Here is a 72,089-nt window from a genome sequence, read left to right on the forward strand (position 1 = left end):
AAAGTCCACTGCCTTCTCTCCTAAACATCTCCATACACAACATGGTTATCCCACTTTTTCTTAGCTGCCTTCTTCTTCTGAATACTCTCCTGGACCTCCTCATTCCAGCAACAACTTTCCTTGTCTTCTTTCCTCTGACCAGACGAAACACCCAACACATTCTTACCAGTTTCTCTCACCACCTTAGCTGTAGTTTCCCAGTCCTCAGGTAGCTCCTCACTGCCCCCAAGGGCCTGTTGCAATTTTTCCCTGAACACAGAATATCTACCTTTCTTCTCTCCATCATGTCTGCAAGCTCTCTGCCTTTACCAGTCATTGTCCCTATGTTCAGAGTCCCTACTCTAACCTCCACACTCCTGCCTTTCCTTCTCTCTCGCTGCCTTCTAACCCGCCTTCTTCCTCTCCTCTTTGATGGTCTTCTGATAGTCCAATTTCCACCGGCACTCTGCTGGTCAACAGCACCGGAGACGGTCGTTGTTAACCCGGGCCTCAACCGATCTGGTATGGCAATCATATTTGTGATCCGCATGATAGTTTTGGCACAAGTTTTACGCCGGATGCCCTTCCTGACGCAACCCTCACCATTTATCCGGGCTTGGGACCGGCACCAGAAGTACACAAAGTACACCCCTAATGGCTGGTTTACTCTCAGACCCCTGTGGTGTAGCAATAACATTAAATAGACGGTAAACAGGAAAAGTGTGAATTTAAATAGACATAAAAAAACACTAAACACTAATCGTAAAAATAAACATTAATTGTAGAAAAATATAATAATAAAAAAATCATATAAATATAAGAAGGTCCTGAAATGAACATTGAAGTGACATAAGGCACATCCAGATTAAAGTCTGGATGTATGGATGGTATAAATAGCGCAAATATAACCAGTAGTGCAGTTAGACTGAGCTTAGAGCAGTTAAAGTGATGGGTGTGTACATTTACACTTTGTCTGTGCTGTCTTATTTTGTTACATGTTGCACCGTGTTGGTCCTGGAGGAACATACTTAGATGGAATGAAAGTAAACGCCTCTTGACATGATTTGAGATAACCACTCTGTATGATTGTGCTGAGCAGAAAACCATCTCAGAATGAACAACACATCCAACCTTGAGGTGGATGGACTACAACAGCAGACGACCACATCAGGTTCCACTTCTGTCAGCTGAGAACAAAAAGCTGACCCTGTAGTGGGCACAGGCTCACCAACACTGGACAGCTGAGGACTGTAAAAATGTAGTATGGTCTGCTGTGGCACAGAAGGGGTCAGAATTTGGTGCCGACAGCATGAATCCATGGACCTGCCTTATGATGGCTGGTGGAGGTGATTTCAAAGGATTGACTCCAACATCTTGTGGAATCCATGCCATGGATAATTGAAATTGTTTTGACAGCAAAGAGCAGCACTACCCGGTATTGGTGTAGCGCTCCTAATGAACTGCTCAGCGAGTGTACAGTATGTGTACTGACCAGCCAGGTCCTTAAGTCCATCTCCTTGTTTCTACCCTCATTGTCCATTTTATCAGCTCCACTGACCGTATAGTTTCACTCTGTAGTTCTACAGTTACAGACTGTAGTCCATCTGTCTCTCTGCATACTTTGCTACCCTGCTCTTCAGTGGTCAGGACCATCACCGTCTAATCTTGAAACAGTGATCTATCAGCAAGGTCTCCTGCATGCAGAGCATATGTATTTTAAGCATTTTCCAGAGAATAGTGACTGTCTTTCAAAACAGGGTTGTAGGGCACAAAAAATGAGCATGAGGTTGCGGCATGGGTAGCTTTTTTCACATTGCACAGTACCGGCTTTAGTAATGTTGTATTTACAGCTATTTGCTTAAAGGAGAGGTTATATTACACAGCAAAAAAGTCAGAAGTCTGTGCTGCACACCCAGTCAGAGACACAGGGCCTAATGAACTAAGCCTTTTTGCATTAGTTTCAGACACAGTTTCGATACGTTCTGCCTGTTATGTACGAAACTGCTGCATGAGCCTAAACACAGGCTCCCTCATGCATGTACATTTGAGGGAGGGCTGTGCAAAGCATAGGATGATTGTGTAATAGAGGTGGAGATGTGGTTGATTACAAATTCCACTCCATTTACTAAAGTTTGATCAAATTTTAACAGCTCATGGCTGGAGGTTTTGTGTGACTTTTTTCTGTCAGGATCAAGTGCATAAATGTGATGTTTGTTTTGATTGGGAACAGAACGAAGAAGCAGCTTGTGACTCACAGAATGCTGGGCATAACCTGAGACATTTAGATTTTTGTCAAAATATTAAAAAATATCTCAGATTAGTAATTTGTGTACAAGGGACCTCCACATTTCTGCTACAAAGTGAACGTTTAAGAATGTTTTGTAATTTAATGTCAATATTTTAAGTAATTTTATATATACATCATTTGACAATACCTTTTGCCTTTTACATTGTATGTAAATTTCATGATGAAAGGTCCAAAAGAAAGACCCAAAATGAAACAGAAAATTTTGTTTCCACTGACATTTGTCATGATTGGCCCCTCCCAGTCCTGTCCATGTGTGTTTGTTTTGGTTTTCTAGTCCTGCCCCCCCTTTCATGACTCCACCCCTGATTGTCTCCACCTGTGTTTGCACCTGTCCCTTGTTACCCTTGTATTTAAGCCCTGTGTTTTCCCTGGTCTGGCTACTGGTATTTGTTTGAATCTCTGTTTGATGTATGTTGGTTGTTTGTTATCTGCTGTGTTGGATGTTCTGCTTGTTCTGTTGAATTCTGGTTTCTGTCATGTCTGCCCCCCGATCTCTCCGTATTGGCTACTTGAACCTGGACTGTTAGGACGATGACCAAGGATTGCTTATCTCCGCATATGCGCCCACCTCTTCGCTCCCCGTTACAACATTAAAAGTAATTCTACTACAGTTAAAATATTTTTATATATCCATTTAAAGTGGCTTTTTGACCACATATTCTATCAAATCTTATAAATCCTGTTTTTTTTTTTTAAACTCCTTTGTGAATATAACTGACCATATCTTGTAAACAAAACCATCACAGCAGTGCTACGTAGTGTTATGACTCCTTCATGCTCTAATACATGTTTACGTTTGTATGTTTCACTAACACAAAGATTTTGGACATAGATCTTTCTCTGGAATTCCAACTGGTGGTAGCTCTATTAAAACAAAGAGTCTGGCAATATAAAAATAAACAAAACAAAACTGTATTTGTGGCTAGTAAATACAGCATCTACCCCTGATCAAGCCTTTATTTAATTTAGGTATGCTGCAATGAATCCTGGTTTGGAATGTTTGTACAGAGTCTTTAAGTCAGTAACTCACTGTAGTTTCCCTAATGTGCAGCGTGGACCCACCTATCGATCAGACAGCAGACTCTCCTGGGTTGTTATAGGTCAGATCCTGTTCTCTCTGGTGGGAGGGTTTGATTTCAGAGCTAGCTATAGCCAGAGAAGAGTAGCTTTCATCTGTAACCATACAACCAGATAATCTGCTGAAAGGAAGGAAAAAGAGAGACAGATGGCATTTACATAGAGAAAGCAACAGCTGCATTGCAGTACAAAACGGAAACATGCAGGTCAGATGTACAGAGCATTTTGCATCAGTTACAGGCACAAATCTAGCACAATTTCCACAAAGATTCTGCACAGAACAAGCACTTAAGCCTAAATATGCTACTTATGAACAATGTGCAGTAAAAAACACAAAGCGCTCTTCTCTCCCTCACACGTATGTATCTGAGAGAGAACTGGCAAAACATGGGAAAATCACATGGGGGAGTTTTGGACATGTGGCTGAATGCATATTCTGTTATTCTGCCATAAATTAGCAGCATTTTCCGAATGGCATATTGTTGGGAGAACAGCAAACCCAGTGACTAGACAGAGACATAAGCCGTGAGAAATGAACCCATTTTAACTCTCAGTATCACATACAAATCCGAGAAGACGCATTGCAAATTATGCTGTCAACTCACTGTGATATTGTGATATTTTATCTGGAAAGAAACTGCACTGCCTTAAGTTGTTTTCATGGGAAATACATTACTGTGTATACATGGTGTCATGTAACAAAAGTGTCGTCATACACAACTATTTTTATATATGATAGAAGTATAATACAGCATAAAGGCATAGTGAGTAATTGTTGACATTTGAACTAGTGGTTGTGTAGTGTAATGGGTATATAGTTGTTGGTGTGGTGTAGTGGGTATATACAGTGGGGCAAAAAAGTATTTAGTCAGCCACTGATTGTGCAAGTTCTCCTACTTAGAAAGATGAGAGAGGTATGTAATTTTCATCACAGGTACACTTCAACTATGAGAGACAAAATGAGAAAAAAAATCCAGGAAATCACATTTTAGGATTTTTAAAGAGATTTATTTGTAAATTATGGTGGAAAATAATTATTTGGTCACCCACAAACAAGCAGGATTTCTGGCTCTCACAGACCTGTAACTTCTTTAAGAAGCTCTTCTGTCCTCCACTTGTTACCTGTATTAATGGCACCTCTTTGACCTCGTTGTCTGTATAAAAGACACCTGTCCACAGCCTCAAACAGTCAGACTCCAAACTCAACCATGGCCAAGACCAAAGAGCTGTTGAAGGACACCAGGAAGAAAATTGTAGACCTGCATCAGGCTGTGAAGAGTGAATCTACGATAGGCAAGCAGTGGGAGCATTTGTAAGAAAATGGAAGACATACAAGACCATTGATAATCTCCCTCAATCTGGGGCCCCACACAAGATCTCATCCCGTGGGGTCAAAATGATCGTGAGAACGGTGGGCAAAAATCCCAGAACTACATGGAGGGACCTGATGAATGACCTGCAGAGAGCTGGGACCAAAGTAACAAAGGCTACCATCAGTAACACACTACACCGAGAGGGACTCAAATCCTGCAGTACCAGGCGTGTCCCCCTGCTTAAGCCAGTACATGTCAAGGCCCATCTGAAGTTTGCCAGAGAGCATATGGATGATCCAGAAGAGGATTGGGAGAATATCATGTGGTCAGATGAAACCAAAATAGAACTTTTTGGTAAAAATTAAACTCACCGTGTTTGGAGGAAGAAGAATGCTGAGTTGCATCCCAAGAACACCATACCTACTGTGAAACATGGGGCTGTTTTTTTGCAAAGGGGACAGGACGACTGATCCGTGTTGAGGGAAGAATGAACGGGGCCATTTATTGTGAGATTTTAAGCCAAAACCTCCTTCCATCAGTGAAACCATTGAAGATGGAACGTGGCTGGGTCTTCCAGCATGACAATGATCCCAAACACACCGCTCGGGCAATGAAGGAGTGGCTCCGTAAAAAGCATTTCAAGGTCCTGGAGTGGCCTAGCCAGTGTCCAGACCTCAACCCCATAGAAAATTTGTGGAGGGAATTGAAAGTCTGTGTTGCCCAGTGACAGCCCCAGAACATCACTGCTCTAGAGGGGATCTGCATGGAGGAATGGGCCAAAATACCAACTACAGTGTGTGCAACCTGGTGAAGACTTACAGGAAACGTTTGACCTCTGTCATTGCCAACAAAGGTTGTGTTACAAAGTATTGAGTTGAACTTTTCTTATTGACCAAATACTTATTTTCCACCATAATGTATTTCCACCATAATTTACAAATTTCAAATCTATACTTGAAGATATTGAGGAAAATACAGTTTAATCCACTTTGGCATCTTACCAGGTATATTACTGTCAGAGTTGTTCATGTGTTCTTTTTTGTTGGAACAAAAAAAATAATATTACACATAAGATAAAACTGCTTCACATAAAAAACACAGTGGTAATCCTTATTTATGAATGATTAGATGTCTTGCTACCATGATATTTGCTCATACCATCGCAATAAATTTTGCCGGTTACATGTACCATGAACATTATGTTCGAAAGCACTCAGAAACCTACTGAAGCACAGGAGAATTGCCAGGAATGCATTGAGGCTCTCCCAGTTTTTTGTCATATCAGATTCATTTTACAAACCTCAATTGCATAACATGCGAATAAAAGCAAAAGGCAGTGATTTTTTTTCTCATTATACCATATTCCATAATTCAATTATTCCATAAATTATTACATCAAACTGGCAAATATTTAGTTGAGCTGACATAAGAATGTTTGTTGTCCTAAGAAGTACAGTTGGTCAAAATTCTTTGAGTCGCACCAAATTTTCTCCTTTAACATTGACATTCAGGACATTTGTATGATGCTTTTATCTTGATAGCTTTTATCATGTTATTTGTTGAATTCTAGTAGTTACAAATAAGGCATGTCAGTCTCGGGTCAGGCCTTGCAAAATAGGTATGTGAATTTCAGAGAACACACTCTCAAAGAACACACGGCAAATTTCAGAGATATACATGAACATGCATTGCCCAGTATGCAAGTGCAAACTCCAATTTTTCTTAAAAATAACAAACAATAAACATAAAATGACTGTGAGGCAGGCTAACTTAATTTACCAAAAAATATATATATAAAGAAATATAAAGAAACAAAAAGAAGAAAGTACAAAAGAAGGAAACACAGAATAGACAAGAAAGAAAGAAAGAAAGAAAGAAAGAAAGAAAGAAAGAAAGAAAGAAAGAAAGAGGAGATAAGAATTAAAAAGTAGAGAAAGTAGACAAAAAGCACTGCGCTATAAAAAATGAATATCCAGTTCATCAGCACTGGGTAGCCACTGAGGAGCTCTGCTGTGAGTGCTCTTCTGCTCCAGAAGGGGGCAGTGTTGGTGCAGTGAACGCATATTAAAGCACTGCAGCGATGAATATGCTGATAAGTCCACAGTTTGAGTTGATGAGCTCTTAAATGATCACCTTGGGTTATTAAGTACAGCCCAGAGAAATGTCCAGGAGTGAATGATGAGTGAGCTGATGTCTCAGTACTACAGCAATAATCAGCTCCAGTAGCCTTTCCCTTTTTAATGTATCAGTCATGTGCATCAGGCTGAATCAGGCCCCTTAACTGCTAGATAAGCATATATCCTGTATCTCTCTCTGTTTCATATAGTAAAGAGAATTAATGTGTGAGTAACAAGGACAAAGATAATGAATACGTTATTATAATACAGGGCTCAGCACAGCTGCTGGAAAACAAAGATAAAAGCTGTTACTATGAGTAAAAATAACACATGATGAGTCACCACAAAGCCCTCTATCAACAATGAATCACTAGATATAACATGTACACTCACATCTCTCTGACACAGATTCAGTTATCTGGCACATATGGTCTGATCCTCTGCCTTTATCTGTGAATATAAAGAGCCTGTGTTGTCTGCTGGGCTTGTTCATAAGTATATCTGGGACACTAACTGGCTAAATGACCGAATTTCTGTATGATATTCTTAGAGCACTGCACAGAAACGTGTCAAGTTTCACTGCAGACGAGCTGCTAGTGAATAAAATGTGTATTCAACACATTACTTACTATGATCAATCATTTTAACTGGATTTGATAGGACAATTATGCATAAATAATTAAAAGATTTTAAAAGTTTTTACCACTCAGAACTTTATAAAAGCTTGTGTGTTTCTACAACATCCAAATATCACTTTTATTCACAGCCATCCGTGGCCGTGAGTCTAAGAGAGCATGATTGGCCACGTTCTCTGGGTGGGTAAGATGGCCCCCATCTCTGCTGTGGAGCTTCACAGAACTCGGTGGAAGACTCCGCTAACCTTCGCATTACTAGAGCTGGTAGTATTGCATGATTGGAGTCCTAACTAATGCCTGGAATTGGAGACGACTAACTTTGGGGAGAAAATTGGGGGGAAAAATGATAAAGAAATAAATCCATCACTTATTAAAAGGTTGTGGAACTTTCCACTCATCATTTTTATTTTTGTTTAATACAATCATTGTACTTTAAAAGTCATACTAATTCAATTGTAAACTTTTAGTTGGTAACTAAAGGGTTAAACACCTGACAGAAAACTGTCCAATCATGGCTGTTCTCTCTGTGCTGTCTAGGTAGATACAGCCAAGCAAGCTCTCCTATTGGTTAGGACTTCAGTAGTTGGACTGGCCTCACTCGTTAGATTAACTACCAACATATTCAGGACGTGACCACGGGATCAACAAATCAGGCTTTGATTTATAATTTCTTGAGAAAAAAAGTCACTTCTGGAGGTTCTAGCTATGCCACTTACTGTGAATAGTCTAAGCAGGTTCCAGTTAGTTGTTAGGAATGTAAAACAGTGGTAGCAGCTCTATGTTGGAGCTCTTTAGTGAAAGAGTCTTTGAAACACTGATACATACAAGCTCAGATGTATGTCAATGTCTGTTAGAAGCTTCAGATAAAACACGTGGTATGACTTTTACAAGCTTGAAATGCCTGTTGAGAGAAATTAAGCTTCTATCTGCTGATCTAAGGTGGTCAACTCCCTGCATTGTTGGTTTGGCCCTTTGATTGCTGACCATATGGTCAGCAATATAACCCTCCAGGGTGGCAACCCTCAAGGAGTGTTGATGTTCGCCATCCTTGCAGGGAGTCGGCACCTCTGTCCTTTTGATAGGGTAATCACCATCCCCCTGTTTAACCCCCTCTTCCTATCACCCTCATCCCCCTCGCATTCCCTTGCTTAACCCCCCTCTTCTTATCACCCTCATCCCCCTTGCTTACCCCCCTAAAACTCCTTTTCCACACCTTTATCCTCCTCCCACAACTTCCAGTGTTTATAAGGTTCTCCTAATATATCCCTAGTCAGACTGGCTGTGATAGACTGACTGCGATCCACTAAACTGTGCCCACATTTCATGTGTGTCAATAAAATCAAGTCTATGCTGAAGGTCTCCTGACTTCTGATTCCTGAAAGCTGAATTTCTAACACTGTTTAATCTAGATCAGCCAAAAATGTTCATCTGAATCATGATTAGCTTAGTGCTAGTGTACTAGTAAATTCGTATAGGGGGTGCTAGCAGAAGGTCTACACAACTGTGTGGCTCCTGAACATCAAACACTTTGCATTACATGTCTTTTTTTTATGGTGACACGGTGGTGTGGTGGGTTGCCTGTTGCCTTACAGCAAGGAGGGCCGGGTTCGGCTCCCCAGCTGGGCAACCAGGGTCCTCTCTCTGTGGAGTTTTCATGTTCTCCCCGTGTCTGCGTGGGTTTCCTCCCACAGTCCGAAAACATGCAGTCAAGCAGTTTGGACATGCTAAATTGCCCCTAGGTGTGAATGTGTCTGTCTGCCCTGCAATGGGCTGGCGGCCTGTCGTGTGTGTCTGTCTTTTTTGTACAATAACAGATTAAAATAAATGATATTTGATAGTTAAGTGATACTTTTTTAATCCCACAAATAGGGAAATTCCACCTCTGCATTTAACCCATCCGTGAAGTGAAACACCACATACACGCTAGTGAATAGATACACACTAGGGGGCAGTGAGCACACTTGCCCAGAGTGGTGGGCAGCCCTATCCACGGTGCCCAGGGAGCAATTGGGGGTTAGATGTCTTGCTCAAGGACACCTCAGCACATGACTGCCCAAGAAAATAAGCAGTCCTCATATAGAGGACATATCAGATATTAAACTGATGAGAACAGATACTACACTTGATCTTAGCCAAAAGGCAGAGAAGCGAACTTCAACGTGAAGCTAGAACATTTAAGCTCCTGTTTATACTCTGTGTGCATGTTCTCCCTTTGTCTTGCTTGGGTTTCCTCCGAGTTCTCCGGTTTCCCCAGTAGGACATGCTAAATTGCCCCTAGGTGTGAATGTGTCTGCCCTGTGATGGACTGCCGATCTGTCCAGGGTGCATCCTGCCTTTTGTCCGATGAGCTGGGATAGGCTAAAGATTATTTACAGTAGCATTTAGTATAACAGTAAAAACAATGTTTTCACTAAATTTTATTTCCTAATATGATTTTCAAAATGTAGGTTATATACTCATTAATTATAATCATTAGGAGACAGGTAACCCCCTCATACCGCACGGAAATTATGCCTGTTTTAATCACTGTAGAACTATATTATAAGCACAGTCATTCTCCTTCTATTCCATTCCTATAATGCCTGTTATAACTCATTGTATGAAACAGATGCATGGATATTTAATTTGGCCTCACTTTACACTGCATCTCTGTCTCTATAAGTTTGTGCAACATTAAACTTACAACTTAATTGTTGCTTGTTTAGTTTGTGTCAGCAAGAAATAAGGTTATACAGAGGTCTTCAAGTTTCTCCTGCATGCGTATGTGGGAGAGTCCAGGAGCTTCCTGGGTCCAGTACTAATTAAACCCGCAACGATTATAAGTCTGCACTGAGTATGAATTGGCTACTATAAAAGTATAATCTTTATATGTGGGTCATTAACATGATATGCACTTTTGTATATTTATTTTCCCATAAAATACTTTTATTAATACATGACGTGTCAATATATTGAAGGAAACCTCTTTTAGCAGTTTCTAGTGCCTCCATGTAAAGTTCATTTTAGTTTCTTTTCCCTTCAAAAATCTAAAAATGTCAGATGGAGCTGATGTTCAACCACATATATGGATTAAGTAAACCATCAAAAAAGGTAAGTTAGTTAGAAAATTCAATAGAAAATAGTTTGGCGCGATGTCAGAGGGGCGGTGGAGTTCGAGTCGGTAGCGTCTGAGATTTTTTAAAAACGCAGCGTTAGAAAAACATCTCCCAGTGAAAGTAATGTTTTACAGTAGAAGAAATGGAGCTCATTATGCTGGTAGTGAACTATGCTGACTCAGTCGCCTAAAAACCATAGAAACGGACCTTAAACAAAAGTTAGGACCCTGTTGGAGTTCGTTCTAAAGTTAGGACAGGATTTAGGAAGTTTAGTCTAGTTAGGATGTTTGTGTGATGCTGTTTTCTGACCTGGAGTTAATGATGAGATTATGAAGGGAGGAGCTGATATTCTGGAAAAGATACTGAACTAAATTCAGTCTGTCTTGAAGTCGCCATGGAGACTAAACAGATCATATTTAAAAACTTTTTGTAATACGGCTCCTGTATACGAAGTAAAATAACGTAAAGCGCTCAGTCAGAGTGAGCTCCTTAAGGGACAGCGTCAAGAAACTTTATGAATTTTTCTTGATATTACTGCCGGCGTGTCTTTATGTGGTCCCGTAGGATTCATCTGAAACCCAGACTCACTGCTGTGATATCAATAGGAAGAAACTTGAAATACAGCCCTGTATGAAACTATGGCAACAGAAGTCATTTTTACCTCTTTTTCCCACCACGTGTTACAGCAAACGCAGTTAAAGGACCCATGTCCTACATTTGTCTTCTATTTTGATTTTTTCACTTACAAGGCATGTGTGGTTTTGCAACATCAGTCATAATTCATTGTTACATAAAATTGTTGTACATTTGAAAATTGTTACCATTTTCAAACCTCTGCATTGTGCCTATGTCAGAAAGCAGTCAGAGCGGAAACACTCCTTATAACATCAGCACCTTTGACGATGAAAATCCATCTTGCACATCAGACACACTTCTATTTAAACATATTCCATCAATGTTACTGAAGAAATTAATCCATAGTCAAACTGAAGAAGCTCCCCGGTTTCATGGCTGCTGTGAAAAATGGTTAAAAATCTAAGGAGTCCAGCCACAATTAAACCCACAAAATGAATTCTGAATTTGTTGCAAATAATATTTTCACCTTAATATTGAATTAGCATATTGCTGCTGTCTGAACAAAACCTTGTATCTCCAAAACGGTAACCTTACAGGAGAAGGAAAATACCTGCTTTTTATTTTAATGTAAGTCAATGGAACCAGACGTTTTTCCAGGTCATTTTGGGCCATTTCTTTTGGTCCATTCATCATGAAATTCACACACAATGTAAAGGACAACAGGCATTTTCAAATTATGTCAAAAACTGAAAAAAGAACAAAAATGGAGATACGACGTTTTGTTCCGACAGCAGCAATATCATAAGCCACAGCTATTTTTGAAATGAGTTAATTCAGGTATCACAAGTGTTCAATTTAATTGAAGTTTTTACACATGAGCTATAAAGGACTTGTTGGTTTTCTACGCCACGTCCTACATTGATCTTTAACAATAAATTAGAAGCCAAATCTTACCTGTAGTTCAATAATGGAAAACTAAATGGAAATGCTGCAGAACTGAACTCACTAATGATCTCATTCTGTGCTTATTTTTTTCTGTCTGCATATAAACTCCATTTGCATCACGCTCATTAAACTGCACAGCAAGTTCTCATGTTTCGATGCTAATTGCAGCCACAAAAACAATATTTCTGCAGGTGAGTAGAAGCTGAGTGCGACTTGTGCTGGAATAAATCAGACTGTAATAATTTCAGAGCTGCACTGCACTGTGGTGACCCTGAGTGTTCACCATAAACAAGATGGAGTGGATCAGCAGAGCAGTAAAGCTCAGCTCCACCACAGCTCTGAGCACTGAGACGCCATCAAAGCAACAGAACATGAGAATCCAGCTAAGTCCTTCTCTCTCCTGTGAGAAAGTAAGATGGAACAGAACAGGCCCAGCATGATTTCATTTTACCACAGAAGCAGATTAAAGAACAATCCTCTAAAGCAGAGGTCACTAATAGGCGGACAGCGGCCCGAGTCCGGACCCAGACGCTGTCTATGTGGACCTGAACCTGTGTCATGTGAGATTTATTTTTGTTTTGGTCTTAATCCAGTAACACCAGTGACCAACAAATTACAATGAAACTGCACAAAAAGACCAATTACGGCATCTTATTTGGATGATGACTTATTCCCATTTATAAAAATCAATTGAAACCTCCAATTGAAGCAACATTTTCCACAGCTTTCCTATCCAATATGATTTTTCTGAGAAGTAAAAAGGAAAAAATAGATGCTTTTGTCATTTCAGTTTTAAAAAATGAAATTAATGGGGCTGACAATTTTGTTTGTCCTGACTCTGTAGGTGTACGCTGCAAAAAATGTTGTCCTGGCAACTTGGAAATTATTTTTCACCTATAATTTTGCTTATTTTAAGAAATATGCTTAAAACCAGCTACACTGACGGCATCGGCCAATATAGTGAAATTATTTCAGGAAATTTCACATTTTTTACAAAACTACCTAAAACAAGTGAAAAATGACTTATTATGTCTTACAATGTACTTACAGCAATCTCAAATCTGCTTGATATATCTAATGTTTCATATATTGAGGTCTTATGACCTTAGTATAAGATTATTTAACTTATTTTAATGTATTTTTTTACTTGTTTTAAATGATTTAATAACACCAACAAGCGACATTTTGTAAAATTATACTATATTGGCAGATGATGCCAACGTTTCTGGATTGAAGCATATTTTTTTAACAAGCAAAATAATCTGCCAATACAGTGAGATAATTTCACTTACTAATATCACTTCAAATGAATAAAAATATAGAAATAAGTTAAACAGTCTCATATTAAGATTACAATAATCTCAAAGTGAGAAATATTAGAAGTATGATTAGAAGATAATTTCACTTGCCAAGAATTTTTCTCAGTTTCTTTATGAAGTAAAGGCCATGCAGATGGGTCGCTGACACTGCCCCCTTGTGTGGGTCAGAGTCCGTCTGTCCTCTCTAATGACCGCAGTACTTCCATCCTTTTCCCTCCACTAGTTCTGTTGGGGCTCCTGTGGGAGCAGATCAAAATTAGTGCTGTTCTAACTCTCCACTCCTCCGCTGAGAGCCACTGAGATGCTCTTAATAACCCTGACTGGACTGAGGAGATGGATAGAAGCTGGCTGATGCAAGTACTCTGAGATCCAGACGGATAACTCACTGCAGTTCATACAAGCTGTGTCTCCTGTCTGTGCAGCAATGCATTTTAATAGAAGAAATAGTTAACTAATTTGGGGATTTCTTGAAATTTCAGCCTCAGTGCGTGAAATCAAGCACCAGCCTACCAGCTCCTCATTTACACTGCAAAAATTATGTCTTGTCAAGTAAAATAATCTTAAATATAGTAAATGAATCTAATATTTTTTCTGTTGTGAGCGTTCTAGGCTTATTTTAAGATTATTTATACATTTATTACTAGTTTTAAGTAATTTTATGTAAAAGTATCTCACTATACTGACAGATAATTGTGCTTGTTGTAAGAAATAAGCTTGAAACCAGCAAATTTATCTGCCAGTATAGTAAAATGATTTTACATGATAAAATTAGCAGAAAACAATATGCTAGATAATTTTATAATAAGTGCACAAGCCTATTACAATGGGAAATATTAGATATTTTGACTAGATTTACTATCATTTGAATTGACAAGATGCCTTTTTTTGCAGTGTCTATCATTTACTTGAAGTATACAGATGATTCAGTAGGGAGCCTTTAAACCGAGAGCGATTCAGTGGCTCGGGAGCCAATGGCTTGCTCATACATGGAGTTTGAGGTGCACTGCTCCCCCTACTGACCAAACTAAAGTGTTAAAATTACAACCACTGGAATGAATAATACATAAAATAAAAAAATGTCTTATTTTTATTAAGACGGTACAATGTTGTGATTGTGTAGTCTGATTATTTTCCTAAAACACGATATTTAAATATGATATTTAAAGATGATTCTGCACTGGCTTGGCTGTTATTTATTTTGTGGCTGGACATTTTGAGGGTATGAAACTGTTTCAGTCAGTCCTGTCAGACGTGAGTTTGATTGCACAGATATGCCAGAGATGAATCAGATGATTAGATTAAATAGATGAAAAACGGGGTGGAAAACTCACATCCAGTCTGTGTGGGAGTGGATCAGTTAACCCCTTAAAATCCAGGCATATTACACACTAAGGCTTATTCTGCAGTCACTACAGGGACTTCCGTGAAAACTGGCTGAGCTGTTCTTAGATTAAAGAAGTGTGTAATAAAGCTTTGGGCCTGCCGACAAACCCTGCCTATTTAAGGGGTTAAAGGAATAGCTTACAGTAAACACAAACAGAACCGACAAGGCATCAGTAATAACAGTCAAATCTTCTTGTTTTTGAGGCCATAATATTGAATGTACCCAAGTATTTCATGTATTTTTCTAACATTTTTCCAGCTTTCTGCAGCAGGTAGAGCTGCTAAGAGCAGCATTAATGTCACTGAGGATCCTCTGTGCTTGATAGCGACAATTTATCGAATCATTTACTTGTCCAGATGAAGATGAAGTCACCAAACATCACCAATAAGAGCTATTATTACTTTATAGAAAATCAATTTTTGGCCTCAGCAGGTGGGAATGTAAAAGAGTCCAGTTTAACCCCTTAACCTCTTATTCTCCAGGGTATATTTTGGTTTGTCCGTCTGAATTTTTCATGACCAAATTGTAAGGTAAATCAGTAACTGCATGAAAAAAATGTAAAGTGTTATTTATTTATTTAATTTTTTGTACAGAACATGTGTTTTATGATCTACACATATTACTATATGCTTACAATTTACTGCTGAAAGCCAAAAATCTCAGTTGCTATTTGTGTTATTTTATAAAAGTGATGTTTACAGAGCAGAGCACTGAAGAGACGCCATCTGTTCATAGTTTATAGCCCATATTTGTGGAAAACTGGGTTGACTTTCAGTAGAAAACTAAACTGAATTCAGCTTCTTTTATTATAAGGGTTTTCAATGACAAACACCATCTATTTGACTGGAAAGAAGAGTTACAGCCTCATATGACGCCCAACTTCTGAATGTAGCTTAAGAAATATGAAAGTTATGAAGAACATGACGAAGTGCGTTTTGGAACCACCGATGGTCTGAAGGAGTTTAAGAGGCTATATGGCCAGGGGATGCTGGTGGGCCCAAAGTTTTATTACACACTTCCATAGTCTAAGAACAGCATTAATGTCCCTTACTGAATAATAAAGCTTATGATTTAATAATCCATGACTGGTGACCTGTCCAGGGAGTATCCTGCCTTCCACCCGATGACCGCTGGGATAGGCTCCAGCAACCCCCCGTGACCCTGAGGGAGAAGTGGCTTAGAAAATGGATGAAATGGATGAGGTAATAATCCTGATATTTTAAGGGGTTGTAACATCTCTCGTTGAGCCATGCCAGACTTCTGATTACTGGCTCCACTTTTCCTTGCCTGGACCCCATCAGTCCTTGGTTTTAAAAGCTGGCTTGTGACTTTCGGTCTCTGTGAAGTGTCTGGCATCTTTACTAGATCCTGAGCTGTGTTTTGTTGTAGATTTGAACTTTGCAATTAAAAGCCACTGCATTTGCATCCAGTCCAAAGTATAATTCTTTCAAAGCTACTGATAAAGAAAAAAATTTTTTTCCCATAAATTCAAATTGTATTCACATTTTGTTAAACACAGGTGGAAATGGCTGACGTTGGAAGAAAACCTTGTATCTCCAAAATGGTAACTTTACATGAGAAGGAAAAAACCTACCTTACTTTTAATGTAAGTCAGTGCAACCAGAGTTTTTCCCAAGCCATTTTGAGTGTTTTTTTTTTTGGTCCTTTCTTCATGAAATTTACATGTAGCACATGTATGTTACGTATGTTACATACACACAATGTAAAAAGTATTTTCAAACTATGTAAAAAAGTGAAAACGACAAAAATAGAGATTCAAGGTTTTCTACCGACAGCAGTGAAATGCAAGCATCTTCCTCGCGCTGTAATAAATGCTGTTTCCAAAACTCTCTGCAGCTGAAATGGCAGATAGCTGTTGACAGTTAGCTGGAGAACGGAGTCATGTCTCTGCCTCAGCTTCCTCATTTAATGTCCTCTTTTTTCTTGTTTTGGAGGATTAGAGAAGGGCAGGGCTGTAAATCAATGCTGAACAGTTAGCTGTGCTGAACGACTAAATGTATTATCTCCAGATTCCTGCTCCCACTGTAGGAACTTATAGTAAACACCAGCTACCTCTGACTAAGAAGAAGAAGAGGAACGGCTTAAGAAGAAAGAGCTGAACACATTCTGTGGACAAAACTGCATCCTGGAATTACTGGTCTTATCAGAGTAATGTATTGTAATTGCTCTACCTCTGGGAAGGAATGCAGTTTATAATTGCATCTCACTGGTTACTGGTGACAGTTCCAGTGTATCAGGACATATGTTTCTTAGACATTTCTCATGTGAGCATCATTATTTTACCTGCTCAGATACATTCAGAATCAAATGTGAATAAAGTACTTTTTGAACAAGATTCAAGGCAACCAGTACAGCATAACATTACACATTTCTGCACAATTAAGATGTAATCAGAGCGGTTCAGAGTGGTTTGGTGTGAAACGCTCAGTTCTAGATAAACTTACCTAGTCAGAACTTTTCACAGTGGTGGTGAAGTCCGCCTCTAAAAGCTCCCTCACAGAAAGTTCCTACATGAAATGGTTATGAATTCACTGCGTGATGACTGAGACGCTGTTTTATGAAAGTTTAGAGAATTTAAACTCCATTCATGGTGGAGAGATACATGCAGGGCGCTGTGCTGCAAAATAGTCCCCAAAAAAATGTATTATTCCAGATTTTCCACAATTTTCCATCATCTACATTCCATATAAACTCAGAAGACTTGTGTAGGTTCTCTGGTGGTTCTGGATAGTAAATAAAATGTCTATATCTGTGTTGTAGTCATGGCGACCCTTGGTTCCCATCAACACCACTGTGAAGACATCTGAACCATTTCACACCAAACCCACTCTGAATCGTTCTGTTTAAATCTCATACACTGAATTAGGCCAAAATTTTGAAATATTAATTTAAATTGAAAACTATGGAAATGATTCAGGGCCATCTTTTATTATAAAAGCTAAGATGAATTATATTTTGTTACATTTTCACTGCCACTTTTCTTTGTATGAGCAGTCAGAAATCCTCCAAGTGAGAAGGCCTAATTATGCTCCCCCACCCATACCTACACAACCTGACACACATACACGCACACACAAATGCTCCTGCATACTGATCCCAGCACAGGCAATGAGCATGACTTCACATCTTCTGATCACCCATTTCCACTGTATTCCACAGGACCAATTGCATTGATTAGCTGCCGAGTTGTGCACTTTCCAGTACTGCATGATCGCTGACGACCTCAAGTACTTAATGATGTCCAAAAGGCACTTGACAGTTTCCAAAGACTGACTTAACTGTGTTCTCTGAACATGGGTCAGCTGTTCCATTACCAGTTTAAGCCTTCCCAGATTAATCCATTCCTGCAATGAGCTGGACTCTAGAGCAGTGGAGATGTTTTCTCTGGAGTGACCAATCATACTTCTCTGTCTGCCATGGGTTTGCCTCTGAGTATGGGTTTGGCAGTTGCTAGGAGAATGTTTCTTGTCTGATTGCATTGTGCCAAGTATAAAGTTTGGTGGAGGGGGATTATATTGAGGGTTGTTTTTCAGAAGTTGGCTTGGCCCCTTAGTTCCAGTGAAAGGAACTCAATGCTTCAGCACCAAGAGATTTTGGACAATTTCATGCTCCCAACTTTGTGGGAACAGTTTGGGGACGGCCCCTTCCTGTTCCACCATGACTGCCCACCAGTGTACAAAGCGAGGTCCATAAAGACGGATGAGCAAGTTTGGTGTGGAACAACTTGACTGGCCTGCACAGAGTCCTGACCTCAACCCCATAGAACACCTTTGGGATGAATTAGAGAGGAGACTGTGAGCCAGGCCTTCTCGTCCAACATTGGTGTCTGACCTCACAAATGCGCTTCTGGAAGAATGGTCAAAAATTCCCATGAACACACTCCTAACCCTTGTGGAAAGCCTTCCCAGAAGAGTTGAAGCAGTTATAGCTTCAAAGGGTGGGCCGACATCATATTAAACCTTATGGATTAAGAATGGGATATCCCTTAAGTTCAAATGCGTGTGAAGCCAGACAACCAAATACTTTTGGCTTTTGGCAATATAGTGTGTGTGTGTGTGTATATATATATATATATATATATATATATATATACAGTGGGGCAAAAAAGTATTTAGTCAGCCACTGATTGTGCAAGTTCTCCTACTTAGAAAGATAAGAGAGGTCTGTAATCTTCATCATAGATACACTTTACACTTCAACTATGTGAAATGACAACTATGATAAAATGAGAAAAAAAAGGAAATCACATTGTAGGATTTTTAAAGAATTTATTTGCAAATTATGGTGGAAAATAAGTATTTGGTCAATAACAAAAGTTCAACTCAATACTTTGTAACACAACCTTTGTTGGCAATGACAGAGGTCAAACGTTTCCTGTAAGTTTCCACCCCACGCTTCACAGTAGTTATGGTGTTCTTGGGAGGTAACTCAGCATTCTTCTTCCTCCAAACACGACGAGTTGAGTTTTTACCAAAAAGTTTTATTTTGGTTTCATCTGACCACATGATATTCTCCCAATCCTCTTCTGGATCATCCATATGCTCTCTGGCAAACTTCATGTGATGGGCCTTGACATCTACTGGCTTAAGCAGGGGGACACGACTGGTACTGCAGGATTTGAGTCCCTCTCGGTGTAGTGTGTTACTGATGGTAGCCTTTGTTACTTTGGTCCCAGCTCTCTGCAGGTCATTCATCAGGTCCCTCCATGTAGTTCTGGGATTTTTGCCCACCGTTCTCATGATCATTTTGACCCCATGGGATGAGATCTTGCGTGGGGCCCCAGATCGAGGGAGATTATCAATGGTTTTGTATGTCTTCCATTTTCTTACAATTGCTCTCACAGTTGATTTATTCACACCAACCTGCTTGCCTATTGTAGATTCACTCTTCCCAGCCTGGTGCAGGTCTACAATTTTTTTCCTGGTGTCCTTCAACAGCTCTTTGGTCTTGGCCATGGTTGAGTTTGGAGTCTGACTGTTTGAGGCTGTGGACAGGTGTCTTTTATACAGACAACGAGGTCAAAGAGGTGCCATTAATACAGGTAACGAGTGGAGGACAGAAGAGCTTCTTAAAGAAGTTACAGGTCTGTGAGAGCCAGAAATCTTGCTTGTATGTGGGTGACCAAATAATTATTTTCCACCATGATTTAAAAATAAATCTCTTTAAAAATCCTAAAATGTGATTTCCTGGATTTTTTTTTCTCATTTTGTCTCTCATAGTTGGAGTGTACCTGTGATGAAAATTACAGACCTCTCTCATCTTTCTAAGTAGGAGAACTTGCACAATCAGTGGCTGACTAAATACCTTTTTGCCCCACTGTATATAAAACATAATATTATGACTGCCTCCTGTTCATCAGTGGTCAATAACACTGACATGTTGGTGGTGTGTTGCGCTGATCTGAGTGGACACATCAAATACAGCAGCCAAAAGCATTATGTGTGCTTGGTTTGTAGTTGACTACACCAACACAAACTGTGCAGCAGCAGATGAGTTATCGTCTCTTTTCCAAGGGGCCACATGAGAAATACGAACGGTTTTAGATGGCCAGACTAATGTACTTAACTCAGTTCTGCCTAATACATATATATTGTATACAGCATTTATAATAACCCATTATATATAAAAAAACAGTAAATGAAACATTACAATGATACAATCAAAATGTGGAGGATTATATCATTATTTAATAAACTTGTGATGGTTCAGTTCAGAAAAATGTAAATATTTTGCATTGTTTAAAAAAACTAGCATCACAACCTGACATGAAATAGCACGCTTTTCGTAGCACTGTTTTTTTTGTGCAATATTACTAAGCTGGTCCTGCCTGCTGCAGCCCTGCATGAGTGGAGCTTCGTAAAAAATCATTGCTGCCTTTGCAGTTTCGCTAGCAGATCTTCAGATGGCTGTGCCTGCTCTGCATCAGTGAAGTTCTTGTATTTCTTTGCGGGCTTACTCTCGTAATGGCAATTCAGACTGTAATCCTTAAACACAGCTATCTGTTATCCACAAACCCAGCACACAGCTTTACCTTTGACTTCAGTAAATACATATTTAGAAGTCCATGTCTTGTTAAAAACTCTGCATTCAGCATCAATCTTTCTTATTTTTAACATTAGCTGGCATATTTAAGGGCTAAGAGCGATCTTGAAAGCTGGCCAACACGTTTGCTGACACATTTGAGTGAAGCGCACTGACCGGGCAGACGCAAAAAGTTTTATTTTGTGCACCTATCACAGTGTAATCGGTGTTGTAGTTACACACATAGTTACTTTTCACTTCTAATTTACCAACAATCTCACATGGACCGTACAATGCCCAGGTCTGATCTACAAAGTGGACCGACAAGATAGGAGTGTCTAATAGTGAGTGGACACAGTGTTTAAAAACTCCAGCAGCACTGCTGTGTCTGATCCACTCGTACCAGCACAAACTTACACACTAATAACACAAACACACTGACACACCACCACGTCAGTGTTACTGCAGTGCTGAGAATGATCCACCACCCAAATAGTACCTGCTCTATGAGAGTCCATGGGGGTCCTGACCACTAAAGTACAGAGTAAAAGGGGGCTAACAAAGTATGCAGAGAAACAGATGGACTACAGTCTGTAACTGAGGAGTTGATTACTTTTCCCCACCTACTGAAAACAGTTATTTTCTCTCACTGCCTCTCACAAAAAGTGATGCAAAAACAAGTAATGAGGAGAGAAAGGATGTGTGAAGATCCCAGTCTAAATTAGCAGCTGTCTAAATGAGTGGTAACGGCAGATAATCCAAAAAGTCTGACAAGACATCTCAGCAAACCATGTGACGAATCAAATGCTTTAACTGTTTCTGACCATGCTCGACTGTCAAAATTCCACTGTGCCATCAATCTCCTGCATCGATCTATCTAAGCAGCAGGCCGAGGAGCTGTGTGTGAAAACACAGTGGTTGGTGGAGTATACAGTGGTTGGTATAGTGTGGTGGGTATATAACAATTGATGTACTGTTGTGGGTATATAGCGGTTGGTGTAGTGTAGTGGATATATAGTTGTTGGTATAGTGTAGTGGGCATATAGTGGTCGGGATAGTGTAGTGGCTATATAGTGTAGTGGGTATGTATCAGTTGGTGTAGTGTAGTGGGAATATAGGGGTTGGTGTAGTGTAGTGGGTATATAACGATTGCTGTAGTGTAGTGGATATACAGTGGTTGGTGTAGTGTAGTGGGCATGTAGTGGTTGGTGTAGTGGGTATATAGTGGTTGGTGTAAGGTATTGGGTATATAGTGGTTGGTGTAGTGTAGTGGGTATATAACGGTTGGTGTAGTGTAGTGGGTATACAGAAGTTGTTGTAGTGTAGTGGGTATATAGTGGTAGGTGTAGTGTAGTGGGTATGTATCAGTTGGTGTAGCGTAGTGGGAATATAGGGATTGGTGTAGTGTAGTGGGTATATAGCGGTCGGTGAAGTGTAGTGGGTATACAGCGGGTGTAATGTAGTGGATATACAGTGGTTGTTGTAGTGTAGTGGGTATACAACGATTGCTGTAGTGTAGTGGATATACAATGGTTGGTGTAGTGTAGTGGGCATATAGTGGTTGGTGTAGTGTAGTGCGTATATATCAGTTTGTGTAGCGTAGTGGGTATATAGCGGTCGGTGAAGTGTAGTGGGTATACAGCGGGTGTAATGTAGTGGGTATCCAGTGTTTGTTGTAGTGTAGTGGGTATATAACGATTGCTGTAGTGTAGTGGATATACAGTGGTTGGTGTAGTGTAATGGGCATGTCGTGGTTGGTGTAGTGGGTATATAGTGGTTGGTATAATGTAGTTGGTATATGGTGTAGTGGGTATATAGTGGTTGGTGTAGTGTAGGGAGTGTATAGTGGTTGGTATAATGTAGTGGGTATATAGTTGTTGGTATAGTGTAAAGGATATAAAGCGGTTGTTGTAGTGTAGTGGGTATGTAGCCGTTGGTGTAGTGTAGTGGCTATATAGCAGTTGGTATAGTGTAGCGGGTACATTGCGGTTGTTGTAGTTTAGTGGGTATATAGCGGTTGGTGTAATGTACTGGGTATATAGCGGTTGGTGTAGTGTAGTGGGTATACAGCAGTTGAACTGTCGTGGGTATATAGCGGTTGGTGTAGTGTAGTGGGTATATAGTGTTTGGTGTAGTGTAGTGCGCATATAGCAGTTGGTTTAGTTTAGTGGGTATATATCGGTTGGTGTTTTGTATTGGGTATATAGGGGTTGTTGTAATGTAGTGGGTCTATAGCGGTTTGTGTAGTTTATTGGACATATAGTAGTTGGTGTAGCGTAGTGGGTATATAGTGGTTGGTATAGTGCAGTCAGTATATAGCTGTTGATGTAGTGTAGTGGGTATGTAGCCGTTGGTGTAGTGTAGTGGCTATATAGCAGTTGGTGTAGAGTAGTGGGTATATAGTGGTTGGTATAGTGCAGTCAGTATATAGCGGTTGATGTAGTGTAGTGGATATGTAATGGTTTGTGTAGTGTAGTGGGTATATAGGGATTGGTGTAGTGTTGTGGTTATATAGCAGTTGGTATAGTGTAGTGGGTATATAGCGGTTGGTGTAGTGTAGTTGGCATATAGCGGTTGGTATAGTGTAGTGGGTATGTAGTGTTTGGTATAATGTAATGGGTATATGGTGTAGTGGGCATATAGTGGTTGGTGTAGTGTAGTGGGCATATAGCGGTTGGTGTAGTGGGTATATAGTTGGTTGGTGTAGTGTATTGGGTATATAGTGGTTGGTATAATGTAGTGGGTATATGATGTAGTGGGTATATAGTGGTTGGTGTAGTGTAGGGATATATAGTGGTTGGTATAGTGTAGAGGGTATATAGCGGTTGGTGTTGTGTTGTGGGTATATAGCAGTTGGCATAGTGTAGTGGGTATATAGTGGTTGGTATAGTGTAGTGGGTATATATAACGGTTGGTGTAGGGTAGTGGGCATATAGCAGTTGGTGTAGTGTAGTGGGTATATAGTGGTTGGTGTAGTGTAGTGGGTATATAGCAGTTGTTATAGTGTAGTGGCTATATAGTTGTTGGTATAATGTAGTGAGGATATAGTGGTTGGTGTAGAGTAGTGGGTATATAGTTGTTGGTATAGTGTAGTGAGTATATAATGGTTGGTGTAGTGTAGTGGGTATATAGTGGTTGGTATAGTGTAGTGAGTATATAGTGGTTGGTGTAGTGTAGTGGGTATATAGATGTTGGTGTAATGTAATGGGCAACACCTCTGCCTTCTATGCTGTAGACTGGGGTTCAGTCCCCATTTGGGTGAGCCCTTTACGCTATACCAATAAGAGTCCTTGGGCAAGACTCCTAACACTACCTTGACCTGTGTAAAATGATGAAATTGTCACTCTAGATCAAAGCGTTTTCCCAAATGTTGGAAATGTAAATATAAAAATGGTGTAGAAGGCCATTCAGAAAAGGTGTAGCCCAGTAATGGCACGTGATCAGGTAGAATAACAAATCTGGGATTAAAAAACATGGCTTCTTTGGCACCTCATTTTACAGCATATGGTGTGCACTGGCTTTATCCCCACAATTAGCCTTCCACGTCAATTGCACGCTGTCTAAAACTGCCAACAAAAAACCTGCAGTAACGTTTCCTGGAAAGTAAAGCTGCATCATAATAAAGCCAAGAGGAAGAGTGGAACACCAAACACAGTAAGCAACCTGGCTAAAGCCAGCGAGGAACCCTCAGGGCCTAATGATTTCTGTAAAATAAAACTGACACACATCTGTAATTTTTAGTTGAAGTGTATTTAATGAAATCATCATGTTTAATATATTTTAACTTGCTGAATATTGTAGTAATACTTTTATTACGCTGAGAAAAATGATGTAAAACCATATAAAATGTAATTAATATATCTAATATGTCTCTTTGTGAGACCATTGTAAGACTTTTAGATGATAATTTAACCTGTTTTTTGCCATTTTTAACTTGATTTAAGTCATTTTATCTGGTGAAAATGTCATATTCCATTGGCAGATCATATTACATGTTCTGAGAAATTATGAAGATAATTTTGCTGATTTTAAAAGTAATGCTTAAAACAAGCAAAATGATCTGGCAATGGAATAAAACATTTTCATGAAATAACAAAACAATTTTTAAATTTCTAAAAATAGGTCAAATAACAGCCTAATGGTTATACAGCATCTCATGATGAGAAATATAAGTTTAATAAGTATATAAATAATAAGAAATATAAGTTTTTACATTATATTTTTATAGACTTGCCCACATTAATTTGTACTATAGTATGCTGCTATACTATTATTACATAACATCAGGTACTTACAAGTGTCTTAGTCAGTGGGAGATATTGCAGCACTTCTCTGACACAAACGGACCAGTGTCAGATTCTAGTGAAGTGATCGCAAGTCTGAGCACCGCCTGCAGGTTCTCATTAGTAAATCTTGTTCACAAGGGAGATTTATTCAGCTTCATTTAGGAAAACATTGTTTCACATATGTAAGTGCTTCCAAACATAGAGATCCACTTCCGTATTTCCGCATTTGCAAAGAGACTGGGAAACTGTTCACTGTCCAGGGCTTGATAAAACTCTAGTAGTGTCACCTCCCTGTGCTTACTTCTCATTGCTGCAGAGCACAATTATTTCAAGTTGTAATTCACCAGGTGCAGTTTCAGTATGTACAGAAAATAGATCTGCAAGTAGTCTGAGTGCAACCTGTTCATTTCTGAACTGTCCAAATCTTGTAGTGCACACTGGTTTCATGTCTTCAAGCACACAGCTGTGTCGACTGCAGTTATAGTCCTTGTGACTAAATTCCTCTTGGCACGTTGGGAAATGTGTCAAATTCCCTTTCTTTAACTGAGTTGCAAAAAGATTCAGTTTCATTTCAAATACCCAGACAGCCTCAAACAAGTGGCAAATCAAGTGGCAAGTCTTTCCCCTGCGGTTTCAAATTAAGATCATTTAAGTGTCCAGTTAGGTCTGCCAAAAAAGCCAGATCAGCAATCCAGTCAGACCACACATTCACACAAAGAGTACAGGCAGACCTGTGGTTCAGTGATCTTGCATGGATAAAATCAACACCAGATACAACAAAGTCCATTAAATCTTTAAATCGCAAATGTTTTCCACAAAGTGCCTCTTGGTGAATTATGCAGTGGTAGTGTTTAAGCTGCGCTGCGAGGTCTGGTCCTAGGTGCCTCTTCAGATATCCAGTGAAGCCATTCATCTCTCCGATCATGGAGGGAGCACCATCAGTCGTTACGGCTCCATGGTAAAATTAGGTCCTCCACTGCTTTTCTGAATACATTGAAAATCTCAAACTCGGTTGATCTACCAGACAAAGGCACTACTGCTGCAAGTTCTTGATAGATTTGGCATGTATCACCACGGAGGAATACTGAGAGCTGTGCTGTATCGGTATTGTCTGTGCTCTCATCCAAAGCAACAGAAAAATGCATGAGGTCATTTATTTTGTTTTTCAACTGGCAGTACGAATTGCTGGCCATGTCAAAAATGCGTCGCTGAATGGTTGTTCTTGAGAGACTTATGTTTTTAAAAGCATCTTTGGCTTCTGGGCAAAGTACATCACAAACTTCCATCATACAGTCTTTAACAAATTCTCCGTCGACAAAGGGGCGAGCGATTTTGCGACGAGTTTAGCAATCCTGTAGCTAGCAATGGTACATGCATCAGATTCCTTTCGTCTCTTTTCGAACACGCCTTGTTGAATCTCCAGTTGCTTTATTAGTGCTTCAATCTTTTGTTTTCTCACCTCACTTTGTAATTCGCTGAGATTTGGGTGTTTTATTTCCTAATGTCTCCGTAAATTATATTCCTTTGCCAGGGCCACGCATTCCAACACATCAGACATGAGAAAACGCTCAAACGTTTCATAAAACAAGTACTTGGATGCCCATTCTGGGTTAAATTCCCTTGTTCAAGATCAACTTTTCTTTTTTCACTCATGCTACTGAAGTAACTATTAACCTATTAATATCTGGCTGGTTTCAGTTTCGTTGCCGCAGTTTTGGGATAGCTTACCAAAATACAGAATTGCGTTACGACTATGGGCGGGAGAATGAGTTAAATGTTTGAATGTTAACACAAGGAGGCAGTGTTTCGCATTTTCATGAAACTGCCTAATGAATTTGAGGTGCCAGCTGTATTTATTTAAAAACGCGTCAGTACTTTGTTCTATGTTGTGCACTCCTGCCTTACACTTTAGATTAACTACTAACATGTAAACCTAATTCCAATAAGTTGGGACCGTGTGTAGAATTCTAATAAAAAAAGAAAGTATTAATCAGTAATTATGGGGTAATTTGACCTGTATTACATTGAAAACACAATATATGATTTTTTTTTGCCTCATGAACTTTGTTTTTTGCGAATTTACATTTCATAATGTTCCTAGTCTTAAATTACTCCTGCCCGAGTGTTGCAGGCATCAATTTAAGAATGAAAATTTGTTTACAAAATAAAATAAATGAAACATTACACATATGGTTGTTGTACTGTTTTTATCCAAATACATATCAAAGTAGATTTTTAAATCTCAGGATTCCGTTTTTATTTGTTTTTATGTTTTTTATATTTTAGTAGTTTTTATTGTTTTATAGTACTTTTAACAGGTTTAGATGCGCCACTGACTGTGAATAGTCTAAGCAGTGTTCCAGTTAGTTGTTAGGAATGTAAAACAGAGGCAGGAGCTCTGTGTCTGAGCTCTTTACTGAAAGAGTCACTGAAACACTGACACATACAAGATCAAATACACTATATTGCCAAAAGTATTCGATCAAATATGAACTTGAGTGACATCCCATTTTTAATCCAGAGGGTTTAATATGATGTCGGCCCACCCTTTGCAGCTATAACAGCTTCAACTCTTCTGGAAAGGCTCTCTACAAGGGTTAGGAGTGTGTTTATGGTAATTTTTGACCACTTTCCCAGAAGTGCATTTGTGAGGTCAGACACTGATGTTGGACGAGAAGGCCTGGCTCGCAGTCTCCGCTCTAATTTATCCCAAAGGCATGACTCAGGTCAGTCAACTTCTTCCACACCAAACTCGCTCACCCATGTCTTTATGGACCTTGCTTTGTTGGAACAAGAAGGGGTCGTCCCCAAACTGTTCCCACAAAGTTGGGAGCATGAAATTGTCCAAAATCTCTTGGTGCTGAAGCATTAAGAGTTCCTTTCACTGGAACTAAGTGGCCGAGCCCAACTCCTCAAAAACAAGCCCACACCATAATCCCCCTCCACTAAACTTTACACTTGGCACAATGCAGTCTGACAAGGCCAGTTCTCCTGGCAACCGCCAAACCCAGACTTGGCCATCAGATTTCCAGATGGAGAAGCGTGATTGGTCACTCCAGAAAACACGTCTCCGCTGCTCTAGAGTCCAGTGGCTGCTCTTTACACCACTGCATTCCACGTTTTGCATTGCGCTTGGTGATGTAAGGCTAGGATGCAGTTGCTCGGCCATGGAAACCCATTCCATGAAGCTCTCTACGCTGTTCTCGAGCTGATCTGAAGGCCACATGAAGTTTGGAGGTCTGTAGCGATTGACTTTGCAGAAAGTTGGTGACCTCTGTGTACTATATGCCTCAGCATCTGCTGACCCCACTCTGTCATTTTACATGGCCAACCACTTCGTGGCTGAGTTGCTGTCATTCCCAATCGCTTCTAATACCACTGACAGTTGACTGTGGAATATTTAGTAGTGAGGAAATTTTACGACTGGACTTGTACAGGTGGCGTCTTATCATGCTACCATGCTGGTGTTCACGGAGACCTGAGCCCATTCTTTCATTAATAGAAGCAGTCTGCAGGTCTAGGTGCTTGGTTTTATAAACATGTGGCTATGGAAGTGAATGGAACACCTGAACTCAATGATTTGGATGGGTGAGTGAATACTTTTGGAAATATAGTGTATATGAACTCTGTTACAAATCTTTTATGAGCTTCTAATGTCTGTGTTTAATCTAGAACAGGATGAAAATGTTCATGTGAACAGCCATTAGCTTAGAGCTAAAATACTACCAGTAGCAGAAATTAAGGTCATTGTAGATGTGGGTTTTACCTTTGTTTTTGACCTAGTTTGGATATTTATGGCCCGAAATAAAGGCCTTGGTCTGCTTGGAACTGTTCACTACCGGTTTATACAGCCCCTCTGACTGCATGGGACTATTGATTTCAGCTTTAAATGAGGCACAAAGAGTCCAGTGAGGGAGAGCTGCTCCTCAGCTGGAGCTCTCTCCTTTGTCCTTCCCTGTTTTGGTCCATCTCTCCAGCACTACATTAGAGACAGGATATCTATATAGGCTTATCTTTGTGAGTTGAGGCGCCTCAGCGGTCGATCTTTGTGGAGCAGGCATTATATATCATAGACTCAATTGAATTTAATTTAATTCAGTTTAGCCATATGGCCAAAATTGTCTTAGTCGCCCCATGAGTTCCTGTTTTTTAGTTTCGGGTTGATTCAATAAGGCAATTGTGCAATGACTTCAAGGTAAAATCCACACTGTGCATCAGTGATGGACCAAAAATTCCCATAACAAGTACAACCTGTTCATATAATAAAATTGCTTTGACATAAGCAAAACAGTCTCCACCAATTTTTTAAAATTCCCTCATAACTGAGTGTGTGAGGTGTGAACAGAAAGATTCAGAGCAGTTTGGTGTGAAATGGTTTAGATGTCTTCACAGTGGTGGTGATAGGAACCAGGGATCGCCTTACTACAACACAAAAAAAACATTTTGTTCAATATATATCAATGTGCATTCAATATACACTATATTTCCAAACATATTCACTCACCCATCCAAATCATTGAATTCAGGTGTTCCAGTCACTTCCATGGCCACAGGTGTATAAAACCAAGCCCCTAGGCCTGCAGACTGCTTCTACAAACAGTAGTGAAAGAATGTGTCGCTCTCAGGAGCTCAGTGAATTCCAGCGTGGTACCGTGATAGGACGCCACCTGTGCAACAAGTCCAGTCATGAAATTTCCTCACTACTAAATATTCCACAGTCAACTGTCAGTGGTATTATAACAAAATGGAAGCGATTGGGAATGACAGCAACTCAGCCATAAAGTGGTCGGCCGCGTGAAATGACAGAGCTGGGTCAGCAGATGCTGAGGCGCATAGTGCACAGAGGTTGCCAACTTTCTGCACAGTCAATTGCTACAGACCTCCAAACTTCATTTGGCCTTCAGATCAGCTCAAGAACAGTGTAGAGAGCTTCATGGAATGTGTTTCCATGGCCGAACAGCTGCACCCAAGCCTTACATCACCAAGCGCAATGCAAAATGTGGAATGCAGTGGTGTAAAGCGCAATAGACAATTTCATGCTCCCAACTTTGTGGGAGCAGTTTGGGGATGGCCCCTTCCTATTCCAACATGACTGCCCACCAGTGCACAAAGCAAGGTCCATAAAGACATGGATGAGCGAGTTTGGTGTGGAAGAACTTGAGTCCTTGACCTCAACCCGACAGAACACCTTTGAGATGAATTAGAGCAGAGATTGTGAGCCAGGCCTTCTAGTGTCTGACCTCAAAAAGCGCTTATGGAAGAACAGTCAAAAATTCCCATAAACACACTCTTAATCCTTGTGGAAAGCCTTCCCAGAAGAGTTGAAGCTGTTATAGCTGCAAAGGGTGGGCCAACATCATATTAAACCCTATGAATTAAGAATGGGATCTCACTCGATTTTGCGTGTGAAGCCAGACGAGCCAATACTTTTGGCTAAATAGTGTATATCAATGTCCCTTCAATGTATATCACATATCAAATAATGAGCTGCTCTGCTGCAGTGAGTGATGGTCTAACTGGGTTCAGATCAGTTCATAAACGATCTTCGCAGCATTGCAGGAGCTCAGAGAGCTGCAGCAGAGCTCATTCAGTCTGCAGTCTTCAGTTTCCTCACCACATCAGCACTTCATCTCTGAGACACAGTCAGCTGTAATGTCATTAAACAGAGACATAAACCACTGCTGTGGTAAACACAAACACCACGACTGAGAGCTGAACAAACACATCAGAGAAAAAGAGAAAAAGATTTATAACACAGAGTGAGTTTTGTACTTCAGCCCCCTGTCTCCAGTGTACAGTCCTCTTACAGCAGTCCATAATTCCTGGCACATAAAAGAAATGCTCAGCACATTACATGGGGATAATATGCAGATACACTGCAGAGGGTGCTGAGGTTATAAAAAAGGGTTTGAAAGGATTTTCTATAATTATTTATACCTTCATTTGAGTCATTATATCTACACTTCTCATGTTGAGATTGTTGTTAGCTCTTTATCAGATATTTTAACTGATTTAGACACATTTTGTCCTTAAAATGATCTTACAAAATTTGGCTTATTATTTTTGCTTATAAGCACATTTCTTAAAACAAGAATAAATAGGTCAATCATTTTATTCAGTAAATAACCTAAAACATCTGTGAGTATGTTAAATAATCTTACAATGAGCTTGCAACAACCAAAAAAACAGAAATATTATTAGATGCATTAACTGCATTTAAGATCATTTTAGTTACCAAGATCTGAAGCAGCTTGATTTTCTCCTCTCTCTCAAAGATGCAAGCTTTCAGTGCTATTTATCTGTTGGGGCCAGTTTTGGGGTGAACCAGCCCTTCCAGGTGGTTGTTAGGAGTCACATTTTCTCTGTGATTTCTCTTTATTTCTTGAACTGCAGTTTTGGAAACTCATTTGCATTTCTCCTTCTTTATACAAGTGGATTGTCATATCTAATCGCCTCACAAATGTCTCCTGAAAGAACTTGTACTTAATGCTTGGCATTTTAAAGTAGCTTTTGTGGCCAATCAATAGCCATCTAATTAGAATATTAGCTTAATTACAGTATAAGAGCGTGACATAACAAATCCTGAAGATAAAGACACGTCCAAGGCCACAAGCCACAATTTGTATGACAGTAATGCAGTGCTGAACTTCCCACCCACTGATGGCTGTTAAAAGTGTATTTTGAGTTATTTGGTTTTACTTTTCAGGGAAATTATTGTCACTGGTCATGAAAAAAAGTATTTTATTTTAATGCTATAAGAACTCTCCTGATAACCAGTGGTGGAAAGTAACTATCCATCCATCCATCAGTAGCAGCCTAAGCAACCTAACCTCTCCCCCGCCACCTTCTCCAGCTCTTCCGGAGGGATACCGAGGCGTTCCCAAGACAGTTGATGGACAGTTGATCCCTCCAATGTGTCCTGGGTCTTCCCCGGGGTCTCCTCCCCATCTAACATGTCTGGAACACCTCCCTAGGGAGGCGTCCAGAGGCCATCCTTACCAGATGCCAAAACCACTTCAACTGGCTTCTCTCAACGTGGAGGAGCAGCGGCTCAACTCCGAGCCTCTCCTGAATTGCCAAGCTTCTCACCCTATCTTTGAGGGAGAGCCCAGCGACCCTGTGGAGAATTTCGGCCGCTTGTATCCGCAATCTCTTTTTTTTGGTCACTACCTAAAGCTCGTGACCATAGGTGAGAGTCAGAACGTAGATTGACTGGTAAATTGACAGCTTCACCTTCTGGCTCAGCTCTCTCTTCACCATGACGGACCAGTATAGGGTCCGCATTACTGCAGACGCCGCATCAATTCTCCTGGGGCAAGAATTCACTCCTGACCTGGACAGACCATTCCACCCTTTTCCCGACTGAGGACCATGGTCTCAGATTTAGAGGTGCTGATTTTCATCCCAGGCGCTTCACACTTGGCTGCAAACTGGTCCAGAGAAAGCTGGAAGTCCACAGGACCACATCATCTGCAAAAAGCAGACGTGAAATCCTGAGGCCACCATACTGGACACCCTCCGCCACTTGGCTGTTCCGAGAAATTCTGTACTTAAAAGTTATGAACAGAATCGGTGACAATGGACAGCCCTGGCGGAGTCCAACCCTAACTGGAAATCAATCTGACTTACTGCTGGCTATAAGAACCAAGCTCCTGCTCTGTTTGTACTGGGACTGAATGGCCCATAACAACGAGCCCCTAACCCCGTACTCCCGGAGCACTCCCCACAGGATCCCCCAAGGGACATGGTCAAATGCCTTCTCCAAATCCACAAAACACATGTGGACTGCTTGGGTGAACTCTCACGCACCCTCCAGGACCCTGGTGAGGATAAAAAGCTGGTCCAGTGTTCCACGACTAGGGCAAAACTCGCATTGTTCCTCTTGTAGCTGAGATTCGACTATCAGTCAGACTCTCTTCTCCAGTACCCCTGAATAGACCTTACCATGTAGGCTGAGAAGTGTGATCCCCCGATAGTTGAAACACACCCTCCGGTCCCCTTTCTTAGAAAGAGGGACCACCAACCCAATCTGCTATTCCAGGGGGACTGCCCCAGATGTCCACGTGATGTTGCAGAGGTGTGTCAGCCAAGACAGCCCTACAACATCCAGAGCCCTGCCACAAAGTAGTTTTCCAACCACCTTGGTTACCTCAGCCTGAGTGATGGACGGATGGAAGGATCATTGGTGGGATTGAGAAGATCCTTGAAGTATTCCTTCCACCGTCCAATGACCTCCTCTCGAAGTCAGCAGTCCCCCAGCCCCACTGTATACATTGTTGGTCAGGAACAGCTTTCCTCTCCTGAGGCACCTGACAGTTTGCCAGAACCTTCTCGGTGCCTGTCAATAGGCTTTTTCCGTGGCCTCACCAAACTCCTCTCAAACCCGAGTTTTTACTTCAGCAACTGCTGAAGCCGCAACCCACTTGGCCCTTCAGTCCAGTATTTTCACTCACCATCTGATCCAACTCATCACTAGGTGGTGATTGGTTGACAGCTCCGCTCCTCTCTTCACCCGGGTGTCCAAAACACAATGACACAACTATGAAGTCAATCAACAAACTGCGGCCTAAGGTGTCCTGATGCCTTATGGACACCTTTGTGTTCAAACATGGTGCTTGTTATGGACAGAGTGTGGCGAGCACAGAACTCCAATAACAAAATACCACTCAGGTTCAGATTGGAGAGGCCGTTCCTACCAGTTACGCCCTTCCAGGTCTCACTGTCATTGCCCATGTGAGCGTTGAAGTCACCCAGCAAGACAATGGGGTCCCCACAGGGGGCACTTTCCAGTACCCCCTCCAGGGTCTCCAAGAATGCTGGCTACTCCAAACTGCTGTTCAGTGCATAAGCACAGACAACAGTCAGAGCCTGTTCCCTGAGAAGGCGCAGGGAAACAACCCTCTCGTCCACCGGAGAAAACCCCAATGTACAGGCGCTGAGCAAGGGAGCTATGAGTAAGCCCACTCCTGCCCAACGCCACTCACCCTGGACAACTCCAGAATGGAATAAAGTCCAACCCCTCTTGAGAGAGTCTGTTCCAGAGCCCCCGCCATGCATTGAGGTGGGCCCAACTATATCTAATTGGTATCTCTCAGCCTCATACACTAGCTCGGGCTCTTTCCCTGTGAGGAAATGTGAGAGGTCACATTCCATGTTCTGAGAGCCAGTTTCAGTAGCCGAGGATCGCAACGCCAAGGCCCCCACCTTCAGTCGCCACCCAATCCACATTGCACCGGACCCCCATAAGCGCCACTCCCACAGGTGGTGGGTCCATGAGAGAGTGATCCCATGTAGCTCATTCGGGCTGAGCCCGGCTGGGACCCATAGGTAAAGGCCCAGCCACTAGGCACTCACCAAGGAACCCCTCCCCCAGGCTTGGCTCCAGGGTGAGGCCCTGGTAACCCTAATCTGGGTGAGGGAAACTGGGTCCTGATGGTCTCCGTCATGTGGGGTTTTTGGATCACCCTTTGTCTGGCTCATCACCTAGGACCTATTTGCCTTGGGAGACCCTACCAGGAGGTTTCGCCTCTGACAACATAGCTCCTAGGATCATGTAGGCACGCAAACCTCTCCACCACAGTAAGGTAGTGATCCAAGGAGAGGGGAAAGTAACTAAGTAAAAATACTTAAGTATAGAAAGTAATAACATTTACTTTTTAAAGTAACTAAGTAAATGTAATTAGTTCCTGTACTTAAGTATTTTTGTATCAGTACTGAAGTTTTTCCATTCTGGGCAACTTTTACTTACTACATTTCAAAGTCAAATATCTGACTTTTTTCCTCCACTACATTTTGAGAAATCTGTTCTTTTGGTTTCTGTGTGTATAAAAACGTAACATGTCAAAAAGAAAGAAGTGCAAAGCAAGAACACCAATCAGGGCACAATGGTCACTTTGTTTTGAGCTTGTTTTGATCTGTTGGTCATAATGACCCAGTGCAGCACACGGTTCAAAGTCAGCGCAGCTGCGTAAAATTTTGGGAGAGTCTATTCAGCATAAAAGATTAACTAACCTAACTTTGTGTAAATAGAGCACAATATAGAAATATGTACACATATGCAGTCGTGACTGACGCATCTTTTTTCTGAATTTACACAAACATGATTTAATTTTATAGTAAATCAGTTTTGGCTAGTTTATGTTTATGAACAGAGACCTACAGATCAACATAGTAAAGGAACCTCATTTGATGATGCTGATTAAACTTAAATTTTAAGTTTAAGTTAATTATTCTTTCAGTACTTTTACTTTTGATACTTAAGTACATTTGAAGGTAAATACTTTAGTACTTTTACTCAAGTGGAGGTCTATAGGGAGGAACTTCTACTTCTACTGGAATAATATTTTACTTTGGGTATCTACTTTCACTCAAGTACATGGTTTGTGTACTCCGTCCACCGCTGATAACTCATACACTAAGCTGAGAGAGGAGGGGGTCTATGAGTTATACTCCAGTCTCTGAAAGGCCCACTATAAGCCATCATACGCATTCCTTTGTCTGCTCATGCCTCACTTGCCTCTTTGTGAGAGGGAAAAAAGTAATGATGAGAGTCTAATAATATCACAGATGGACTCTCAGTGGCCTGACACCGGTCTAGATCAGGTCTTTTGCTGGAGCTTCTCTCCTGTATCAGATGCCCTACATGTTTTTCTGGGATTGTGTGCTGAGAAGACCTTCCTCTGAACTAATTTCTCTAGGTTTTACTGTGTCTAATTATTCTACAGCTCGAGACAGACTATGTGAAAAATGATGACTGACACACCTCTCAGCCAATCAACAATCATCTCTAAGTGCCCCTTCCTGTGTCAAGAGAAGTAAAACGCCAACAGGACTCTTCAGAACAAGCCGCAGTGAGAATGTTGGCAGCAGTAAAGGTAACGTATAAAGCCAACACCATCCTGATCATCTGAGAAGGCCTATGGACTTCTGGGAATTTATAAAACACATCTAGAATTTAACATGGACTTTTGGAGCTTGTAAGACATGCATGCTAGCAATCTACATATACCTGACCTGCTACAAGCTAGCGATTTCCTCAGTCAGCTACAATAAACTGAAATACACTGCAAGCGCCACAATTCCCGCATTATATAACACAACCTCCAGATTGTACAGTAGTAGGTTCACGCTGGGGCAGCTTGGTAATTGCTATGGGCTTCAGAGTCACTGGATGAAAGAGAAACACGGAGAGAGAACAAGAGTGGAAAACGATCACACGGAGGACGCTGGGGGGTCAACACCGATGAGATGTAAGTGCTTTCCTCTGGCGGGGGTCAAGAGAGCCATTTTCGTACTCCAGCAGCCACAGCAACGAGTGACAATTCAATTCCCCATAATTTTTTACCTGATGCAGTGACTTGGGTAAATTGACCAGAACGAGCTGAGGTCAGGCACACGGACGGCATATAAAACCTTTGTTAAAGTGGTTTCTATAAAAGGTTCAATTTGAAACCATTTTAGAAACAGCTTTCACACAAACAGCAAAGAAAGATTTCAAAATGCGCCTGTTGCTTTTTAAAGAACATGTAATCAGTTTGTTCCCATGAGCTGAGCTGTTTATGTTCAATCTATTTGAGTTGTCTTTTTATCTGAAGAGATTACAGTACGTTGGCCCTGTTCTGTCAGCTCTAAAAGTGCAGTAAGAGTTCTGTGCTCATCTCACTTGGGTGTTTTGTTGTCGTTGTTGTTGTTGTTGTTGTTGTTCTGTCTCTACACAATGATCTCCCCACTTTTAGCTGTCAACAGGCACATGTGCAAATAGCCTCTGGCCTTTTTCCCCAGGCTGTATGAGCAGGAGTTAAATTGGGCCAGAGTACACCAGAGTAAAGTTTTGGCAACTTTGGTTCATGACAGTAGCAGATCCAGTACTGTAATCTGATGGAAATATAATGTAATTTAAAGTATATTAACTATGATTTGATATAAATGTACTATGCTATGATGGAAATGCACTATAATATAATGGAAATGCACTGAAATGCACTATAATATAATAGAAATGCACTGAAATGCATTATAACATAATGGAAATGCATTAAAATGCATTATAATATGAAGGAAATGCACTATAATTTGATGGAATGCACTGAAATGTTAAAATATGCACTGTACGTTAATGAAAATAAACTTTAGAAAATAGATCAAAGTTAGTAACATGATTGGGTATAAAAAGAGCATCTCAGAGAGTCTTTTGCTTCTTATCATCTAAGGTCAATAATATTATTAATGATTCAGAGAATATGGAGAAATCTCTGTATGTAAGGGGCGAGGTCAAAAAACAGTATTTGTTGGCCGTGATCTTTGGGCCCTCAGGCAGCACTGCATTAAAAATAGAAATGATGGGGCTCCTGAGTGGCGCAGCCATCTAAGTGTTGGCTCTGTCATCAGGAAATCGTGAGCTCGATCCCTGGTGATGCCACAGACATCCGTAGCCGGGAGTCCAAGAGAGCACAATTGTCCTCACCCCCTCTGAGTGGGTAGAATGCCCCCCCTTCTCCCCCCATCACGCAATGCGCTGCTAGTCAGTGCAGCTCTCTGTTATCTGAATTAACAGATCTGGTGGTTGGCGCTTGCCTCCAAGCGTACTCAGTTGTCCAGTGACGTTGCATGAGCAGAAGTTCAAACAGATGCAGTGGCACGTCACAGGTCTCAGAGTAAGCCTGTGTTGGCCTTCACCCTCCTAGTGTTGGTAGTATTGTGTGATTGGAGGAGTCCTAACTAGCGCATGGAATAGGAAAAGACTAAATTTAGGAGAAAATTGGGTAAAAAAACAAAAAAACAACCAAGACATGTTTCTGTAGTGGAAATCACTACATGGGCTCAGAAACACTTCTGAAAACCACTGTCTGTGAAAACAGTTTATCACTGCATCCACAAATGTAAGTTAAAACTGTAAAACACAAAGAAGAAACCAATATAAACAGGATCCAGAAACACTGCCACCTTCTCTGGGCCTGAGCTAATTTAAAATGGGAAGTGGAAAAATGTCCTGTGGTCTGACGAATCAACATTTGAAATTCTTTTTGGAATTCATGGACACTGTGTCCTCTGGGCTAAAGACCACTCAGCTTGTTATCAGTGCACAGTTCAAAAGCCAGTATTTATGATGGCCTAGGGGGGCATTAGTGCACATGGCATAAGTGACCTGCACATCTATGAAGGCACCATTAATGCTGAATGATATATACATGTTTTGGCAACATATGCTGCTGTCCAGATGATGTCTTTTTCAGGGAAGGCCTTGATTATTTCAGCAAGACGATGTCAAACAACATTCTGCATGTATTACAGCAGCATTGCTCCATATTAAATGAGTCCAGGTGCTAAACTGACATGCCTGCTGTCCAGACCGGTCACCGCTGAAAACATTTGGCACATTATAAAAATAAAAAATATGACAAATGAGCCCCTGAACTGGAAAACACCGGGCACATAATGACCCTGAACTGATGAGCAGCTGAAAACACTTCACTTTCAGAACTATAGCAGCATCTCCTCAGTTCCCAAACACTTACAGAATGCTGTTAAAGAAGAGGTGATGAAACACAGCAGCAAGCAAGCCCCCATCCCAACTTTCTAGAAATGTGTTTTTGTCATCAAACCTTAAAACAGGCAAATATTTTTCAAAAAAGAATAAAGTTTCTCAGTTTCAGTATTTGATATCTTGTCTTTGTAGTATTTTCCTTTAAAAATATGGTTTACATGATTTGCACATCACTGCCTCCTATTTTATTTACATTTTGCACAGCAACCCAATTTATTTGAAAAATTGTTGTATTTATTTTCTAGGCGTGTTAAGGTCACACTGCAAAAAATTGTTTCTCGTCAAGTAAAATGATCTTAAATCTAGTCAGTATATCTAATATTTCCCATTTTGACATTGTTGTGTACTTGTTTTAAGATTATTTAGTTTATTTCTAGACATTTTTAGTAGTTTTTAGTAATTTTCTTATGGAAAATTTTCTCATTATACTGGCAGATGTTGTTGCCAGTATTTTACTGAATAAAATTGCTCAAAGTCAACAAGTAAAAAATGTCTAGAAAGAAGGTGAGTAACCTTAAATCAAGTTTACAACAATCTCAACATGAGAAATATTAGATTTATTGTCTATATTTAAGAGAATTTTACTTGACAAGATACCAATTTTTGTGGTGCACACTTCTAAAATACAGAAGCACTGACATGAAACATGCTCCCAACCTCAGCATCTGACTCTACTGACCTCTAACTAAGTACAGCGGAAAATCATTTATGGTAAACAATCCTATGTGACCGATGTGACAGATTGTGGTCCAAAATTTGAATGTCATTTGAAACAGCACAAATGAAATATTTTCAAAAAAACAAATGCCACCACCCATCCACCCCCACCCAATCTTAACTGTCCATAAATATTCACACCACACTCACATTTGCATTTGCGCAGATGGAAAACAGTGAGAGTGAAAAGAAAGGAGAAAAGAAGAGCAGGGGAGCATGGGAGGAGTGTAGCAGCATCTCTGAGAGCCTGTGTGGGAGATAATACATTCAGGTTTACAACTCTTATCGTCCTGCGACAGCACTGATGTCTGCAGGGCCAGATAACTGCTGCACAGGAAGAATCAGTTATCGTTCCTGTCCGAGCAGCGTTCACCGCTGTCTGCGGCTTCTACAGCGCTCATCAGCATCAGCACAGCACAACAGCATCCAGCTGACTGTGAGAAACAGAACTACAAACCAAGCTCTGCGCTTCTCTATAGCAGTCAACACATTTGTTTTGAGGGCTGGATCAACACTGCAGGCATGATTTCACCCTGGATGCTCCTCTTTCCCCACCTGAACCTCACTTATCACAGCATTTATGTGCTTAACTGCTTAAAATCCCAGATTTGTAACATACTAAGACTAACCATATGCTGAGCAGGGGTCGCAGCACGCTGCTCTTTTACTGCCCTTAAGCATCTTATCATCAGAATACACCTCTTAGATACAAATAAAATGATCCTCCTTTGCACTAAAATAAATGTTTGCTGAGTGTTCTGACAAGTGTTAGCAATAAATGGTCCCAAATGCTTCTAATTCACCCTTCAGCCCTGAAGATCACAGTGCAGACTGCTGGTCACACAGCAACGCAGACAACAGTCTTGCCCGGCAAGTAGCCAACAAAGGGCAAAGAAAAGAATGGAAATTTAAAATGAACATCAATAATTTAGAGATGAATGGACTTGTTTTCATTTATAATCACTCCAACTGGTTATCTGACATGATTAATCTGAAAGGAGAAACTGTCAAACACCAAAAAATCATGAGCCTGAAGTTTCTCATTGGCATTTCGAACAAGAAGCTGGAGAATGAGGAGTGATTTCAGCCTTGTAAAAGTTCAAACACTGAGAGATGTTTTAGGAGAAACTGTTCTGCTTTTGGGAATCAGAGTTTCCCAGCAGAGATGTGAGAAAAGCAACTATAGCTGAGCTGAAGCTTAAAGCAGAGCAAAGCAAGTCTGCGTTTTCATTTATATTATATTTTATAAAGTACATGACTGAGGTGCCCTTGAGCAAGACACCTAACCCCCAACTGCTCCCTGGGCATTGTGGATAGGGCTGCCCACCACTATGGGCAAGTGTCCCCTAGTGTGTGTGTTCACTGCACTGATGGGTTAAATGCGGAGGTGAAATTTCCCCGTTGTGGGAATAATGAGGGTCATTTAAATAATGTGATTTTGCAAAGACTGTGGATCTTGAAGGGCAGCTAATTTTTATACTGCAACTAGATTTTTTAGATTATTTTCCATCATTCACCTCTTTACAAAAGGAGAAACCCTTTTGCTTTTCCACTCTGTAGTGGCACAAATGGGAAGACATGCTGGTCGGGTGTATGAAGATCTGCCCAGTCCACTGTAGAGCTGTATATCCTGGCATCTCATTCCCCCTTTTTTAAAATCCATCCATCCATACATCCATCCATCCATCCATCCATCCATCCATCCATCCATCCATCCATCCATCCATCCATCATCTTCCGCTTCTCCGGGGTTCGGGTCGCGGGGGCAGCATCCTGAGCAATGAGGCCCAGACCTCCCTTTCCCCAGCCACTTCCACTAGCTCCCTGGGAGGGATTCCGAGGCGCTCCCAGGCCAGCTGGGCGATATAGTCACGCCAGCGTGTCCTGGGTCTTCCCCGGGGTCTCCTCCCCGGTGGACTTGCCTGTGACACCTCCCAAGGGAGGCGTCCAGGAGGCATCCTAACAAGATGCCCGAACCACCTCAACTGGCTCCTCTCGACGTGGAGAAGCAGCGGCTCTACTTTGAGTCCTTCCCGGATGACCGAACTTCTCACCCTATCTCTAAGGGAGAGTCCAGCCACCCTGCGGAGGAAACTCATTTCGGCCGCTTGTATTCGCGATCTCGTTCTTTCGGTCATTACCCAAAGCTCATGACCATAGGTGAGGGTGGGAACGTAGATCGACCGGTAAATCGAGAGCCTTGCCTTATGGCTCAGCTCTTTCTTTACTACAACAGACCGGTAAAGAGCCCGCATCACTGCTGACCCAGCACCATTCCGCCTGTCAATCTCCCGCTCCCTTGTACCATCACTCGTGAACAAGACCCCGAGATACTTAAACTCCTCCACTTGAGGCAAGAGCTCATCCCCGACCCAGAGAAGGCTCTCCACCCTTTCCCGCGTGAGAACCATGGCCTTGGATTGGAACGTTACCCTTTTTTAAAATGCACCTGTTAAATGTGCAGCTAGTTTTTGATGAAGCCCCTAATGGACCATGGTTAAAAAAAGTTAATGACTTTGCGTTTCCTCACAAAAGGTTTGCATTACTTTGCAAAAGCTGTGCTTCGCTTAAGCTCAGATACGGAGCAGGTCAAAGACATAGCATCGCTTCTCAAAGTCAAATATGATTCTGTTATTATTGAGCACAAACTCAACCTGAGAGAAGTGCTGAATAGACTTGAGCATAGATTGATTGCAGATTCTTGCGCATGCATTTTCTCCCTTACACATACACTCTCTCTCTCTCTGTCTCTCTCTCTCTCTCTCTCTCTCTCCCCTCTCTTTCTTTCTCTGTATCTCTCTCTCTCTTTCTCTCTCTCTCCCTCTTTTTCTCTCTCTCTCTGTCTCTCTATCTCTCTCTCTCCCTCTCTTTCTTTCTCTGTATCTCTCTCTCTCGTTCTCTCTCTCCCTCTTTCTCTCTCTCTCTCTCTCTGTCTCTGTCTCTCTCTCTCTCTCTCTCCCTCTCTCTCTCTATCTCTCTCTCTCTATGTCTCTGTTTCTCTCTCTCTCCCTCTCTCTCTCTATCTCTCTCCCTCTCTTTCTCTCTCTCCCTCTCTTTCTCTCTGTCTCTCTCTCTCTCTGCCTCTCTTTGTCTCTCTCTCTCTCTCTCTCTCTCTCTCTGTCACTCTGATGGAGAATGTCTTGTATGTGGCTCTATATAGTAACAAAATGGTTCTACTATTGTAAGAATGTCAAGCTTAGAAAAGTGAAATAGAATAGTAATGAATAATTTTTTTTGGGGACTATTTTGCCGTACAGCGCTCTGCATTTATCCCTCCACAAACCCATTTCTTATTTTTACCCCTACCCCTTGTTTACGAAGTGTTACCCTCTCCCTTGAAACTGAGTTATAAGGGGTAGTTGAAATCTCCCCCCTATGTCATCAGTTGTCATCAGAGACTTTTTTACGTAAACAGATGAGACGAGGTTTTCTGGCCATTTCCAATATGCTGCCTCCAGCTGTGGTGATCTCACTTGTATGTCACATGACAGGATAGGTGAGTCATATTTAAAATAGCCTGGAAAAAATCATCAGGACCTGTTTTCCTGCTTTGTCTCCATACTATAGCAATAATGGTATATCACACTGAGATTTGCCATTTATCCAAAGGAGACTGAAAAGCATGGGCATTCGAGATTCATTCACAACTTCAGTTTTACACATCAATCAATCAAACGAGTGACCGAATAAAAAAGAGCACAAACAAAAAAACTACATCGTTTCATTAACAGCTACTAGCGCTGCTCTGTAGGCAACCATGCCAGTCTACAGTGACAGCAGAGGAGGGGAAAGTTCAGCTCCTGACTACTTAAATACATTTAGGGCATCATATGCCTTCAAAAAGGGGATGACATTTATTTTTTTATTGCCACCAGTTTATTGCCATCAGCGTATTAGCGATTTTTATATGTGTTATGAAGGAAATGACCATAAAACTCTACTACAATAGTTCTTACAATACAATGGCTTTTTAACAAAGAAATACTTTCATTAATGTGCCTCTTTGGTCGCTTGTGCAGCCATCTTGCCGATGATTCGCAGGGCATTCTGGGAATTTTCTCATAACACTCCGTTTGTAGTGTGCCTCTAAAAAATCTCCGTTAGAAGGGCCAAATAGCCTTAATACTTCACCCTACCCCTCCATCTCAACAACAATTGGGACAACCCTACACATGAACGCGCAAAACGGAGGGGTAGGGCTGAGTGTTACGGGTAACGAGTGAAATGGGATTGGGCCAAAGTTCTCTAAACTACCATAAAACAGCGTCTCAGTCATCTGGCAGTGAATTCATAACCATTTCATGTAGGAACTTCCTATGAGGGAGCTTTTAGAGATGGATGTCTTGTTCCTATCACCACCACTGTGAACAGTTCTGACTCAGTAAGTTTCTCTAGAATGGAATGTTTCACACGAAACCACTCTGAACCGCTCTGTTTACATCTTAATGATTGAATTATGCAGAAAATCTGAGGAATTACCCTTTAAATTGCAGTACATGTTTTTTCTAATGGGTGTAATGTGATGGTTAAACATGATTAAAAGTAAACTATAGCAAACAAAGCATTGTAGAGTAATGTGATTAATAACTTAGTGACCTGCCATCACATCACCTTTATCAGCTCCTCGTTAATGTTCCTCTATAGGCCTCCAGAGTAGTGATATGGAGGCTCTAGGTAATGGTCTATTCAGCCTATATCTAGTGCTCTTTCTGTTTGTCTTCAACTCTCGTCTGTATTTCAGCCAGAAAATCTGAATATCCAGACTAGCTGGGCAACAGCGGGCATGACTGTAAGTCAAAGTCAGAAAGACAAGGCAGGACTAAACACGTAAAGAATTACAATGAGTGCAATCAATACAGTTCATTGTTGCGTGGCTAATTGAGCTTGTCCACTAAGGCTGGTGGATGTAGAACAGTATGAATGACAGTAAACTGACGGTCTTCTTTGGTATTACAGCAACATACACAGAGGTCCGCATGTTTTCAGTCATCAGAAATGGAACTGAAATCGTAAAAACGTGCTTCAGTAACACTTTGCTTGACCCCAGCCACATAACACTGATACAAACTTATAATGGCAGATGTCATAAGATGCTATGAGTTATCATGATAGATTTTGTTCAGTGCTATAACACTTAGAATACAGGGGGTACAGAAAGTATTCAGACCCCTTTAAACTTTTCACTCATTGCAGCCATTTGCTAAAATCAAAAAAAGCATGAAATGTAGAAATTTTTGCAAATTTATTAAAAAAGAAAAACTGAAATATAACATGGTCATTATTCAGTATTCAGTATTCAGACCCTTTGCTCAGTATTGAGTAGAAGCACCCTTTTGAGCTTGTACAGCCATAAGTCTTCTTTGGAATGATACAACAAGTTTGTCACACCTGGATTTGGGGATCCTCTGCCATTCTTCCTTGCAGATCCTCTCCAGTTCAGTCAGGTTGGATGGTGAACGTTGGTGGACAGCCATTTTCAGGTCTCTCCAGAGATGCTCAATTGGGTTTAGGTCAGGGCTCTGGCTAGGCCAGTCAAGAATGGTCACAGAGTGTTCCTTTGTTATTTTTGCTGTGTGCTTAGGGTCATGGTCAGTGTTGGAAGGTGAACCTTCAGCCCAGTCTGAGGTCCAGAGCACTCTGGAAGGGGTTTTCTTCCAGGATATCTCTGTACTTGGCCGCATTCATCTTTCTGTCAATTGCAACCAGTTGTCCTGTCCCTGCAGCTGAAAAACACCCCCATAGCATGATGCTGCCACTACCATGTTTCACTGTTTGGATTGTATTGGGCAGGTGATGAGCAGTGCCTGGTTTTCTCCACACATACCGCTTAGAATTAACACCAAAAAGTTCAATCTTCATCTCATCAGACCAGAGAATCTTATTTCTCATAGTCTGGGAGTCCTTCATGTGTTTTTTGGCAAACTCTATGCGAGCTTTCATATGTCTTGCACTGAGAAGAGGCTTCCGTCGGGCCACTCTGCCATAAAGCCCCTACTGGTGGAGGGCTGCAGTGATAGTTGACTTTGTGGAACTTCCTCCCATCTCCCTACTGCATCTCTGATCATGGGTTCTTCTTTACCTCTCTCACCAAGGCTCTTCTCCCACGATTGCTGAGTTTGGCTGGACAGCCAGGTCTAGGAAGAGTTCTGGTCATCCCAAACTTCTTCCATTTAACAATTATGGAGGCCACTATGCTCTTAGGAACCTTGAGTGCTGCAGAAATTCTTTTGTCACTTTGGCCAGATCTGTGCCTTGCCACAATTCTGCCTCTGAGCTCCTTGGGCAGTTCCTTTGACCTCATGATTCTCATTTGCTCTGACATGCGCTGTGAGCTGTGAGGTCTTATGTAGACAGGTGTGAGCCTTTCCTAATGAAGTCCAATCGGTTTAATTAAAAACAGCTGGACTCCAATGAAGGAGTAGAACCATTTCAAAGAGGCTCAGAAGAAATGGATAGCATGTGAGTTAAATATGAGTGTCACAGCAAAGGGTCTTTATACTTATGACTTATGATACTTATAATACTTATAACCATGTGATATTTCAGTTTTTCTATTTTAATAAATTCGCAAAAATCTCTACATTTCTGTTTTTTTTTCTGTTAAAATGGGGTGCTGAGTGTACATTAATGAGAAATAAAATGAACTTTTTCGATTTTAGCAAATGGCTGCAATGAAACAAAGAGTGAAAAATTTAAAGGGGTCTGAATACTTTCCGTACCCACTGTATATCACTACTATTGCCACTCATTATCAAGACAGCTGCAGAAGTGGGTAGTAACTAGTTATAAAACTCTTCAGTAAAAAATGGATGGATTTGCTCTTTCCTGAGTGTTTTCAAATCACAATAATTTTCCTTCAAGTCAAGTTTATTAATGAGTAAAGGAATCTACTTTATTACTCGCTTCAGCTCAAAATGGGTCACGCTCTCTCTCATCCTTTCTTAGGTCTGGGGGTCATTTTCTCAATTTGTTCTTCTTAAACTCTCCTCTAAAGGTTCTTCATAGAACACAATCCTCATGTGTTTCATATCAAAATGCTCCGTTATCTTCATCACTACTTTCCAAAAATGCTGCAGCAGCTTCAGCAGCTGTAAACTCTCTGATGCTGTTTCACACGAGTCTCCGATGTGGACTGAATGAAGAATGAAGGGCTTCTGACATGACGGTCAGTCCTTAGTGATTTCCTGAGTGTCCGTTTGTCAGTTTCACACAGAATGTAGATGGACACATGAATCCACCAGCTCCACACGGTTAGAGGCAGATGACGTTTATTCAGCCCCTCTTCATAGGCTCATAACTCCGGTTGTGAGCGTTCATAGGCTCATAACTCCGGTAAACGTTTATAAAGGCTTATTCCAGTTAGTGTCAGTTGTCATAACAGTTTCTCAGATAGAAAGACTTCAATCTTCTGAGACTCATCAATTCATCTTCCATTTTTTTTTAAAGTACAGAATCCTTCATGTTTCTGGTCTGCAAGCATGGTTGTATTTTACACTTGGTGTTTACCAGTCATGAGCCATGACAATCAGAGTCTCCATGATCATGCTAATTTCTATATGCATGGTTTTAACCTCTTCAACTCCTCGGCACTACTGGTTGTTCCAAAATGCACTTTGTCATATTCTTCATAACTTTCATATTTTATAAGCTACATTCAGAAGGTGGGCGTTGTATGAGGCTGTGACTCTTCTTTCCAGTCAAATAGATGGGAAAGTCATTTTAAACCCTTTTAATAAAAGAAGCTGAACTCACAGTTTGTTTTTCTACTGAAAGTCGACCCATTTATTTTTCCACAAATCTGGGCTATAAACTATAAACAGATGGCATCTCTTCAGCGATCTGCTCTAAAATTTTACTTTTATAAAATAACACACAGAGCGTCTGAGATTTTTGGCTTTCAGCAGTAAATTGTAAGCATATAGTAATATGTGTAGATCATAAAACACATGTTCTGTTCATCCGAGGCAGCTTTTACAAAAAAAAAAAAATAATAGAATTTGACACTATTTTCATGCAGTTACTGAAAATTACTTTTTTCAGCGCTTTAGAATAAATACATTTTTAAAGCTTGTAGACATTATCATATATCTGAGCTTGTGTGTATCAATATGTGGCATGCCCCCACCCCCCTACTACCCTCCGGGCCCTGGCGGCGCCTGCGAGAGCCTGTTCCGCTTCACTACACTTCACGTTCAGCCAAGCCGCGAGCTGGGAGTGGTGATGAGGACATAAAGCAGCAAGCACCTTTTGAAAAGAGCTGAGAAGGAACAGAGCGAGAGATGGATGAGCGGCAGCAGCAAAAGCAGCAAAAAAACTGAGGACCGAGCTGAAAAGCATGTCGAAGGCCACTGAAAAGTGGCCAGCTTAGCATAGCATTCAGTTGATTGTCTGTTATATTGTTTAGTTGATGTGTGATTAAAGAAAACATGACTGCTGCAACAATGAAATCCTGCCTCCCGCATCCTCCATGAGCCCGGGGTAGTACGTGCCCTGCTATACAGTGTTACAGTGACTCTTTCAGTAAAGAGTCCTGCATAGAGCTGCTGCCTCTGTTTTACAGTCTTAACAACTAACCGGAACACTGCTTAGACTACAATTCATGTTCACAGTCAGGGATGTATCTAGAACCTCCAGAAGATTTTTCTCACTTTTTTTCTCACTTAATCCAGATGCTTTTTCTTACTTAATTGGCTTGAGCAATTGTAAATCAAAGTGTGATAATAGCCACACTCTGTCTCATAATAGTTTTCTTGGTAGTTAAAGCTAATGTGTAATGCCTTCACTCCAGTTCCTGAAGTCCTAACAAATGGGAGAACTCGCCCAGCTGTATCTATCTACATCCCACAAAGACAACAATTCTGATTGGACAGTTTTTGGCTGTTCAATGATTTTAATTCATTTTGTATCCTACCAAAATTGGATAATAAAATAGGAATATTACTACAATACTATACAACAGAGTGTAAAAAAAATAACCATAAAAAAACAAAAACATGATGATTTAATGAATTAATGAATTACAGACTTCTATTTTTAATTTCACAGAAATCATTAGATTCTTCTCAGGGTTCTCTGCTGGTCTATCAAAACAATCCTTTTTGATTACTCAAGATTCAAGACAAGAGATTGTCTACCGAAGTTGCCAGCTGAGTCCGAGAAGTGTGCACTCAAGACTGAGCATAGAGCAACATGTGAGCAGCCCTTAAATAAGGCACCCACAGCTGTTACACTGAGCCCTATTTACCCTTTCCTGATTGTCCAGCTCCTACTGGTCATGGGTAGGATAGCAGGCACACTGGACATTTAAAGAACAACATCTAATGATATATATATATATATATATATGAGGCTCAGTATTGTGTGTGGCCTCCACGTGCCTGTATGACCTCCCTCCAATGCCTGGGCATGCTCCTGATGAGGTGGCGGATGGTCTCCTGAGGGATCTCCTCCCAGACCTGGACTAAAGCATCCGCCAACTCCTGGACAGTCTGTGGTGCAACGTGGCGTTGGTGGATGGAGCGAGACATGATGTCCCAGATGTGCTCAATCGAATTCAGGTCTGGGGAACGGGTGGGCCAGTCCATAGCTTCAATGCCTTCATCTTGCAGGAACTGCTGACACACTCCAGCCACATGAGGTCTAGCCTTGTCCTGCATTAGGAGGAACCCAGGGCCAACCGCACCAGCATATGGTCTCACAAGGGGTCTGAGGATCTCATCTCTGTACCTAATGGCAGTCAGGCTACCTCTGGCGAGCACATGGAGGGCTGTGCGGCCCTCCAAAGAAATGCCACCCCACACCATTACTGATCCAAACTGGTCATGCTGAAGGATGCTGCAGGCAGCAGATCACTCTCCATGGTGTCTCCAGACTCTGTCGCGTCTGTCACATGTGCTCAGTGTGAACCTGCTTTCATCTGTGAAGAGCACAGGGCGCCAGTAGCGAATTTGCCAATCCTGGTGTTCTCTGGCAAATGCCAAGCATCCTGCATGGTGTTGGGCTGTGAGCACAACCCCCATCTGTGGACGTCCAGCCCTCATACCATCCTCATGGAGTCAGTTTCTAACCGTTTGTGCAGACACATGCACATTTTTGGCCTGCTGGAGGTCATTTTGCAGGGCTCTGGCAGTGCTCCTCCTGTTCCTCCTTGCACAAAGGCGGAGGTAGCGGTCCTGCTGCTGGGTTGTTGCCCTCTTACGGCCTCCTCCACGTCTCCTGCTGTACTGGCCTGTCTCCTGGTAGTGCCTCCAGCCTCTGGACACTACGCTGACAGACACAGCAAACCTTCTTGCCACAGCTTGCATTGATGTGCCATCCTGGATGAGCTGCACTACCTGAGCCACTTGTGTGGGTTGTAGAGCCCATCTCATACTACCACAAGTGTGAAAGCACCACCAACATTCAAAAGTGACCAAAACATCAGCCAGAAAGCATCGGTACTGAGAAGTGGTCTGTTCTTTATTGAGTGTGTCTTGCTAATTGCCAATGCTTTCCACCTATTGTCTATTCCATTTGCACAACAGCATGTGAAATTGATTGTCAATCAGTGTTGCCTCCTAAGTGGACAGTTTGATTTCATAGAAGTTTGATTTACTTGGAGTTATATTGTGTTGTTTAAGTGTTCCCTTTATTTTTTAGATATATTACAGGATTTAAATTGAACAGAAAATTCCTGCCTTTTTACAAAAATCCTAATCTTTCTACCATCACAACTCCATGACATACATTTTATTATGTCAATATCTGTACTCAATTCCAAAAAAGGTGTGATTTGTAAATCCACTTTGATCTGTCTTTCAATGAAAGCAGTACAAAGACGAGATACTTATTAGATAGATATTTTATCTTATCAACTTTTTTTGTAAATGTATGCTTATTCTGAAATTCATTCTGTGCTGAGTCTTGCCCATTTCCTTACTTTAATCTACTGAAAGGCAGAAAATTCGGGCATTTGGCAAGTTAAAGCTCTGCTCTCGTCCTCTAGACATCACATCTCACATCTCGATAGCTGTGGGCTGAAAATTATTGTCCAGTCATTTCAACTCCACGTGCATCCCACTTAACCTTAATCATAACAACTCAATTTTCTTGGGACAGGAGCATTAATTAGATTAGGACCATTGTGAAATGTTCAAAAAACATTTTTGATACAACTTTGATACAATCATGCTTGTGTGTAAAAGGAGCATCCAGGTAAGTCCTTTATGAGCGATAATGGGTTGAGCTCACTTTGTTAAAAAAATGCATCAGTAGATAGTCCAACAGTTTAAAAATAATGTTCCTCAATGAGCGATTGCAAAATTTGTTGAACAGTGCATAATATCACCAAAAGATTCAGAGAACCAGAATGAATGAAACTGAATGACCTTCAATCCCTCAAACAGCACTACATTAAAACCTGGCATGTAGTGAAAAATGTAGAGAAATTGTAATTTAAAAACTATGATTTTGAGTACAGGTGTGATTAAAAGATTATGATTAGATGGAGTAAAAGTCACTGAGATAACACATTTTTATCAGGACAAGCTCTGGTCCACTACAAGTTGTCATGAACAAACAGAATTAAGAATGATAAGTGTGAAAATATATTAGAGCTTGATCCAGGAACTGGTATGACTTTGAGACAGGCATTGATATTCAAGCTAACATGTCATAATAAGTCATAACAGGAGAACAAGTGTGACATTTGTCTGTTTCAGGAAGCTGTAGAATTCCTCTTTCTGTGTTCACCACTGCATCCTTCCTCACTTTAATCTGCTAAAAGGCAGAAAGTTGGGCACTCAGCCCAGTTAAAGCTCTCCTCTTGTCCTCTAGACATCACATCTACCACTCTGTTTAGCGATGACTTGATAGCTGTAGGCAGGAAATTACCATCCAGTAATTTCATTCATCCAATTTCAACTTCATCTTAATCTTAATCTAGACAAATCTGTTTTAAATGACTGCCTATTTATCATTCATGTCTGAAATATTGGATAGTATCTAGAAGGTGTTGGAAAGATTTAATATTTTTAATATTTAAAAATCCAATCAGACTTCAAAGAACATCACAGCGCTGAAACCAGTCTTCTAAAGTGACTGATGATTTATAGATGAATGCAGAGTCTGGGAGTGCTAAGTGTTGGTGTTGCACGACTGGAGTGCTGCTTTTGACAGACCTTTGTCCCATTTTAGGGGGTCCTGGTCACAGGTTACAAGAGGCAGCTCGCAAGCATTTGACATCACTGTAGTGAGGAGACCACCAGCACTGGCCTACTTCACTGTATGTTAACTAAATCATGATGTCCCCCCAATTATCATTAGGCAAAAAAAAAAAAAACCCAAAAAAACAAAATGCACAGCTGCTGGCCTTGCATTTAACTACTTAATGGTAGTAAATATAAGAGCTAATAACATAAAACAACAGATAAAGGTTAGTTAACTTTCTGAGGTCCACAAACTCGCCTGCACCTCAAATCCTCTGTTTCTTTATCCATATCTGTGTCTTTGTGATGATCCAGCTCAGAAATCCAGTTCAAACCCTTCCTGAATCCGTAGAGCCACCCTTTCGAAACAGGCTTCCCTTTAAAGCAGCAAAATGTAAGATTTGTGGATTTTGACTTCTCAGGCGGATATGTGTAATTGCATGCAACATGTGGAGGAACAATTTCAAGATTCAGGATTCAAGAGTTTTATTGTCATCTGCACAACAGAAACAGGCAGTTACACTGTACAATGACATTCATACTTTGCTGTTTCTCCATTCACCAAATATAACCTTAATATAATATTAGAAAAAAAATAGAATGTATAAGAATAACACTAAAAACTATAGTATAAAAGTAAAAAAGTACAGTTATATGTGCAATGCTGAAAGAAAAATTTAAGTTACAATGTTGCAATGTTGCAATGTGTAATGCCGGTTGTGCTTTGAATGTCCATGAGCAGATGACTTTGACTTTTGTGAGTGAGTTGAGAGAGAATTCAGAGAGAACTCAGTCTAATCTCAGTGAAGGAGCGTCTCTGAGCATGAATTATCTACTATCATCATCACATCTTCATCAGTATGATGCTGATTCTGAGAGCATTTGAGGCCGAAACATCAAGCCGGACCTTCTTTTAGAGTTTTAGTGTTTTAAAAACTCAATGCCTCTGACTTTTAAATGATTATTTAAGGCTTTACAAGCGACTCACAGCAGAACATGCTCACCAGATTTCAGCCTGTTTATATTCTCCTCTCTCAGTAACGACATTTCTTTCTTTCTTTCAGTTTCAACAAAAAAATTGTACCTAATGTTTCGTTAATGAGGCAGTTCAGAAACAGATGTGATTGCTTGTGATCTAACAAACAGATCTTGAGTATAATGCAATATAAACACCAAATAGAGTGTCTAAGACAATCTTTTCTAATAACATTTGGCTTATCAGGATTTGTTTATTGCTCACGTCCAGTGTTTGTTGTGTTGCTCCCACAGGTTTAGAGACGCTAAACAGATTTGGGAGTGTGAAAAGCTCTTGGTCGACAATATGGCATCTGTCCAAAACACTTCACTTCAAGCTGCACCCTTCAGAGACTGCGTAGCTGGACTGAAAAAGAAATGGACGTAGTCTGGAAGACTTCCATTAGAAGCACATATATGTGCTATATCTTATTCTTAGCACTATATTGTATAACAAAGCAGAACTACAACAGCTGAATGGAGAAGCAACAACAGAGACACTATTTAATAATAATAAAACAATATCAGAGTGACCTCTGGGAGTTTTTAATGTATTTATGGTCGCAAGTCGAGACCAGATATCCAGCCCTGAGCCAGCAAGGTAATCAGAACTGCTTTAATGCTTTAATCTCATTTGAAGAAAAGAGACAACAACACGAGCATAACAAACGAGATTCAGTTCTTGCCGACTGCACAGGGAGTCCCAGCGGAGGTGAGGAATAAATGTTGCTGACTGCGGTCGAGATGAAAGTGTGATGTAAGGCGTGGAAACGTCCTCTTTTTTCTTTTGTGTTTTCCTAAACCCTAAACCGTTACTCTGTAAGATAAAGGTTTGCCGCACCTTCTGGTGATTGTAACCATCCCTCAAAAACAAATAAACAAACAAACAAACTACTGCATGCAATAAATTCTATCTTCTATATTTCATACCATTTTTCTCTGTGCTGTAATTTATGGCATGGGTGATGCATTAATCATTATCTTTCACCTGTATTGTATAAGGAAGGGCTACACCAGATGACAGATGGTAGGTATTGCTTTTTCTCTTACTGTGTGAAGTTATAAAGTGGTACAGCAGGCAATGAAGCTACTTTTGGGATTCTCTCTCGCATTGGGTTTGATTCAATGGCTCTTCTTTACATTTGAGAGTGATTCAAGATGTGGAAGTTTTCACACAGTGCTAGAATTTGTCTGAGAATTTATACAATGTCCGGGCAAAAGAAAGGACACATCAAACAAAGAAGCTGATCAATGGACTGACCAGCCTTTTTTTACTTATTTGAAGTCATTTTGGTAAAACATGTCATGTTTGTAAGCATCTATAAACACATTCATAACATGTTATAATGCATTCATAAGGCATTATAAACATGACTATAAATACTTATAAAAATGCATTACATATTATAGCCATGATTGTTATGCATTATGAATGTTAACATAATGCATTATAAGTACTGTTCATAAGAAATCATAAGAGCTCATAAGCTTTGTCTGCTCTAAGTAAAGTGATGCATACTGTACTGAAGCCTCCTCCAGTGTTAAGAGTGAGGTTTCAAATTGAAGTGTTTACTGAAGGATTTACTGAAACACTAAAACATACAAAATAAAGCTCATTACAGGCTTCAAATGTCAGAGTTTAAACTAATGTTGCCATCAGTGTTTTACCCAATGTGGGAAAGTCAATGTACACCACTGTTAATGTTCACCACCTGGCACTAACTTAACACTGCATATCCAGTAGAATTCTAGCAGAAATTAGCACCGTTTTAGCATCTGAATATTCAGGACTGAAGCCCTGAAGATGTAGCACCAGCACTGAGAAATAAAATATTGGAAATATATGGAGGGCACAAATAAACTTTGTAATTTTCCTTACACTGACTCCTTTGGCACTGACAGTGCTATTAACACTATTTATAATGCATTATATTAACAATTCATAATGTATAATAAACATAGCTATAAAGTGCAATTCAGTGTAATTCATTTTACTAAAATGTTTATAATGAATTAAAACATGAATTAATTATAACATGTTATGAATGTGTTTATAGACGTTTACAAACATGACATTCATAGAAAGTGTTACCATAAAGTTTTAAATAAAGTTCTTAGTGTATTGGCAGATTATTTTGTTTATTTTAAGAAAACATTAGAGAGAAAATCATAAATAAAACATTTAGAGATAAGATAAATAGTACTTTCCAGATCTTTTCCAGAGTACCAAAAAATGGTTCTTTGGCTTGTGACAATGGTGGAACCCTTTTTGGTGCTATATTGAGCCCTTTTGATAAAGGTTCTATATGGAACCATATTCAGCAAATTCTCCATGAAGTGGTTCTTCAACTTCATGGAGAATTTGCTGTATATGGTTAAAGTAGTGTAAAAGATTCTTTGAGTGCTCATGGCTCCATGTAGAACTTTATTAGAATCACTCCTCTGCAGCTCCACGGGGAGCCGCCTGGGATACTGTTCCCTCAGGCCTGAAGATATTCCACATATACTGGAACATTGGAAGTAAGAAAACTACTCAATGGTGGAGCATCTGATTGACACATGAGCACCAGTTGCAGTGTGTATATGAGCCTTAGAAAGAAAATATTAAGCATTGAAGTGTGAAAGATATATTCAGTCAGGTGTCCAAATATTCAACTCATCATCTACAGCTCTGTACAAGAGTCAGAGGCCACTGTCCATATACTTTATTTCCAGTCATTTCATAATTCCAGACATTTATTTAGAATCCCACAAATTTTTTAGGATTATATTATTAAATAATTAAAATATTAACAGCTTATTAAATTGTAACGACTGTTTGACCAGAGGAACATGGGTCTCCCCTTGTGAGTCTTGGTTCCTCCCAAGATTTCTTCTTCCAGTCTGAGGGAGTTTTTCCTTGCCATCACCGCATCTGGCTTGCTCACTGGGGGATATATGTTGTCACTGTATGTCTTTGTGACAACATTGTTGCAAAAAGCATTATACAAATAAAGTTAAATTGAATTGAATTGAATAAACAGAGCGGTTCAGAGTGAAGAGTTCTAGATGAACTTACCGAGTCATAACTGTTCACAGTGGTGGTGATAGGAACCAGACATCCACCTCTAAAAGATTTGGCCTCAAAATCCTTTCATGGTGGAGGGATACATGCAGGGTGCTGTGAGGCAAATTGTCCCCAAATTTTCCACAATTTACCCATTATCAACATTCTATATAAGCTCAGAAGAGTCATGTAGGTTCTCTGGTGGTCCTGGATGGTAAATAAAATGTTTTTTTATTTGTGTTCGAGTCATGGCGACCCCTGGTTCCTATTACCACCATAAAGACATCTGAACCATTTCACACCAAACTGCTCTGAATCTCTGTTGACACCTTAGTGATTTACCTGTACAGAAAACTTTTACAATCAGTGGATGTTATTTATTTTTCAGGAAAAAAACCCCAGAAAATACATATTTAACAACAAAAATTACCCAGAAGCCTCAGCAGCTCACTCTACTCTCAGCTGCGTGAGGGTCAGTGAGTCTCTTTCCCTTCATTCCAGCTTCCATTCTTCTGAGGTGATTCACTTTCAGCTCCTCAAAGAATCTGCAGACATGCCTCCAAAGCTCAGTCTTAGAAGCTGGTTGATGATTTCCTGAAGTAGTCAGACCAATTCAGTGATGTTGAAGTCTGGGCGGTCCATCGTTCAGCGTTTTTGTTTGATGTGTCCATCTCCTTTTCTCAGTGAGGTTCTTCTTGATCAGCTACAAGTCCTTTCACACCCACAGCGCTGAGTGGTCTTCTCACAGTGGAAGGATGGACAGAAACACCTGTGGATGTTTTCAGATCTGAAGCAGCTTGATTTTCTCCTCTCTCTCAAAGATCAAAGCTTTCAGTGCTGTTTATCTGATGGGGGCAGTTTTGGGGTCCACCAGCTCTTCCAGGTGATTGTTAGGAGACACATTTTCTTTCCAGCTTCAGTTTTTGTACTCCAGTTTTGGAGACTCCTGTTTTCTCCTCTGAAATATCTCCTGAAAAATCAAAAACTTGCACTGGCGTGCAGTGCTCTATGTGCCAAAATCTTTAAAATATTGCTGAGATGTAACAGCTTCATTTTTCCAGTGCACAGCAAGGTCTTCACATGTCATTACGTCTCGCTCTCAAGATCTTTCTTGGCCTCTAAAGTGGAGTGGAGAGGAAACAGGGGGAATGTAGGAACGAGGGAAGGACACAGAGCTGTGAAGAGAGAAGTCGTAAGTCATGTCAGCTCAGAGAAAGAGTGAATGGGAGGCAATCGGAGTGCTCCGCTGAGAGATAATGAGATAATGTGCTGGAGTGCAGTGTTGAAGCAGTCTATAGGGCTGTTATCTATCCTTACAGCAGATCTGGCATCAGTGAGGCCTCCAGAGATGGACTTTACCATCATAATGCACCAGCACATCCTGAAACACCTCTACTTCAGCTTCAGCCTTCCTTTGTGTGATGGACACAACCAATACCCAGTTGGTTCTGAGCTGGAGAGGTAGCCTGATCCCTTCCATAAGCAAAGCAGGTCCTCAGGATGATGTACAGATGTAATAACAGAATTTTGTGCTCTGTAGCTCAGAGGACACATACTATTAAAATAAGCCTGGAAGACACACTGCGGCAAGAATCCCCTCAATCAAAGCACTGTATAAAATATTCAAATATCATGGACTAACTGCTCAGCTTTGAGTGCCTTTAAAGAAACAGATTTAATTAAATATTTACTAAATACCACTCTTAAACAGACGGTTCTTCAAAGGTTCTTTAGTAAAAACAATGGCTCTGTATAGAACCACAAACACTCGTAGATCCATTTCATGGTCTCTGCATGGTGAAATGGTTCTTTTGAGTGATGGAGAATGTGTCGTGTATGGTTCTATATAGAGCCTTTTTGAAAATGGTTCTGCTATTGTTACAGTGTCACAATGACATTCTCCATCAACCTGAACAATCATTGCACCATGCAAAGAGCATGAAATGGCCATTTTACTGTTCATGGTTCTATATCTTGGATCAACACCTTACTGTGGTGGAGAGGTTTGCATGCTTACATAGTCCTAGGAGCTATGTTGTCAGGGGCAAAAGCTCGTGGTAGGGTCTCCCAAAACAGGTCCTAGGTGATGGGCCAGACAAAGGGTGATCCAAAAACCCCATATGACAGAGACCATCAGGACCCAGTTTCCCTCCCCTGGATTAGGGTTACCGGGGCCTCACCCTGGAGCCAGGCCTGGGGGAGTTGCTCCTTGGTGAGCACCTAGTGGCCGGGCCTTTACCCATGGGCACGAATGAGCCACATGGGACCACTCTCTCATGGAGAGCATCATGAAATGGTTCTTCAGAATGTGCTATAGATGGTTCTATATGGAACCTTTTTGAAATGGAGGTGCTTATGGGGGTCCGGTGCAGTGTGGATCAAGTGGCGGCTGAAGGTGGGGACCTTGGTGTTGCAATCCTATAAAAACTGTCTCTCGGAATATGGAATGTGACCTCTCTGGCAGGGAAAGAGCCCGAGCTAGTGTATGAAGCTGAGAGATACCAACTAGATATAGTTGGGTCCACCTCAATGCATGGCGGGGGCTCTGGAACAGACTCTCTCTAGAGGGGTTGGACTTTATTCCATTCTGGAGTTGGATCCAGGGTGAGAGGCGTCGGGCAGGAGTGGGCTTACTCATAGCTCCCGGCTCAGCGCCTGTACATTGGGGTTTTCTCCTGGATGAGAGGGTTGTTTCCCTGCACCTTCGGGTCAGGGAATGGGCTCTGACTGTTGTCTGTGCTTATGCACTGAACAGCAGTTTGGAGTAGCCAGACTTCTTGGAGACCCTGGAGGGGGTACTGGAAAGTGCCCCCTGTGGGAACTCCATTGGCACATCCATCGCTCACATGGGCAATGACAGTCATCTGAACCTGGGTGGTGTTTTGTTATTGGAGCTCTGTGCTCACCACAGTCTGTCCATAACAAACACCATGTTCGAACACAAAGGTGTGAATAAGTGCACATGGCACCAGGACACCTCAGGCTGCAGTTTCTTGATCGGCTTCGTAGTTCTGTCATTGGATTTGCGACCATGTGTTTTGGACACCCAAGTGAAGAGAGGAGCGGAACTGTCAACTGATCACCACCTAGTGGTGGGTTGGATCAGATAGCGGGTGAAAATTTTCTGGTTCTGGCACCGCTTGAGTGGGAGCCCGTTACAGCAGCTTATCTTAAATACCGGACAGACCTGGCAGACCCAAACGTGTTGTGAGGGTTTGTTGGGAATGTCTGGAGGAACCTACCAGAAAGATCTTCAACTCCCACATCCAACAAAGCTTTGACTGCATACCGAGGGAGGCCGGTGACATCGAGTTCGAGTGGGCCCTGTTCCATGCCACCATTGTTGATGCAGCGGATTGGAGCTGTGGCCGCAAGGTTGAAGGTGCCTGTTGTGGCGGCAATCCCCGAACCCATTGGAGGACACATTGGGTAAAGGAAACCGTCAAGCTGAAGAATGTGTCCTATCAGACGTAGTTGGCTTGCGGGACTCTGGAGGCAAAAGATGGGTACTGACCGATAGTCAAATCTCAGCTACAAGAGGAACAATGCAGGTTTTGCCCTGGTCATTGAACACTGGACCAGCTTTTTATCCCCGCGGGAGCTTGCCCAACCAGTCCATATGTGTTTTGTGGATTTGGAGAACGCATTCGACCATGTCCCTCTGGGGATCCTGTGGGGAGTGCTGTGGGAGTACGGGGTGAGGGGATTGTTGTTACGGGCCATTCAGGCCCTGTACAAATGGAGCAGGGGCTCCGTATGGCCAGCAGTAACTCAGATTGGTTTCCAGTTAGGGTTGGACTCTGCCAGGGCTGTCCATTGTCACAGATTCTGTTTGTAACTTTTATGGACAGAATTTCTATGAACAGCCAAGTGTTGTATAGTCGCCTCAGGATTTCACGTCTGCTTTTTGTGGATGATGTGGTCCTGTTGGCGTCATCAGGCCAGGATCTCCAGCTCTCTCTGGACCAGTTTGCAGCCAAGTGTGAAGCATCTGGGATGAAAATCGGCACCTCTAAATCTGAGACCATGGTCCTCAGTCAGAAAAGGGTGGAATGCTCTGTCCAGGTTGGGAGTGAATTCTTGCCTCAAGTGGAGGAGTTTAAATATCTCGGGATTTTGTTCACAAGTGAAGGAAGGATGGAGTGAGAGGTTGACAGGAGGATTGGTGCACCGTCTGCAGTAATGCAGACTCTATAACAGTTCGTCATGGTGAAGAGAGAGCTGAGCCAGAAGGCGACGCTGTCAATTTACCAGTCAATCTATGTTTCGACTCACCTATGGTCACGAGCTTTGGGTAGTGACCGAAAGAAGGAGATTGTGGATACAAGTGGCCAAAATGAGCTTTCTCCGCAGTGTCGCCAGGCTCTACCTTAGAGATACCTGAGAAGGAGTAGAGCTGCTGCTTCTCCACATCGAGAGGAGCCAGCTGAGGTGGTTCAGGCAACTGGTTAGGATGCCACCTGGACACCTCCCACGGAAAGTGTCACAGGCAAGTCGACCTGGGAGGAGACCCCGGGGAAGACCCAGGACACGCTGGCGTGACTATATTGCCCAGCTGGCCTGGGAGCGCTTCAGAATCCCCCCGGGGAGCTAGTGGAAGTGGCTGGGGAAAGGGAGGTCTGGGCCTCATTGCTTAGGATGCTGCCTCCGCGACCCGAACCCCGGAGAAGCGGAAGATAATGGATGGATGGATGGATGGATGGATGGATATATATACACTGTGTGCACAATTATTAGGCAAGTGAGTATCATAATATCATAATAATATAATAAAATCATAATATGATTTTTAGGCATATTTTCTAACTCCAAGCTGGATAAACTTGATTGCTTAATGGATTTAAGCATAGCAGGTGATGTGTAACTGTGTAATGAGGGAGGGTGTGGCCTAAGGAGGTCAACACCCTATATCACGGTGTGCATAATTATTAGGCAGCTTTTTTCTTTAGGCAAAATGGGCCAAAAAAGAGATTGAACTGACTCTGAAAAGTCAAAAATTACCAAAAGTCTCTCAGAGGGATGCAGCACTCTTGAAATTGCTAAGATATTGGGGCGTGATCACAGAACCATCAAATGTTTGGTTGCAAATAGTCAACAGGTTCACAAGAAACGTGTTGAGAAAAAAAGATGCAAATTAACTGCCAAGGATTTGAGAAGAATCAAGCATGAAGCTACCAGGAACCCATTATCTTCCAGTTCTGTCATATTCCAGAACTGCAACCTAGCTGGAGTATCAAGAAGTACAAGATATTCAGCGCTCAGAGACATGGCCAAGGTAAGGAAGGCTGAAACCTGACCACCACTGAACAAGACACATAAGCTGAAGCATGTAGACTAGTCCAAGAAATATCTGAAGACAGATTTTTCAAAGGTTTTATGGACTGATGAAATGAGTATGACTCTTGACGGACCAGATGGATGGGCCCATGGCTGGATCAGTAACAGGCACAGAGCTCCACTTCGAGTTAGATGCCAGCAAGGTGGAGGTAGGGTACTGGTATGGGCTGGTATTATTAAAGATGAGCTGGTTGGACCTTTTCGTGTTGAAGACGGGCTCAAAACCAACTCCCAAGCCTACTGACAGTTTTTAGAAGACACTTTCTTTAAGCAGTGGTACAGGAAGAAGTCTGCATCTTTCAAAAAGAGAATGATTTTTATGCAGGACGATGCTCCGTCACATGCATCCAAGTACTCCTCTGCATGGCTCGCCAGTAAAGGCATTAAAGATGAAAAACTTATGACATGGCCCCCTTCCTCACCTGACCTGAACCCAACTGAGAACTTGTGGGCAATTCTTAAATGGGAGATTTACAGTGAAGGAAAACAGTACACCTCTCTGAACAGGGTCTGGGAGGCTGTGGTTGCTGCTGCACAAAAAGTTGATCGTCAACAGATCAAGAAACTGACAGAATCCCTGTTATTGAAAAGAAGGGTGGCTATATTGGTCACTGATTTTGTTTTTTATATGTCAGAAATGTTTATTGGAAAGTTTTGAGTTGTTTGTTTATAATTCTCACTTGAACAGATGAAAATAAAACGATGGGAAAATGTGTGTTTTTCATTTAGCTGCGTAATAATTCTGCAACATTATAGTTGCCCAATAATTGTGCACATATAGATATTCTCCTTAGAAAGCCAAAACTTCACTTTTATTTTCTTAAACATTCATGTTTGAGGTTTATTAACATTTTGGATTAATTGAGAGCACTGTAGTTGGTCATTAATAAAAATAATCCTCAAAAATAAGACTTGCCAAATAATTGTGCACACAGTATATTAAAGTTGCTGCAGTTAAAAAACTCGTAGTTGGACTTGCGGTGTGGGGGGAACGGACCGGCGGCCCCCCCCTCCTGATGGTGCTTGAGTTGTGCGCTGCGTTCCGCGGCCCCCCCACCTCTCCTCGCCGGCGCTCCCCGGAGGCTCTTGGCTGGGTCTATTCTGGGCATGAAGCACGGCAAGTGTTTACTTTGAACAAATCGGAGTGCTCAAAGCAGGGCATACGCCTTCTTTTGGTTGACCGCCCAGCAAGGCATAATGGAATAGGGCCTCTCTGGTCCTGCGGTTCCATGGGTTTGTAAAGGACCGGGGGCAATGATTAAAAGGGACGGCCGGGGGCATTCGTACTGTGACGATAGAGGTGAAATTCTTTGACCGGCGCATGACGGACAAGAGCGAAGGCATTTGCCAAGAATGTTTTCGTTAATCAAGAATGAAAGTCGGAGGCGAGAAGACGATTAGATACCGTCGTAGTTTCGACCGCAAACCATGCCGACCCGCAATCCGGCGGCGTCCAAACCTGTAACGACCCGCCGGGCAGCATTAACGGGAAACCTTGAGTCTATGGGTTCCGGGGGGAGTATGGTTGCAAAGCTGAAACTTAAAGGAATTGACGGAAGGGCACCACAAGGAGTGGAGCTTGCGGCTTAATTCGACTCAACCCGGAGCAACCTACCCGGCCCGGACACTGATAGGATTGACAGATTGATAGCTCTTTCTTGATTCAGTGGGTGGTGGTGCATGGCCGTTCATAGTTCGTGGAGCGATCTGTCTGGCTGATTCCAATAACGGACGAGTCCCCGGCGTGTTAAATAGTTCTGCGGCCCTTCTTGGTCGTAGCTAACTTCTTAGAGGGATACGCGGCGAGGAGTAAGCCGTGCGAGATGGAGCAATAACAGGTCTGTGATGCCCTTAGATGTCCGGGGCTGCACGTGAGTTACAATGACCGGTTCAGCGGGATCCTCCGCTGAGAGGCCCAGCCTGGAGGCGATCCGATTGAACCCCGGAACGTGCCCGGGATTGGGGATTGGAACTGTTCCCCATGCACGAGGAATTCCCAGTAGGCGCGAGTCACCAACTGGCATCGATTAAGTCCCTGCCCTTTGTACACACCGCCCGTCGCTACTACCGATCGGATGGTTGGGTGAGATTTTTGGATCGGGCCCCATGGGGTAAGGCTGGCCGCCGCTCCGAGGAGGCCCGAGAAGCTGATCGAACTTGGCTATCTAGAGGAAGTAAAAGTCGTAACAAGGTTTCCGTAGGTGAACCTGCGGAAGGATCACACTCGTCTAACCCGGGAGGGGACTCTCCCTGCCCGGCCGTTGTGAAAACCAAACCCCGCCGAGAACGGCACGGGGGGTCGACCCGTCGGATGGGGTTGCTCTCGCTCTCTCCCCCTGGTTCGGTTGTGGGAGTTTTGTTGGGGTGTCCGGGGCTGGTAAGCGCTCGAAGAAGCCCTTCTCCCGGCTCTTTCCCCCTCTCCTGCACCTTTCCGGGGAAGGGTGGGTCGGTTTAGCCTCCACCTTCGGCTCCTCCTGTCCGTTTTGTCGGTGTCATGATTTTGGGCCTTCGGTCTCCTATGTTCCAGCCCGGTCGGGTACCTGCTACCGCTCAGCGCGTTACGCCAGCCCCCGTTCCGTCCGTGGATCGGATGCAGGCATAAATGGCTAAAACTAATTTTATTGGAACACATTGAAAATATATTCGCATTAATAAAATTTTGCATATGTTGTGTATTTAGTAAAATATTATATAAGAGAATAATAAAAGTCATGTCATTGACCCAAAGTATGAAATAAGCTTCTTTTTGCTATGTTAGAGTGTTGGTTTGCAGAATGGTACAATATAGCATTAAGAAGGGATATTTTGTAATCTTCCATCCATCCATCCATCCATCCATCCATCCATCCATCCATCCATCCATCCATCCATCCATCGTCATCCTCTTATCCAGGTCCAGGATGTGCAGCTCCATACATCATCCGTGAATCTCTCTGTCATGTCTCTGAGGAAGACTAGTGAGCGACCCATTAAAAAGAGAGGTTGAACTGATTTATACATTTCACTCCTCAGTTTCCCCATGACACTCGCTAATGTATGTGTCGCTAATCATGGGGATGCAGTGTCATATGCATGTCCCGTATGTATTATACACTATATCACCAAAAGCATTCACTTGTCTGCCGTCACATGCATATACATTTACATTCACAACATTTAGCAGATGCTGTTATCCAGAGTGACTTGCAAGGAGTACTTTGTCTGTATAGAGAAAGTATCTTTTCTAGTTACTATTAGGTTAGAGAGAAAGCCAGTCCTGAGCTCAGATACTAGTAGAAACAAAGAGTCACTGTTGATACCCAGAGAAAAGGAACAGAGTTGAACACAGAGCAGTATAATACAATACAACTCGCTGCAATACAATACAATAAAATACAACACACTACAATACACTACAATACAGAGCAATACAATACACTATAGTACAATACACTACAATACAATACAGTACAACACACTACACTACCATACACTACAATACAATACACTACAATACACCACAATACAATACACAACAATACAATACAATATGATACAATACACTACACTACTATACAATACATTACAATACAATACAATACAATACAACACTACCTGGGTGCCAGTACAGAGAACATTCTTTACGCTTGTCTTCCACGTGCCTTGAAGGATGGCAGGTCAAGCTGAGCTGTACTCAAAGCTCAAAGGGCTCATGGTACAGTTTGAGATTTCACCATTGCCATCAAGTCGGTAGGAGCAAGCATTAGGGTTTTAAATCTGATGCAGCTACAGGAATCCAGTGGAAGGAGCACAGCAGTGGGGTGATGTGGCTGAACTTGGGGAGATTGAAGATAAGCCATGCTGCCGCATTCTGGATGAGTTGCAGAGGCTCGATGGCCGCATGGGAAGACCAGCCAAGAGTGAGTTGCAGTAGTCAAGCCTTGAGATGACCAGAGACTGCACTAGCACCTGGGTGGCCTCTCGGGTGAGAAAGGGTCGGATCCTCTGGATGTTGTACAGGAGAAACCTGCATGACCAAGTTAGGTTCATGATGTGAGTCATGAAAGGTAACTGGCCATCCAGAATCACACCAAGACTTCTCGCCTCTACAGACTGAACAATCAGAGAGTTCTCGAATGAGATGACAAGATCATGATGAGGACCTGTAGTCGCAGGGATGAAAAGCAGCTCAGTCTTGCAAGGATTGAGTTTCAGGTGCTGAACTGTCATCCATGAAGAGATGTCAGACAGACATGGCAAGATGCGACTGTAAACTGTGTGTGTCGAGGGTGAGAAAGAAAGCATTAGTTAAGTGTCATTAGCATAACAGTGATAAGAGAAGCCATGAGATGATATTACATCGCCAAGAGAGCTACAGTTACAGCTAGAGCTAGAGAGGACCCAGGTTAGGAGTGTGTTTATGGGAATTTTTGACCGTTCTTCCAGAAGCACATTTGTGAGGTCAGGCACTAATGTTGGATGAGAAGACCTGGCTCGCAGTCTCTGCTCTAATTCATCCCAAAGGTGTTCTATCAGGTTGAGGTCAAGACTCTGTGCAGGCCAGTCAAGTTCTTCCACACCAAACTCGCTCATCCATGTCTTTATGGACCTCGCTTTGTGCACTGGTGCACAGTCATGTTGGAACAAGAAGGGGTCATCCCCAAACTGTTCCCACAAAGTTCGGAGCATGAAATTGTCCAAAATCTCTTGGTGCTGAAGCATTAAGAGTTCCTTTCACTGGAACTAAGGGGCCGAGCCCAACTCCTGAAAAAAAACCCAAGCCATAATCCCCCCTCCACCAAATTTTACACCTGGCACAATGCAGTCAGACAAGTATGGTTCTCCTGGCAACCACAAATCCCAGACTCATCCATTGGTTTGCCAGATGGAAAAGTGTGATTGGTCACTCCAGAGAACACATCTCCACTGCTCTAGAGTCCAGTGACGGCACTTTACACCACTGCATTTCACGCTTTGCATTGCGCTTGGTGATGTAAACAGCACTTAAAGCTTTGATCTTTGAGAGACAGGAGAAAATCAAGCTGCTTCAGGTCTGAAAACATCCAAAACATCCACAGGTGTTTCTGTCCATCCTTCCACTGTGAGAAGACCACTCAGCACTGTGGGTCTGAAAGGATGTGTAGCTGTTCAAGAAGAACCTCACTGAGAAAAGGAGACGGACACATCAAACAAATGAACAATGGACTGACCACCCCAGAGTCCAGACCTCAACACTACTGAATGGGTTTGATTACTTCAGAAGACTGAGCTTTGGAGGCATGTCTGCAGACTCCTCTGCTGAAAGTGAGTCTGAGAAGAATGGAAGCTGGAATAAAGGGAGAGAGAGACTCCTTGACTGTGTGAGTGTGAAGAACCTTTTGTTTAAAGAATATTATCCACACAGTCAACCACACTCTTAAAAATAAAGGTCCCTAAATGGCTCTCTGCTTAGACAGATGATTCTCGAGGAAATCTTAAATTGGTGTAGAGCCTTTACCCTTTGTAGAGGTCCTTTCAACTTTAAACAAGTTCTTTACCCTCACACATCTCATTCACAACAATGTTTTTTAAACCTCTAATAGGGAAAAGAGATGATAAGAAACAGGCTGTTTGAAAATATGAATGGTGTTTTGTGTGGTTAATTTTGTATATAGGCTAGGGCAGATTTGCATGATTCATTTGCATAATGTTTACTGAGGATCCAATAGCTTTCATTCATTATTAACAAGATTCACATCTTTTGGGTGCAGGGCAAATGTAGGAGGTAACATGGGCAGCAAATGAGCTACTGGGGAGGAAATGCATAGTATGGCCACATACTGCACAAGTTATTCAAGTTTCAGTTTCATAAAAAAGTAGAAAATGCATATTTAATTGACACACTCTACTCTCAGCTTAAGCACACTCTACTCTCAGCTGTGTTCAGTCAGTGAGTGACTCTCTCCCTTTATTCCAGCTTCCATTCTTCTCAGGAGACTCACTTTCAGCTCCTCAAAGAACCTGCAGACATGCCTCCAAAGCTCAGTCTTAGAAGCTGGTTGATGATTTTCTGAAGTAATCAAACCCATTCAGTGGTGTTGAGGCCTGTCCATCTCCTTTTCTCAGTGAGGTTCTTCTTGATCAGCTACACGTCCTTTCAGACCCACAGCGGTGAGTGGTCTTCTCACAGTGGAAGGATGGACAGAAACACCTGTGGATGTTGTCAGATCTGAAGCAGCTTGATTTTCTCCTCTCTCTCAAAGATCAAAGCTTTCAGTGCTGTTTATCTGATGGTGGCAGTTTTGGTGTTGACCAGCTTTTCCAGGTGGTTGTTAGGAGCCATGTTTTCTCTGGAGCTTTTAATCAGTTTTTGAACTTCAGTTTTGGAAGCTCACTTATTTTTCTTTGACTTTCTCCTTCCTTATGCAAGTGAACTGTCTTATGTCTAATTTCCTCCTCCTGAAAAATGAATACCTTGTACTTTATACCTGATTTATACCTGAGTGTGTCTAGATCAATAGACTTATCCTTTATCTCATCTTCCATCTCTGCTGGCTCATTCAACCTTCTCCATGTCTTTGCTGACTCCAGGGGGGCTCTGAATCTCTCACATAATTATAAAGTACAACACTTGACATATAAGTAATTCAACCATATGGTCCCTGCTTTCACTGCCTACTCTACACTGTGGGAGCAAAGAGATGGACAGATAGAGAGAGAGAGAGAGAGAGAGAGAGAAAGAAAGAAAAAGAGCTCTTTGTCATCATCCAGGTCCCACTTGCACCACCTCTCTTTCTGCAGTCCCTCCTGCTGCACCTTCTTGTTCTATCTTGCCAACCAAAAGTATAAGTGGCTACAGAGCCTAATTTAAATTTGCAGTGCAGTGAAATCACAGTGTGTGAATATACAGGAAAAAAAACTGAGCAGAACTGCTTTACATAAAATATGCATCTACACTGCCTTTCCTTCAGATCGGAGGCTTATGTGCAGTATGTATGAGTACATTTCATTACATGGATTTGGATGTGACCAACACAAGGGCTGCACTCCTGCTCATCTTTTATTCATCCACATCTATGTGGGTCTCTCACCTCTAGATGCATGATCCACACTTCTTCTATGCCAGCTGGAACTGTTGTCAAGGCATACAGTTGCAGTTTCAGCATTTTGTAGAAGGGATTTTTCAGCCAGTGCAGCACTCAACTCAGCTTCACCATCATCAGTATCATCACTGTCATCATCACTGTCAACATCCTCACCAAGATCACCATCATCATTATCTACACTGTCATCGTCACTGTCAACATCATCACCATCATCATTATCTACACCGTCATTGTCACTGTCAACATCACTACCATCATCATTATCTACACTGTCATTGTCACTGTCAACATCATCACCTGGATTACCATCATCATTATCTACACTGTCATCGTCACTGTCAACATCATCACCATCATCATCTACACCGTCATTGTCACTGTCAACATCACTACCATCATCATTATCTACACTGTCATTGTCACTGTCAACATCATCACCAGGATTACCATCATCATTATCTACAGGGTTATCATCACCATCATCATTACCTATAATGTCATCGTCACTGTCAACATCATCACCAGGATCACCATCATCATTATCTACACCGTTATCATCACCATCATCATTATCTATACTGTCATTGTCACTGTCAACATCAACACCAGGATCAACATCACTATATTCTACACTATTATTGTCACCATCATCATTATCTATACTGTCATTGTCACTGTCAACATCATCACCATCATCATTATCTACACTGTCATTGTCACTGTCAACATCATCAACAAGATCACCATCATCATTATCTACACTGTCATCATCATCATCATCATCATCATCATCATCATCATTATCTATGCTGTAATCATCACTGTCATCATAATCACCAGGATCACCATCATCATTATCTACACTGTTATCATCACCATCATCACTATCTATACTGTCATCATCACTGTCAACATCATCACCATCATCATTATCTACACTGTCATTGTCACTGTCAACATCATCACCATCATCACTATCTACACTGTCATTGTCACTGTCAACATCATCACCAGGATTACCATCATCATCATCTACAGTGTTATCGTCACCATCATCATTAACTACACTGTCATCGTCACTGTGAACATCATCAACAAGATCACCATCATCATTATCTACACTGTTATCATCAGCATCATCATTATCTATAATGTCATTGTCACTGTCAACATCATCACCAGGATCATCATCATCATTATTTACACTGTCATCATCATCATCAACATCATTATCTATACTGTCATTGTCACTGTCAACATCATCACCAGGATCATCATCATCATTATCTACACTGTCATCGTCATCATCATCACTATCTATACCGTCATCATCACTGTCAACATCATCACCATCATCATTATCTACACTGTTATCATCACCATCATCATTATCTATACTGTAATCATCACTGTCAACATCATCACCAGGATCAACTTCAACATTATCTATCCTGTCATTGTCACTGTCAACATCATCGCCATCATCATCATATACACTGTCATCTTCACTGTCAGCATCATCACCAGGATCACCATCATCATTATTTACACTGTCATCGTCATCATCATCACTATCTATACCGTCATCATCACTGTCAACATCATCACCATCATCATTATCTACACTGTTATCATCACCATCATCATTATCTATACTGTAATCATCACTGTCAACATCATCACGAGGATCAACTTCATCATTATCTATACTGTCATCATCACTGTCAACATCATCACCATCATCATTATCTACAATGTCATCGTCACTGTCAACATCATCACCAGGATCACCATCATCATTATCTATACTGTCATTATCACTGTCAACATCATCACCAGGATCACCATCATCATTATCTACACTGTCATCGCCATCATCATCATCACTATCTATACCATCATCGTCACTGCCAACATCATCACCAGGATCAACATCATCATTATCTACACTGTTATCATCACCATCATCATTATCTATACTGTCATCGTCACTGTCAAAATCATCACCAGGATTACCATCATCATTATCTACACTGTTATCATCACCATCATCACTATCTATACTGTCATTGTCACTGTCAACATCATCGCCATCATCATCATCTACACTGTCATCTTCACTGTCAGCATCATCACCAGGATCACCATCATCATTATTTACACTGTCATCGTCACCATCATCATTATCTATACTGTCATCGTCACTGTCAACATCATCACCAGGATCATCATCATCATTATTTACACTGTCATTGTCATCATCATCATTATCTATACTGTCATCGTCACTGTCAACATCATCACCATCATCATTATCTACACTGTTATCATCACCATCATCATTATCTATACTGTTATCATTACCATCATCATTATCTATACTGTCATTGTCACTGTCAACATCATCACCAGGATCATCATCATCATTATTTACACTGTCATTGTCACCATCATCATTATCTACACTGTCATCATCACTGTCAATATCATCACCAGGATGGCTGTCATCATTATCTATGCTGTCATCTTCACCATCACCATTATCTACACTGTTATCGTCACCATCATCATTATTTACACTGTCATCATCACCATCATCACTTTCTACACTGTCATGGTCACCGTTAACATTACCTACACTATCATCATTACTGTCTGCATCATCACCAGCATCACTATCATTATTAACCACACTGTCATTATCATCATCATCATCATCATCATCATCATCATCATCACTATCATCATGATGACCTCTGTCATCATCACTTTCAGCATTGTCACTGGCATCACCAGTATTATTAACACCACTGTCATCATCATCATCATCATCTTCCCCTTCATCATTATCACCTGTGTCATCATCACTTTCAGCATCATCATCACTGTCAGCATCATCATTTTTAACACTGTCGTCATCATCATCATCATCATCATCATCATCATCATCACTATCATTATGATCACCTCTGTCATCAACACTGTCAGCATCATCACTGGCATCACCAGTATTATTAACACTACTGTCATCATCATCATTATCATCATCATCATCATCATCACCTGTGTCATCATCACTTTCAGCATCATCATCACTGTCAGCATCATCATTATTAACACTGTCATCATCACCATCATCATCATCATCATCATCATCATCACTATAATCATGATCACCTCTGTCATCATCACTGTCAGCGTCATCACTGGCGTCAACATTATTATTAACATCATTGTCATCATCATCATCACCATCATTATCACCACTGTCATCATCACTGTTAGCATCATCACTGGCATCACCATTATTATTAACACTACTGTAATCATCATCATCCTCATCATCATCATCATCAACATCACCTGTGTCATCATCACTTTCAGCATCATCACTGGCATCACCATTATTATTAACAACACTGTCATCATCATTATCATCAACATCATCATCATCATCATCATCACTATCATCATGATCACCTCTGTCATCATCACTGTCAGCATCATCACTGACATCACCATTATTATTAACAACATCATCATCATCATCATCATCATCACTATCATCATGATCACCTCTGTCATCATCACTGTCAGCATCATCACTGACATCACCATTATTATTAACAACATCATTATCATCATAATCATCACTATAATCATGATCACCACTGTCATCATCACTGTCAGCATCATCACTGGCATCACCTTTATCATTAACAACACTGTCATCATCATCATCCTTATCATCATCATCATCATCACCATCATTATCACCACTGTCATCATCACTTTCAGCATCATCATCACTGGCATGACCATTATTATTAACAACACTGTCATCATCATCATCCACATCATCATCATCGACATCATTATCACCACTGTCATCATCACTTTCAGCATCATCATCACTGTGGCATCAGTGACTCGTCATTAATGGCACTGACATCATCATCATCATCATTGTCAACACTATCATCATCACCATCATCATTACTGTCATCACTGTCAGCATCATCATCCACATTACCATTATAATTATGGACACTGTCATGATTGCCAAAATCATTATCATCATCATCACCATCATTTTTATCTACACTG

General features: G+C 41.4%; 1 pseudogene; it reads right to left on the bottom strand.

Moving 5' to 3' along the window:
- Positions 1-9,437: 9,437 nt before the first annotated feature.
- Positions 9,438-9,581, bottom strand: LOC119263537 (annotated as a pseudogene).
- Between the last annotated feature and the right edge of the window lie 62,508 nt (positions 9,582-72,089).

This window comes from Pygocentrus nattereri, chromosome 5 (genome assembly GCF_015220715.1).
Source record: "Pygocentrus nattereri isolate fPygNat1 chromosome 5, fPygNat1.pri, whole genome shotgun sequence".
In the NCBI taxonomy this organism is placed as follows: Eukaryota; Metazoa; Chordata; class Actinopteri; order Characiformes; family Serrasalmidae; genus Pygocentrus; species Pygocentrus nattereri.